This window comes from Equus caballus, chromosome 3 (genome assembly GCF_041296265.1).
Source record: "Equus caballus isolate H_3958 breed thoroughbred chromosome 3, TB-T2T, whole genome shotgun sequence".
In the NCBI taxonomy this organism is placed as follows: Eukaryota; Metazoa; Chordata; class Mammalia; order Perissodactyla; family Equidae; genus Equus; species Equus caballus.
Window position 1 is genome coordinate 72,004,217 of NC_091686.1, and position 72,089 is coordinate 72,076,305.

Consider the following 72,089-nt stretch of genomic DNA (forward strand, 5'->3'; position numbering starts at 1 on the left):
TACGATAGAACTTCATAACAATTCAGGCCTACTTCAAGAAATAAGAAAAATCTCAAATAAACAACCTAAATTTACACCTAAAAGAGGTAGAAAATGGATAACTAACAAAACCCAAAGTTGGTAAAAGGAAGGACACAATGAAAGATCAGAACATAAATAGATGAAATAAAGATGAAAAAACAATAGAAACGATCAATGAAAGAAGAGGTGTTTTTTTGATGAGAGGAACAAGATTGACAAACCTTTGTAGAGACTCATCAAGTAAAAAAGAAAGGACAAAAATAAATAAAATCAAAAATAAAAGAGTTGAAGTTACCACCACTGATGCCATAATAAATACATAAATAAATAAAAAGAATCATAAAGACTACTACAAACAATTATACCCCCCAAAATCAAAAGACCTAGAATAAGTTGATAATTACCAAGAAATTCAGAGTTTTCCAAGATTGAATCAAGAAGATATAGAAAATCTGAGTAGAATGATTGCTAGTAAGGGAATTTAATTACTAAGTCACATCTTCCAAAAAACAAAAGTCAAGGTTTTACTGTTCAATTCTTCCAAACATTTAAAGAAGCATTAATACCAATCCTTTTCAAATTATTCACAAAAAATGAAGAGGATGAAATGCTTCCAAGCTCATTATACAAGACCAAATTACCCTGACATACAAACTAGACAAATACACAAAAAAATTACAGGCCAAAATCTCTAATAAACAGACACAAAAATCTCCAGCAAAATATTAGCAAATCAAGTTCAAGAAGACATTAAAAGGATCATACACCATGATCAAATAGGATTCATGCAAAGATGGTTCACCATCTGCATATCAATCAACATGATACACCACATTATCAAAGGATAAAAATCATATGATCTTCCCAATAGGGATGAAGTCCCCTGATCTGAGGTTTCAGAGCACATCAATAGCATACACGTGCCAGTGCCAGCAAACACAAGCTGTAACATACACTCTGCCATTAGTGGCAGGTGTCTCACACATTCTGAGGCCTCAGTACACAGAGTGAAGCAAGTTACCTGGTCCCCTCCCTCTGTTCTGGAAGTGGCACCAGTCTTTCCAGCAACTGGGACTACATCCAAGGTGTAAATTTCCTCAGTATATGTGGCATGCCCCAACTTGAGGTCTCAAAAAGCACATCAGTTGGCATAAGTGACCAGAGACAACAGGGCGAGGTCCTGCAACCTGAGGCTCCAGAAACCACAGCAAAATCTGAAATTGAGACCTAAATGGAAGCATCTGACACTGGCTCTACAACAAGTGGGGACTTCATAAAGGAACCTGGGCCCCTGACAGCAACAGCAAGACCTCTGAACACAGGGCCCCTAGCAACAGTGCTTCCAGAACACCCAGGAAACCCAGGAGCAGCAGGGAAGATAGTGCATAGGGAAGTGGCACCTGAGCCTGTGGAGAGCCTGAAGAGGGTAAGAGGGGGACCACAAGACCCAAGTGACTCTGGAAGCCAGAGAAGTGCTCACAGCCTGGTGACCCAAGTGTCAACACCTGAGATTTCAGCAATATTGAAAACAGCAAGGGATCAACAACCTCAGAGACACAAGCTACACAAGGAGTGTATTGATGATGCCTTGAGCAGAGGCAGAGGAGTGTGCAAAGCGCAGACTGTCAAATGCAACCAGAAGCAACTCAGAACAAAGGTTGCCAGAGCTGTACACAAATAAGAAAGGTGGTTACTACCACAAATGCACAGGCAGAGGATCAATTAATTAAACACCATGAAGGAACTACTGTAACAGAACAGAACAGAAGGAAAATGACAGCTCTCCAGAAATCAAACTTGAAGTCACAGAAAATTACAATCTGAATGAGAGAGAATTCAAAATGGCTGTCATAAAGAAACTCAATGAGTTACAAGAAAACTCTGAAAGACAGTTCAATTAGCTTAGGAATAATGTTAATGAACAGAAGGAATAGTTCACCAAAGAGACTGAAACTCTAAAACAAAGGAAATCAGACAGAAATTCTGGAGATGAAGAATGCAATTAATGAAATAAAAAATAAGGTATAAAGCACAAAAAATCGAGCAGACCTTATGGAGCAGAGAATCAGTGAGGTGGAAGATAGAAACTTCTTAATGACCTAGGGAGAAGAGGAGAGAGAACTAAGATTTTTTACAAAATGAAGAAATTAAATAAGAAATATTTGACTCAGGAAAATTAACAAAAGGATTATAGGTATCCAAGAGGGGGAAAAGAAGGAGAAAGGAAGAGAGAGCTTATTTGAAGAAATAATAGCTGAGAACTTCCCAAACTTGGGGGGGGGGGGGGAATTGATATACAAGTATAGGAAGCTAATAGAACTCCTAACTAACATCACTGCAAAAATGCTTCTCCAAGGCATATAATAGCAAAGGTGTCAAAAGTCAATGAAAATGAAAAAATATTATGGGCAGCAAGAGAGAAGAAAAAACCCCACAACGAACCCCATTAAGCTCTTTGCACATTTCTCAGCAGAAACACTAGAGGCTAGGAGAGAATGGAATGAAATATTCAAAGTGCTGAAGGATAAAATCTATCAGCCAAGAATACTTTATCCAGCAGCTGGCCTGGTGACATAGTGATTAAGTTTGTGCACTCTGCTTCAGAGGCCCAAACTATGCCAGTTCATATCCTAGGCCAGGCATATGCACCACATATCGGGTTGCACTATGGCAGGTGACCCACATGTAAAGTAGAGGAAGATGAGCACAGATGTTAGCTCAGTGCTAAGTTTCCTCAAAAAAAAAAAAATAATAAGATAGTCTATCCAGTGAAATTATTCTTCAAATATGTTGGAGAAATAAAACCTTTAACAGACAATAAAAAGCTAAGTAAATTCATCACCAGTGAATCTGTGTTACAAAAAAAGAATGTTTAAGGGAGCTTTCCTACCTGAAACAAAAGGCAAAGAATTACAAGCTTTGAGCAAGGAGAAAAATAGACAGACAAAATCAGAAAAATTGCAGCTCTATATCAGAAGAAGTTAGAAAGAACTTCATTATAGAAAACGATAAAGGGAAAAAAGCATAAAATAATGATAAACTTTTCAATTTGGTCACAAACACAACACAAAAAGAATAATTTATGACAACAAAAACATCTAATAGGAAGAGGAAGGGGATAGACTCTGCATAAGCTAATAGAGATAAGAAGCTAACAGAAAAGGGACTATGTCATCTATAAGATCTTTTATACAAGCTGCATGGTAAACAGAAAACAAAATTCAGAGGAGAAAACAAATCATAAATAGAGATAAAATTCAGAAAATCATCAGAGAAAACCACCACACTGAAATGGCAATGAGAAATACAAGGGAAAAGAAACAACGGAAAAATAGTACAACCAGAAAACAAGATATAAAATAGCAGGATAAAACCCTCATATAACAATAATCACTCTAAATGGAAATGGATTGAATTCACCAATCAAAAGATAAAGAGTGGCTCAATTGATTAAAAAACAAGACTCAACATTATGCTGCCTCCAGGAAACTCATCTTGGCTCTCAAGACAAACATAGGCTTAGAGTTAAGGGATGGAAAATGATATTCTAGGTCAATAGCAAGCAAAAGAAAGCAGGTGTAGTCATACCTATATCAGACAAAGCAAACTTCAAGATGAAAAAAGCAAAACAAGTGACAAAGATGACTATTATATATTGATAAAAGGGGCATTTCACCAAGAAGACATAACACTTATTAAGATATACACACCTAATACAGGAGGACCAAATGATATAAAGCAACTATTAACAGATCTAAAGGGATAAACTGACAACAACACATTAGTAGTAGGGGACTGTAACACCCCACTTATTTCAATGGATAGGTCACCCAGACCAAAAGTCCACATGGAAACACTGGCCTTAACTGAAACACTAGACTAGGTGAAATTAAGAGAGATATATAGAACATTCTATCCCAAAACAGAAGAATACACATTATTCTCAAGTGCATATGGAACTTTCTCACAGATAGACCATATGATGGTAAACAAAGCAAGCCTCAATAAATTTAAGGTAATTGAAATTTTATTCACCATCTTTTCTGACCACAGTGCTATGAAACCAGAAATCAACCACAAGAAAAAAGCTGAGAAGGTCACAAATATATGAAGCATAAGCAACATGCTCCTTAACAACTGTTGGAATAATGAAAAAACAAAAGGGTAAATCAAAAAAATGCCTACAGACTATTGAAAATGAAAATACAATGGACCAAAATATATGAAATGCGTTGAAGTAATTCTAAGAGGGAAATTTATAGCAATACAAGCATACCCCAATAACAAAGTAAAATCTTAAATCAACAAGCCTACCCTATAGCTAAAAGAACTAGAAAAAGAAAAACAAAGTCCAAAGTTAGTAGAAAGAAAGAAATAATAAAAATCAGAGCAGAAATAAACAAAATAGAGATTAAGAAACAATAGAAAGGGTCAATGAAACTAAGAGCTGGTTCTTTGAGAAGATAAACAGAATTGACAAACCTTTAGCCAGACTCACTATGAAAAAAAGACAGAAGACTCAAATAAATAAAATCAGAAATGAAAGAGGAGATACTACAATGGACACCACATAAAAACACAGGATTATAAAAGAATACTATGAAAAACTACATGCTAACAAACAGGATAACTTGGGAGAAAAGGATAAATTCCAAGAATAATACAACCTACCCAAACTGAATTAAGAGGAAATATAAAATCTGAAAAGACCAAAAATAAGCAAAGTGATTGAAACAGTAAAAAACTTCCAAAAAACAAAAATCAAGGAGGAGACTCCTCTGGTGAATTCTACCAAACATTCAAAGATTTAATTCCAATCTTTGTCAAACTATTCTGAAAAATTAAAGAGGTTGAGGCACTTTGTAACTCATTTTACAAGGACAACAATACCGTGATATACAAACACAAAAGGATAACACGAAAAAGGAAATTACCTGGCAATACTGATGAGCAACATAGACGCAAAAATTCTCAACAAAATATTTACAAATCAAATACAACAACATATTACAAAAATCATGAATTACAATCAAGGGGAGTGTATTCTATGGATGCAGGGATGGTTCAACCTCTGTAAGTCAGTCAATGTGATACATCACATTAGCCAAATGAAGAATAAAAATCACATGATCATCTTAATAGATACAGAGAAAGCATTTGACAAGATCCAACACCCATATATGATAAAAACTCTGAATAAAATGGACATAGAAGTCAAGCATTAACATAATAAAGGTGAGATGTGAAAAATCCCCAGCCAACAGCATAGTAAATGCAGAAAAACTGAAGACTATTTCTCTGAGAACAGAAGCAAAATGAAGATGTCCACATTTGTCATTTTTATTCAAAATAATATTGGAAGTTCTAGCCAGAGCGATTAGGCAAGAAAAAGAAATAAAAGGGATCTAAATTAGAAATGTAGAAGTGAAACTGTCACTATTTGCTAATGAAATGATTTTATATATAGAAAACACTAAAGAATCTACCAGAAAAATTATTAGGGATAATCAACAAATACAGGAAAGTTGCAGCATACAAAATCAACATAAAATAACCAGTTGTGTTTCTATACACTAACACTAAACTATCAGAAAGAGTAGTCAAGGATACAATACCATTTACAATTGCAACAAAAGAATAAAATACCTAGAAATAAATGTAACCAAGGATGTGAAAGATCTATACTCTGAAGACTGTAAGGCACTGTTGAAAGAAATTGAAAAAGACATAAAGAAATGGAAAGATATTTTGTGCTCATGGACTAGAAGAATAAACATAGTTAAAGCATCCATATTACCTAAGGCACACTGTAGATTCAATGAAATCCCAATCAGAATCCCAATGACATTCTTCACGAAATTAAAAGAAAGAATCCTAAAATTTATACACAACAACAAAAGACCCAAATAGCCAAAACAAACCTGAGAGAAAAGAGCTAGGCTGGAAGTATTATCCTCTGGAATTCAAAGTATGCTACAAAGCTACAATAATGTAACCAGCATGGCAGTGGAAGAACAACAGACAGATAAGTGGAAAAGAATTGACAGCGCAGAAAGAAACCACACATCCATGGACAGCTAATCTTTGTCAAAGATGCAAGGACATACAACACAGAAAGGAAAGACTCCTCAACAAATGGTGCTGGGAAAATTGGACAGCTACATGTGAAAGAATGAAACTGGACCACTATCTTACAATATATACAAAATAAATTCAAAGTGGATTAAATACTTGAAGGTATGTCCTGAAACTAAACAGCTCCTAGAAGAACACATAGGCAGCACCTTCTTTGACATCAGTCTTAGTAATGATTTTTGGACCTGACTCCTTAGGCAATAGCAATAAGAGAAAAACATAAACAAAAGGAACCACATCAAACTAAAAAGCTTTTGTAAACTTAAAGAAACCATCAACAAAACAAAAAGGCAACCTACTGAATGGGAGAAGATATTTGTAAATCACGTATTTGATATGGAATTAAAGTTCAAAATATATAAGGAACTTATACAACTTAACATCAAAAAAAAAAACCCAAAAAAACCATGAGGTGACGCCAACATCAAAGTGGAGTGCACTTGCCTGGGACTGTCTCCCCTCCAACACAGAAAGAAAATGGGCATCCATATCCATACTCCAACAGAGGATATCCTAACACAACACAAAAATGTCAAAGAGACATGCAGCCACATGATGGAGGGCAGAGAGCCTGGAACCCCCCTCAGAGGATCTGGAAAGGGGTAAGAGAGAACTGCTCTCCCTCCCCTAAAGTCTGCGATCACTGACTGTGGGAGGATCTGTGAAGAAAGGAACAGAAAGAGGACGTTCATTTGCAGGAAGACCAAGGACTCCCTAGGGCCCTTGCAGCCTAGAGGGAAGTCCTCTATTGGGGGCAAATGCTTTTGTGGGGGGTGACCTTATCAAACCCACACCCCAGGAGAACAGATAGCGAGAGTGAGAAAATCTGGAGAGCACACAGGAGAAAGTGCCCCTCCCCGCAACTGCCCAGTGCCTGCTCCACTGCCTGGGATCGAGCACAAGGTGGAGGACTCAGAATACATAACTCTCGACTCCCATCCACTGGTGATATGTGGTAATTGCAACCAAATCATATCCGAATGTGAAAGACCTAACCCACCTCCTCTAACAACATCAGACACTACATCAAATCTCAAGACCAGAGAGACAATGATAAGTACACAAAATTAAGTTCAGAGGATACAAAAATATGTAATCTAAATGACAAAGAATTCAAAATTGTCATCATCGAAAAATTCAATGAGGTCAAAGAGAATGTAGAGAAACAATTCAACGAGCTCAGGAGCTACTTCCCAAAACAGATTGAAACTATAAAGAAGAATCAATCAGAAATATTAGAGATGGAAGAGATAAAATAAAATATAGATTCTCTGAATGCTCAAGTTGACATCAGAGAGGAATGTATCAGCATAATCAAAGATAGACATGTTGAAATACTCCAAACAGAGGAGGAGAGAGAAAGAAGACTAAAGAGAAATGAAGAAAGTCTCTGAGAACTATCCAACTCAATGAGGAAATGCAACATCAGAATTATAGGTATTCAAGAAAGATAAGAAGACAATGGAGCAGAAAGCATGTTCAAAGAAATAATAGCAGAGAACTTCCAAAACTTAAGGAAAGAGAGGGAAATCTGTGTGGAAGAGGGTCTCAGAGCTCCTAGATTTGTCAATGTAAAAACACCTACTGCAAGGCATATAGTAGTAAAACTGGCAAAAATGAATGACACAGAAAGAATACTAAGGGCAGAAAGGCAGAAGAAAATAACCTACAAAGGATCCCCCATCAGGCTTTCAGTGGATTTCTCTGCAGAAACTTTACAAGCTAGGAGAGAGTGGAACAACATATTCAAACCTTTAAAAAGACAAAGATCTTCAGCCAAGAATACTCTATCCAGAAAAAATATCCTTCAGATATGAGGGAGAAATAAAAACTTTCCCAGACAAACAAAAGCTAAGGGAGTTTGTAGCCATGAGACATCTACAAGACATCCTCAAGAAGGCCCTTATACCTGAAAAAAAAAAAAAAAGGAAGAAAGAGGTCACAAAACACAGAGTAGTGAGATAAATAGGTAGACAGAATCAGAATAGGATAGCAAATACTCAACTATAGTGTTAAACTAAAGGGAAGGAAAACACAAGAAACAAAGATAATCCTGTCATTTTAACCACAAACTCACAACACAAGATAGAATAAGATATGAGAAAAACAACTTAGGAGAGAAGGAGGAAAGGGACTGATTCTCTTTGGACTAAGGAAATAAAAGGCCATTGAGAAAATGGGCTATGTTATACACAAGATTCCTAATAGAAACCTCAGGGTAACCACTAAACAAAAAAAGCAGAACAGAGACACAAAGAATAAATAAGGAGAAAACAAAGAAACACGTCATAAAAGACTACATAATTCAACGGGTAGACCAAAACACATAGCACAAGAAACAAAGGCAATGCAGAACTGGAAGACAAGTGATAAAATGACAGCATTAAGCCCTCATACATCAATAATCACACTAAATGTAAATTGATTGAATTCTCCAATAAAAAGACACAGAGTGTCTAGATGGATTAAAGAACAAGACCCACAACATGCTGCCTCTAAGAAACACATTTCATCTCCAATGACAAACACAGACTCAGAGTGAAGGAGTAGAAGATGACACTCCAAGCTAATGGCAAACTAAAGAAAGCAAGCGTCACAATACTTGTATCAGACAAAGTAGACTTCAAGATAAGACACATAAAGAGAGCTAAAGAGGGACAGTATATAATGATCAAAGGGATACTCCACCAAGAAGAAATAACACATAAATATCTATGCACCCAACATAGGAACACCAAAGTTCATAAAGCAACTATTAACAAACCTAAAAGATATTAATAACAGAATAATAGCAGGGGACCTCAACACCCCCTTATAGCAATGGATAGATCATTCAGATAGAAAATTAACAAGGAAACAGTGGAATTCAGTGAAAAGCTAAACCAGTTGGACTTGATAGACAAATATAGAACACTCCATCCAAAAACGGTAAAATACGCATTCTTCTCAAGTGCGTGCGAAACATTCTCAAGTATAGACCATGTGCTGGGAAACAAGGCAAGCCTCAATAAATTTAAGAAAATTGAAATAATTAAGAGCATCTCTTCTGATCATAATGCTATAAAGCTAGAAATTAATTACAAGAAAAAAGATGAGAAAGGGACAAAGATGTGGAGACTAAACAACATGCTATTGAACAAGCAATGGATCATTGAAGAAATTAAAGGAGAAATCAAAAAATATCTGAAGACAAGTGAAAATGATAACATACCATACCAACACATATGGGATGCAGCAAAAGCTATATTAAGATAGAAATTAATCGCAATATAGGCACACCTTAACAAAAAAGAAATATCCCAAATAAGCAACCTCAAATTACACCTAGTTAAATTAGAAAAAGAAGAACAAACAAAGCCTAAAGTCTGCAGGAGAGAAATAATAAAAATCAGAGAAGAAATAAATGGTATTGAAACAAAAAAGGCAGTAGAAAGGATCAATGAAACAAAGAGCGAGTTCTTTGAGAAGATAAATAAAATATTAGTCAAATTTACAAAGAAAAGAAGAGAGAATACTCAGATAAACAAAATGAGAAATGAAAGAGGAGAAATAACAGACATAACAGAAATACAACAGATTATAAGAGAACACTACAAAAAACTACATGCCAACAAAATGGATAATCTAGAGCAAATGGATAAATTCTTAGACTCTTAGAACCTCCCAAAGCTGAATCAAGAAGAAACAGACAATCTGAATAGACCAATCACAAGGAAAGAGATTGAAACAGGAATCAAAAGCATCTCAAAGAATAAAAGCCCAGGGCCAGACAGCTTCCCTGAGGAATTCTACCAAACTTTCAGAGAGGATTTAGTACCTACCCTTCTCAAGCTATTGCAAAACTTAAGAAGGATGGAATATTTCCTAACACATTCTATGAGGCCAACATCACTCTGATACCAAAGCCTGAGAAGGACAACACAAAAAAGGAAAACTACAAGCCAATATCGCTGATGAACATAGATGCAAAAATCCTCAACAAAATTTTGGCAACCCAAATTCAGCAACACAACAAAAGGATCACACATCACGATCAAGTTGGATTTACACCAGGGACACAGGGATGGTTCAGCATCCTCAAATCAATCAATGTGATACACCACATAAACAAATTGAAGAATAAAAACCACGTGATCATCTCAATGGATACAGAGAAAGCATTTGACAAGATCCAACAGCCATTTATGATAAAAACTATTAACAAAATTGGGATGGAAGGAAATTACCTCAACATAATGAAGGCCATATAAGACAAACTCACAGCCAACATCAGACTCAGTGGGCAGGAACTGAATTCCATCCCCCTGAGAGCAGGAACAAGACAGGGATGCTCACTATCACCATTCTTATCCAACGTAGTACTGAAGGTTTTGGCCAGAGCAATTAGGCAAGAGAAAAGAATAAAAGGAATCCAAATAGGGAGTGAAGGGAGTGAAGAAGAGAAATTCTCACTGTTTGCAGACAACATGATCTTATATAGACAAAACCACAAAGAGTCCATCAGAAAACTATTAGAAATAATTAACAGCTACAGTAAAGTTGCAGGGAACAGAATCAACTTAAAAATCAGTTGTTTTTCTATACTCCAATAACAAACTTACAGGAAGAGAATTTAAGAATGCAATTCCACTTACAGTCACAACTAAAAGAATATAGTACCGGGGCTGGCCCCGTGGCCGAGTGGTTAAGTTCGTGCGCTCCGCTGCAGGCGGTCCAGTGTTTCGTTGGTTCGAATCCTGGGCGCGGACATGACACTGCTCATCAAACCACGCTGAGGCAGCGTCCCACATACCACAACTAGAAGGACCCACAACGAAGAATATACAACTATGTACTGGAGGGGCTTTGGGGAGAAAAAGGAAAAAATAAAATCTTTAAAAAAAAAAAAAAAAGAACTAATAAATTTCAGCAAAAAAAAAAAAAAAAGAATATAGTACCTAGGAATAAATTTAACCAAGGAGGTGAAGGACTTATACAATGATGACTATAAGACATTACTGAAAGAAATTGATAATGACATAAAGAGATGGAAAGAGATTCCATGCACATGGATTGGAAGAATAAACATAGTTAAAAAGTCCATACTACCCAAAGTAATCTACAGATTCAATGCAATCCCAATCAGAATCCCAATGACATTCTTCATGGAAACAGAGAAAAAAATCCTAAAATTCATTTTGGGCAACAAAAGACCCTGAATTGCTAAGGCAATCCTGAGAAAAAGGAACAAAGCTGGAAGCATCACAATCCCTGACTTCAAAATGTACTACAAAACCATAGTGATCAAAATATCATGGTACTGGTATCTAAACTGGCCTACAGGTCAATGGAACAGAACTGAAAGCCCATAAGTAAAACTGCACATCTACTGACAGCTAATCTTCGAGGAAGTGGCCAAGAACATATAAGGGAGAAAAGATAATATCTTCAAAAAATGGTGTTGTTAAAACTTGACAGCCATATGCAAAAGAATTAAGGTAGACCATTATCTCACACCATACACAAAAACAAACTCAAAATGGATCAAAGACTTGAAGATAAGTCCTGAAACTATAAAAGTCCTGGAAGATAATAGAGTTAGTACACTCTGACATGGTTCTTAAAAGGGGCTTTCTGAATACTATGTCTTCTCAGACAAGGGAAACAAAAGAAAAAATAAACAAGTGAGAGTTCATCAGACTAAAGAGCTCCTGCAAGTCAAAAGAAACTAGGATCAAAACAAAGGGACAACACAACAATTGGGAGAAAATATTTGCAAATAATTTATCTGACAAGGGGTCAATCTCCATAATATATAAGGAACTCACACAACTGAACAATAAAAAAAAAACACTCTATCCAAAAATGGGCAGAGGATATGAAGAGACATTTTTCCAAAGAAGATATACAGATGGTCAATAAACACATGAAAAGATGTTCAACATCACTAATCATCAGGGAAATGCAAATCAAAACTACATTAAGATACCACCGTCTGCCTGTAAAAATGGCTATAATTACTAGAACTAAAAATAACAAAAATTGGAGAGGGTGTGGAGAAAAGGGAACCCTCATAAACTGCTGGTGGGAATGCAAACTGGTTCAGCCACTATGGAAAACATATGGAGATTTCTCAAAAACCTAAAAATAAAACTACCATAGGACCCAGCTATCCCACTACTTGGTATCTACCCCCAAAATTTGACATCAACAATCCAAAGTAACATATGCACCCCTATGTTCATTTCAGCATTATTCACAATGACCAAGACATGGAAACAATCCTAGTGACCATTGTCTGATGATTGGATAAAGAATTTGTGGTATATAAATATACAATGGAATACTACTCAGCCATAAACAAGACAAATTCACCTCATTTGCAACAACATGGAAGGACCTGGAGGGAGTTATGCTAAGCGAAATAAGCCAGACTGAGAAAGAAAAACACCAGATGATTTCATTCATATGTGAAACATAAACAAACACATGGACAAAGAAAATAGTTAAGTGGTTACCAGGGAAAAGCAGGTCGGGGGAGGTCACAGCGGGTGATGGGGAGCACTTATGTGGTGACAGTCAAGAAATAATATATAGGGGCCGGCTCCGTGGCCGAGTGGTTAAGTTTGCGCGCTCCGCTGTATCCCAGGGTTCGGATCCTGGGCGCGGACATGGCACCAGTCATCAGGCCACGTTGAGGCAGCGTCCCACATGCCACAACTAGAAGGACCTGCAACTAAAATATACAACTATGTACAGGGGGTTTGGGGAGATAAAGCAGAAAAAAAAAAAAAAAGATTGGCAACAGTTGTTAGCTAAGGTGCCAATCTTTAAAAAAAAAAAAAAAGAAATAATATATATAACTGAAATCTCACATTGACGTAAACTATTATGAACTCAATTCAAATAAAAAATATTGAAAGTAAAAAATAATCTAAATATTGATCATCAAGTAGGGTTAACTAAATTGAGATACTTTTACCTAATTGAAATATTGGGCAGATGTGAAATAGTGTGCTTACTACATTTAGTAATAATGCAGAAAATATTTGCTATGCTGCTAAGGGAAAACAAATAGAATCTATGCTACAAAAAATAAAAACAAGTAAAAAATTGGCAGAGGACCTAAATAGACATTTTTCCAAAGAAAACATACAGACAGCTAATAGGCACTGGAAAAGATGCTCAACATCACTAATCATCATGCAAATAAGATCAAAACCATAATGAAATATCACATCACACTGATAAGAATGGCTACTATCAAAAAGACAGAAAGTAGCAAGTGTTAGTGAGCATGGGGAAAATAGGGAATGCTTGTGCACTGTTGGTGGGAAGGTAAATTAGCGCAGGCACTATGGAAAAAAGTATGAAGGTTCCTCAAAAAATTAAAAATAGAACTACCATACAATTCAGTAATTCCACTTTTGAGTATTTTTAGAAAACAAATGAAAACATTAACTTGAAAAGATATATGCACACCTATCTTCATTGCAGCATTATTTGCAATAGCCAAAATAGGGAAGCAACCAAAGTGTTAATCAATAGATGAATGGATAAAGATGTGAGAGATATATATGCATACATTGAATATTATTCATTCTTTGAAAAGAATTCATTCTTTAAAAAGAATAAAATCTTGCCATTTTCAATAACATGGACAGAAAAGTGTATTATTACAAAAGAAATGAGTCAGACAGAAAAAGACAATGACTATATGATTTACTAATATTGTGGAATCTAAAACACAAAACAAATGAACAAACAAAACAAAACAGAAACATACTGATAGATACAAAAAACAAACTGGTGGTTGCTAGAAAGAAGGGCATTGGTGGGGATGTAAGATAGGTGAAATGGATCAAGAGTTACAAACTGCTAGTTATAAAATAAGTCATGGGGATGTAATAAGCAGGGAATATAGTCAAAAATATTGTATTAACTTTGTATGATGACAAATGAGAAAGAGACTCATCGTGGTGATTACTTCATAATATATGCAAATATCAAATCACTATGATGTATACCTGAGACTAATATGATATTGTATATCAATTGCACTTCAATTAAAAGAAAAGAAGCTCCAGTACTAGTGGGTGCAGACAAGATCAACTATTAAATAAACTCAAACAGAAAGAGAAAATCTGAATAGAACAATAACAAACAAAAAAGATTGAATTTGTAATCAAAAAATACCTGCAAAGAAATCTCAGGCCAACATGGTTTCACCAATGCCTTTAACCAAGAATTAATATCAATTTCTCAAAAAGATCCTCCAAAAAATAGAACATTTGCCAACATATTCAGTTAGGCCCTGATATTGAAAACACACAAAGACATCACAAGAAAAGAACACTACAGACCAATATCTCTTACAAATGTTGGCACAAATGTCTTTGACAATATATGAGAAAACTAAAATCAGGAATATACAAAAGGGCTTCTATGCTAAGAAAAACTGGAATGTATTCCAGGATGCAAAGTTCTTGTAACAACTGAAAAATCATTAATATAATACACCACTATCAATAAAATGAAGGACACAAACTGTGTGATCATATTAATAAATGTATAAAAATCATTCAACAAATTCAAATACTTTTCATGATGAAAATACAAAGTAAACTAGGGATAGAGAGAAACTTCCTCAAATAGGTAAAAAGTTTTTCCAAAGGCCAAAGCTGATGTCATACTTGATGGTGAAACACTAAATGTTTTTTTTGCTAATATGAGGGAACAAGATGAGGAGGTCCACTCTCATCATTTCTATTCGACATTTTATTGGAGGTTGAAGCCAAGACACTTGGCAAGAACATAAAATAAAGAAATCCACATTAGAAAGGAGGCATTAAACTACCTCTGTTGGCAGATGAAATTATTTTATATGGAGAAAATGTTTTGCAATTCACTAGAAAATATACAATAGACAATTGCAATAAACAATCTAAAATGAAATTAAGAAAACAATTCTACCACAGTCATAGTCCCTTAATAACAGGGATACCTTCTGAGAAATGCATCATTAGGCAATATTGACATTGTAAGAACATCATAGAGTGTACTGACAGAAACTTAAACCGTATAGCCTACCACACACATAGGCTATATGGTAAAATCTTATGGGATCTGATCTTATGAGATCACCGTCATACACACAGTCCGTCATTGACTGAAATGTCAATATGCAGCTCATGACAGTACAATAGCACCAAAAGAATAAAATACTTAGGAATAAATTTGACAAAAAAATTGCCAAATTTGTACTGTGGAAATCATGAAACATTGTTGAAATATATTTTAAAAGATCTATATAAAAAGAAAGACATCTCATATTCAGGCTCAAAACACTTACTATTGCTGTAAAGGCAATTCTTTACAAATTGACATAGATTCAACACAATCTCTATCAAAATCCCAGATGACTTCTCTGCATAAACTAACAAACTAACCCTAAAATTCACATAGATATTCAAGGGAGCTAAAACTCATCAAACAATCTTGAAAAAGAGAACGTAGTTGGAGGAATTCTACTAATTGATTTCAAAGCCAACTACACATTAAACTACTCGAGAGAGTGTGAAACAGGCATACAGAAAATCAAATAAAGCAAAGAACTAGATACTAGAAGCCAGAAATATACCCACACATTGATGGTTAATTTATTTTTGACAAAGGAATGAGCACCGTTCTAAATAAATTCTTCAATAGAAACTCATTAGCCACATGTAAGACAATGAAGTTGGACGGTCTACCTCAAACCATATAGAAAACTTACTCAAAATGGGTCAAAAGCCTAAACATAAAAATAAAACTATAATACTCTCATGGACAAACATAGGTAAAACTTTGTGATAGTGGATTTGGCAATGATTTCTTATATGACACCAAAGCACAGCAACCAAATTATAAATGGAGAAACTAGACTTCATCACAATTTAAAACCTTTGTTCTATAAAGGACAACATCAAGAAAGGGAAAAGACAACCTGCATAATTGAAGATATATTTATAAATCATATATCTCATAAGGGTTTTATATTCAAAATATATTTTGAAGAGCTCTTATGATTGAATAATAAGAAGACAAATAATCCAATTAGAAACTTAACAAAGGTTCTGAATAGATTTCTCCAAGAATAATATACAAGTGTTGAAAAAGCACATGTGAAGGGTTTAACATTATTAACATCAGGGAAAACTAACACAAACCACAATGAGATATGACTTCACTGGTGCTAGTATACCTATATTAGACAAAATAACAAGGGTTGTCAAGGATATGCAGAAACTGGAACAATCATATGTTGCTAGTGTAAATGAAAAATGCTGCAGTCACTTTGGAAAATAGTATGCCACATCCTCAAAGGTGAAACATTGAGTTACCATATGACCTAGCAATTCTACTTCTAGTATAGTTGTATATGCAAGAGAAAGGAAAACGTGGTCATTCAAAACTTTCATGTCAATGTTAATGACATTATTCATAACAGCCAGAAAATGCAAAAAAAGTTGATCAAGTTATGAATGAACAAAATATGGGATATCCAAGTTATGGAATATTATTTGCCAATAAAAAGGAATGAAGCCCTGACATGTTACAAGGTAGATGAACTTTTAAAACGTTATGCTAAATGAAAGGAGTCACAAAAGTCCCCATATTGTAGGATTCCACTTATGGAAAATGTTAAGAATATTCAAATTTAAAGACAGAAACTAGATAGATTTTTGAATGAGGCTTTGGGGACGCTGAGATTAGGGAGTTACATCTAAAGGGTAAAAGTTTATTCATATATGATGAAAATGTTCTTCAATTGATTGTTGTGGTGGTTGCACAATTCTGTGAATATACTATGAACTATTGAATTGTGTACTTTAAAGTTCAAGACTGCAGACACAATTGCCTCTCATTTGCCACTGTTCTTGACAATCTTCCAAATATAGCTGACTTACACATACAACAGCATCACCTCTTAGCAGATAACAGCACTTTTACTCTTAAAACATATATTAAACACATGTATACAAAGTCATCTATCTTTTGCTTTTTCTACTTGCTATCCAAATGCTCTGATTGTCCATATCATATATTTACTCTTAAAACATATATTAAACACATGTATACAAAGTCATCTATCTTTTGCTTTTTCTACTTGCTATCCAAATGCTCTGATTGTCCATATCATATATTTACTTTGAGCTGTAGGAGTTATATTTTAACTTCCTCATTGATTTCTCCTTGAAGATAAGCCTGAGCAACAGTACAAGGGATCAGCAATTTGAAAAGAAGCATTGTGTTCCATCAGGATGTCTATGAAATGGATTTCAGTTCTTATGCTGCTACTGCTGAGTTGTTACTTTAGTCCTGGGAGTGCCGGAAAGGTGCTGGTGTGGCCCACAGAATACAGCCATTGGATCAATATGAAGACAATTCTGGATGAACTTGTCCAGAGAGGTCATGAAGTGAGTGTTCTGACATCTTCCGCTTCCATTCTTGTTGATCCCAACAAACCATCTGCTATTAAATTTGCAATTTATCCTGCATCTTTAACAGAACTTGAATTTGAGGGTATTTTCAGAAAACTAGTTGATGAATGGACATATCTGCTAAAGGTTCATTTAGGACACATTTTTCACTAATGCAAGAAGACTTTTGGGAACTTTCTGATTGTATCAAAAAGCTCTGTAGAGGTGCAGTTTTGAATGAGAAACTTATAAGAAAACTACAAGAATCAAAGTTTGATCTTGTTTTCGCAGATGCCATTGGACTGTGTAATGTGCTGCTGGCTGAGCTACTGAAAATACTGTTAGTATACAGTCTCTGCTTCATTCCAGGCTATACAATTGAAAGGTATAGCGGAGGACTTCCATTCCCACCATCTTATGTACCTATTGTTATGTCAGAATTAAGTGATCAAACGACATTCATGGAGAAGGTAAAAAATATGATATATGTGCTTTATTTTGACTTTTGGTTCCAAACATTTAATGAGAAGAACTTGGATCAGTTTTACAGTGAAGTACTAGGTAAGTCGTGCTTTTAGTTGGTAGCTTGAAGTGCTAATTTTCTTAGTGCCTTGGGAGGTGAGTTTCTATAAAGGCAGAGGAATTTGTCTTTTATAATTGAAATGTTGAAATAAAAATACGCAATTATCTCCCAAACTAACAAATTTTATGGAAATGCTTAAATTATAGGGTCAGTTAGAATGCCGTGGTCCATTACTAGTACAGTGATTACTAGTCCATTACTAGTACCCTCCAGGAAATCATTAACCAACAGTTAAAGCACTGAGTTGTTTGGCAATCACATATGCATACCTCTGTATTTGTTTGCTTGTAATAGACTTTATTTTGTAGAGGAGATTTGAGTCCATAGAAATATTGACTAGAGATTTTCCATATATGCCTTGCTCCCTCACATGCATTGCCTCTCTTATTATCAACATCCCCCACTAGAGAAGTACATTTGTTACAGCTGATGAAACTATATTGACACATGATTATCATCTAATAGACCATATTTTATATGAGTTCTTTCTTAGTGATGTACATTCTTTGAGTTTGAATGAAATTGTAATGTGATATGTTCACCATTATAAAATCATAAGTGTAGTTTCACTGCCCTAAAAACCCTCTGGGCTCTGCATAACCCTTCTACAAATGAATTTTACTATAATTTTTTTCATCTTCAGTAAAAGTCATTAGAAATTTCACTAAATATTTTGATCAAAGCAGACATATATAGATTAAAGAATAACATATTTCTAGCACAACAGTTATGGACCTATGAGGAAATTGTTTCCTCTTATTTAGTTTAGATTCCTTTAAAAAATAAACTATTTTGCCATATTATCTGAAGGATCCCCTCACAATTGAAAGATATAATGACTCTATCTCAGACACATGAACCTATGATTTGAGTTTCTAATGATTACACATTCCTTCACTAAGTACTTACAAATCATCTATTTTAAAGGCCTAAAATTTTGTTGAAAGGTAGACATAGAAGTTACTAGTCTATATTTTTTAAAAACAATGTCTCTCCATTAAAGATAATATGAGCCACAGTTAGGAGTGAGCACATTTATTTCCATAACTTTCCAGTTATTTTTTGCAAAGCCATTTATTTAGTATACATATGTTACCAAGCTCCTGACATGAGCCAAATGCAGGAGTAGCCGTACTTTCAAAAACCTCCCAGTTTACTTGGAAAATCCAGGATCGAGGGAACAGCTTGCTAAACTGTAGAAACTAGACTGAGTGCTCTAGGGAAACACCTTCCACGGGTATGGTAGGGTGAGTTGATGGAGCAGTTGAAATCATTGTTTACATTTGCATCAATTGCTTCTGCAGCTTTACAGAGTAAGCAAATGCATGTTTAATTCTTTAGTGGCTTAAGTTTAATAATTGTTCATGATTATGAATGCACTGATGTGATATTATAGATGACAGTCTCTTACACTTTGTCATATATATATATATATAAACAACATATATAAAACATATATATTATATATATACTCACATATCTTTATTATAAAACCACAGACACTTTTTAACATCTTTGGCTATGTCATTCCAAGGTCTTTTCAGAAAATTATCTGGTATATTCACATTACAAAAGTCTCCTTTCCTTTACTTTTGCTTGCTTTTTCCCTTCAGGAAGACCCACTAAATTATATGAGTTAGGGAGGAAAGGTGAAATATGGCTCATTTGAAACTACTGGGATTTTGAATTTCCTCGCCCATTCTTACTGCGTCTTCAATTTATTGGAGGATATCACTGAAAATCTGCTAATCCCTGCCTAAGGTGACCCACTCCTGTTTATTTGGTTGGTTTATTTTGAATTTTCAGTAGAAATGATTCTCTGTTCTTAATTTAGAATGTTTGATTACAGTGAGAGTGACATGGGAAGCTGGATAAAGTGACCTCCCAATTAGAAATTCATATATTTCAGTACCATCACAAGACTCTGAATTTCATTATGATTGTACAATAAAGTACTAGATGTGTAAAACTTTGGGAATAGGGTTACTTAAGTTAAGGCCTCATTATTCAACACATAAGAAAGTATCTGTCACTCATTCAAAGATACTATTTGTTTTGTTTTTTTGCTGAGGAAGATTCTCCCTGAGATAATGTCTGTTGCCAATCTTCCTTTTTTTGCATGTGGTCTGCTGCCACAGCGTGGCCATTGACAGGCAAGTGGTTTGGGTCCATGCCCAGGAACGAGGCCCAGGCCATAGATGCATAGTTCACCACAATTAACCACTAGGCTGCTGGAGCCTGCCCTCAAAGAATATTTTTAAAGTGACTAGTATAGTCCAGAGATATGTGCTGGATATGCAGAGAGCAGTGTAGACACAATTTTACCTCATACACACTAACTTTCTAGTTGGAACGATAGAATATAAGCATGTAATAAAACCTGTGTGAGAAGTATTATAATAAGGAAAGATCACAATGCTAAAGAACATCCAGTGGGGATCACAGAACAACAATGATTAGGATCAGAAAGTATACTATTTATATTGGAAGGGTTATGTCATTAATTTCCAGAGAGAAAAGAAGTAATTACGAATTTAAAACACAGGGACTGAGAAAAAAAATTATGAATTGTTTGACAAGATACTGGAAACTTTGGGCTCTTCTACATTTGTTTTTTGGTACAACAGTACACTGAGCAATAAGGAACTATTCTAGAACAGAAGGTAATAAATTGATTTTAAATTGGCAAGAATGTAGGAATACCAGTCAGAATAATTCTAAAACAATTCCAGGCAGGAGGGTGACCGGCTCTTGCTGCAGAAAGCCTGCTGTACCTCTCCCACTGTGGGCCAGCTGTTCCTTGGAAGATCCAGGGAAGTGAGGATGAGGGCCCCCCACTGTCAGTTACACATAGAATATTCTACAAAGACATCCATTTTACAATATGATTTCAAGACAAATGTCATACATAAACAAACCAGAAATATGGTCAATCAAATAAGTAAATATACATGTATATTTCTGGATTATAAATAGGAATCTTATGGCTATTTCATGGAAACTCCAAACAGTAATATCAGACTGATTTGTCTGATGAGTCTAATATGACTCATCACCAATTTCCAGCCTTTAAAGAGTGATTTAGGAGGAGCTTGGGAAATAGTGACAAAGGTTAAGCTGAGGTATAAATTATGGAGCTGAGAGGAAAAAGATGTAAATTCATCGCACTCATACAAAATTTTCATGGTGCTCATAGTCAGAGAAAGAAAATACTAATGACTAAACTAAAATAATTCTCCAGAAAACCTACCTGGAATAAACACAGTGATTTAGAAGAACTATAACAATAAAGAATCAAAGATGAGTTGAGATTTTGTTCTGTGACCTCCTTTTAAGAATCTGTTTTAGTAATTAATAAAAGTGTAAATGAACAGAGTAGGTATAATTCTGTCTAAGAGCATTTCCTGCAAGCTACTGTATACTGGCTCTATTTCATTTCTTGCTTAAACACACACACATATCTGTAGAAATATACAAATAAAAGCAATCAATCTCATATCAATTGTATCATTCCAAAGGAACTGAGGGATTAGATCTGTTATAAGCAGTCACTGAGGAAAACAGAATGGAGGTTTCTCAAAAAGTCAAAAATAAAATTTCCATAAGGTCCAGCAATTCCACTCTGGGTATTTATCAAACGCAACTGACTTCAGGATCCCACTGAGATATATGCACAACCATGATCAGAGCAGCACTATTCACAAGAGCCAAAACGTGGAAACAACCCAAGTGTCTACCAACAGACGAATGAATAAACAAAATGTGGTATTTGCACACAATGGAATATGACTCTGCCTTAAAATTGAAGGAAACTCTAACACATGCTACAACATGGCTGAACCTTAAGGACGTTATTCTAGGTGAAATGGGGCATTAAAAAATGACAAAAGCATATGATTCACTTATATAAATTATCTAGACTAGTCAAATTCATAGAGAAAGTAGGATGACAGTTTCCATGGAATTCTTGCCTAATGGGTATAGTTTCAATTTGCAAGATGAAAAGTTCTGAATATTGCTTGTACAACGAGAATGTACATACTACAAAACTATACACTTAGGAATGGTTAAGATGGTAAATTTTATGTTATGTACATTTTACCACAATTAAAAATAAACAGGCACTACTCTAGTAATTCCTGATAATAGATGATTTCTTCTTATTAGTTGTTTGCAGCAATCCTTTCAATAGTGTTTACTATGCTATTGTTCTTTTGTGATGGTGCAAATTATTTCTTCACAGGAAATGGAAGAGTTTGCCCAGAGGTCTGGAGAAAATGGTATTGTGGTACTTAGCTTAGGGTCAGTAGTCAGCAACACGACTAAAGAAAGAGCCAATAAAGTTGCATCAGCCCTTGCCCAGAGTCCACAAAATGTTAGATAAAGTACCTTATAGTGGAAAGTTATTTAATGCATCTGTTAAACTTTGAAAAGGATCTGATTGCAAAAATTTCCTGCATAAAAGGTAAACTACATTGTATTATGGTAGATCAGATTTACCTAAAAAATGAGTTTAAAAGCCAAAGTATACATGGCAGTTGCCAACAGTGCAGGAAGTGTTTTCTACTGACAATAATTTTGACATTAACATTGGGATGAGATATAAATATATTTAACAGATACAGCGTAAAGTATTAGTATTATAAAGATATTGCAGGCAGGTACAGATATCATCAAATTCTGCCCTGTCATTTGCTCCTTTTCCTTCCAGGATTCCTGCAGGCACTACATGTCCTACAGATGTTCTCAGAAAGGAGTTATATTCTAACTCTTTCAGCAGCCGGGATCCTCAGTTTTGGATCCTGGGCATGGACACACAACACTCATCAGCTATGGTGTGGTGGTGACCCACACACAAAGTAAAGGAAGACTGGCAAAGATGTTAGCTCAGGGATAATCCTCCTCAGGAAAAAAAAAAAAAAAAGAAAGAAAGAAAGCAGATAAATTTTACCAGTAACATTAAGCAAGAAATGATAACAATCTGAAAGGCATTCTGAAGTTTAGGCTTGCCAGGTAATCCAGGCCTCTTTTATTTCTGCTTAATTTCTGAACAGGCCTATTCAATGTGCTGTTCAGGGAGCTATACAAAGAAAGGATGGCCAGGGCTCATCAACCTGCATTAGGTACCTATCGAGCCATGAGATTTAAAGAGAAAGAAAAAACAACTGGAAAAAAAAGAAAGAAAAAACTGCCCTTGTGGTCTGGGCCCTGCTAAAGTTTGAAACAGGAAAACATAGAAGAAAGGGTAGAGGTGGGTTACCCCTTAAGATGACCCTGTGTTTCATAAAATGTGGATCTAAAAGGACTCTGCTTCTAATCCATCTGAACAATAACTTCTCTCAATTGAAGAAGGACAAGGGAATATAAAAAGGAGTCAATTAGAAGCCAGGCCAGCATGGAAAAGTATTAGGTGTTCTCTTCTCTATAAACTATGGCAGTAAATTATTTCTAATGTATACAACATACCTGAAGTCTCTGTGTATTTGTGAACTACTTTTTAGTTTCCTAAATGATACAGCTTTCTGCCTATCATCTATGCTAATTTGCTGAGAACTGAAGTTGCTTTAAGACTCTCATAGCAAATAGGCATTGACTGCTGGCAATTTAGAATCTAGCTTATGAGCACTGATTGGGAATTCCAAAATCTGTACTTAATCTTGGTACTGGAATTGGAAATGCTTTGGCTGTAAGAAATCATATTAATCAATGCTATCAATGTTGAGAGTTCATCCTCAAAATGTTAACAGTCACTTGAATAAAATTTACCGCCATCACGATATTCAATTTTTTTCAACAGCTACACTTTTATTTATGAAATACTAAGAGCCTCTTCTTCTCAACATTTAAAGAATTGTCAAGCCTAGCAATAGCGTTAATTCTCTGGATTCATGTAAAAAAATTACCACTTGAAATTTCTCTTGGAACTACTGGGATTAATAATTAGTAATTTAAAAGAAGTTAAATGTACTTACCAAGCAGAAATTATGTATGATTAATAAGAAATTGTCAATAAATAGAATTATTTTATTCGAACCAATAGCTGTCTTCATACATTTCTGTTTTTGTAAGTCAAAAGATGTAAAACTCTAAAGAAATAATTTATGGAAAAAGCAGATATAAATAAGTCACTTCTCCCAACACTTAAAAAGAAATAATCAGGGGAATATTAAATTTGGAAGCTGACAGCTAGTATAATACATAGCTAAAATGAATTAGCAGATCATTCATAATTTGCCATTTTTTTCACTAGAATTATGACGGTCTCAAAATTTTTTATGTGCTTGAATTGGTCATTGAAAAATCTCATTCATCTAATCCAAGTGTGAAACATCATGATTGCATTCATACTTGAATGAATATAAAATAAGTACATAAAAGATGAGTATTCCTATTAGATCAGTGTTTTATTGGTTCTCATTACTCAGTATCTCTTCTCCTCATTTCCTCATCTGTCATAATGAACGGGTTTAACTAGATGCTTCTTAATCTATTTAGATTCTAACATGCTATACCTTAGAAGTTTGACTCATGGAATAAAGCATTTTCTTTACTCTAATAGGTTATATGAAGATTTGATGGCAAGAAACCACATACCTTAGGCCCAAATACTCGACTCTATAAGTGGATCCCCCAGAATGACCTTCTTGGTAAGACTCTGGAAAACAAACACTGAAATGAAAGGAACTCCAACCTGATGATAACAGTTCAACAGGAAACAAATTTATTTAAAATTTATTAATGGAAATCTCAAAAGTAAAAATTAACTTTCTTATATTTATTTCCCAGACCTAGGGGGAAAGCAGAAGTGAAAGCTTTCCTTGCGCTGATTCCTGCATAACCACCATCCACTTCCTCCTGCCCTGACACACTACTTATCAACTCAGTGACTTCACTATTTCATCAAGAGAATATATTCTAACATATCCTCTCCCCCTTTTTTCATATGCATTCTTTTTGTGCAACATGTTGTCTTTCCATTTTCTCCACCTGGCAATCTTGTATTCGTTTTTCAAGTCTCAAAGTCATACACTAATCTTCCATGTAGACTTCACTTACCTCCACAGTGGACCTAGATGCTTCTTCCTCTGAGCTCTGAAAGACATTTTAATGTACATTCATAGGTATAGTAATCTCTTATCTAGAACACAAGGCCTCTTTCAGTGTCTTATATTGCCCTATTCTCAATTTAATCGAAGGCTTATTCTTAATAATTTACTGACAGTCACCCAATGCTAGGTCAAGTGAAACCAAAGCGTTTATAACTCATGGTGGAGCCAATGGCATCTATGAGGTGATCTACAAAGGGGATCCCTATGATGGGCATTCCTATGTTTGTGGATCAACCTGATAATGTCGTTCACATGAAGACCAAAGGAGCAGCTGTTAGATTGGACTTCAGTAAAATGTCAAGTACAGATTTGCTCAATGCATTGAAGACAGTCATTAATGACCCATCGTAAGTATCACTATTTTTTAATAGGCAGTATTTACAGATAAATTATTTTGCCAATGATGAGTATGAGTTTCATCCCACTTTTAAGAGGCTAATCATGAAATTATTAACATGATTTAACCATTCTTAAATCTACTTTTATTTTCACCCAGACATTTATTTAAAGTTGTATCATAATACCATAGATTTAATAGGCAACCAACTGGGGCAACAATTTTTTCCTCAAATAATGTAAAGTTACATAAGCAATTGTAAGAAGGACACATTTTTTAAAATACCATAGAATCCCAGAAGGGAAGAATGAACTAGAAGAAATATCATTAATTCTTTTAATTCAGTAGCTAACATCTCTGAAACTATAGATCTCTTTATATCAAAAATTGCTTTTATTATTATTATTTTAGAAGATTTTATAATGAGATATAATTTGCATACTATAAAATTCACCATTAAAATTATAACACTCAAATATATGTAGTATGTTTACAGAGCTACAAAACCATCACAGTAATATAAATTTAGGACCTTTTCATCACCACAAAAAGAAACCTGACATGCCTTAGAAGTCACATCCTATTCCCCCCTGCCCAAGCAACCATTAATCGACTTTCTGTCCCTACAGATTAGCACTTCTGGACATTTCATATACACGCAATATACGGTCTTCTGCAACTGGCTTCTTTCACATAGGATAAGGTTTTTGACCTTCTTCCCTGTTGTAGCTTTGTATTGCTGAGTAGTATTCTATGATAAGGACATAGCACATTTTATTTACCCACTCATCAGTTTATGGCCATTTTGCTTGTTCCACGTTTGGCTATTACAAATATTGCTATATATACTTTTGTGTGACTATATGTAAAGGTATCAGTACTTACAGCAAATCTAAGCAGACTCAATCATTTAAAGACAAAGACTGTCAGAATGGATTTTAAAAACTAACTATAGATACTATTTACAAGACATGCTTAAATAGAAGACTACAAGAAAATTCTAAGCACAAAAGTAAGAAAAGATCTATTTCAAAAATAACCATATAAAGATGTATAGCTACACTAGTATCAGAAACATTAGACGAGAAATACAACTAAAATAAAAAAGAAATGCTTCATAATGATAAATAGGTTAATCGTTAAAAACAATACAAATTATTAATTCGTAACTCCTACTAATAAATTCTCCAAATGACAAAATAAAAGTAGACAAAAAGATGAAACAAAACACACCAATCTATAGTCATAATAAGACATTTTTAAAGACCTTTTCTATAATATAGTAAAATGTGACAAAATAAATAAGTACATAAAAGATTTTAAGAATTCAATTTTAAAATGTAACCTATTTGATACATATGATCAAATATTAAGTTTATATATTGATATATATATTATATATAATATATATATATATATCGATGGTGAAAACACATTTTTCAACAGCATATAGAATGATTAATGAAATTGACCATGCATTTTGGGCCACACTAAGACTTAGTATTTGAAAATTTTCAAATTATAAACAGTATATTGTCTGCAGCAAATCACTTGAAAACAAATTGTGATCTGAGATACTAAATTATGAACGGTTGTTTTGTTGTAAGAGGTAGGGATCTTTATTATCACAACTTCTTGCTGGAATTAAGTGAGGGAGTCCCATCTGTCAGGCATACTAGCTTCAGGCCTCAGATACAACTATTCCCTTTTTTCTTCTTTCCTGTTTTAGCAAACTTCCAGAAATAAAACTGACATTTTGAGATGACAAATACAGCAGTCCCCAGACAGACCAGCAGGAACCCAATCACATCCAAAGAGTGGTACTAGACCCAGTTGAGGTCGTGGGAGGCTGGTCGCAGGTCTTTGGCTCCTTTGTGGCGCATAACAAACTCGATCCAGAAGACTGCTCGATCTAGAGGCTTCATTGGTTGATCATGTTGAATTCTTGATAATCTCATAGCATTCTTTTTATATCTAAAGGAGAAACACAAAGATAGTAACATTGAAAGGAAGTTAATTTGCTGAAGCATATCATTCCCATGAAAAGCTTTTGAAGTGCCATACCTAGGGTTCAAAATAAATGTCATAGAGTTGTGGAAGAAGTATATTTTTACTTGAAACTTCATCCACAGTTTGATTTTTAAATTGCAATTTTCTGATGACGAATATTTTACAAAGTGAAGATCAAGATAAGGTGGTAAATTTAAATCCTTTCTAGCAGGGGAAACATTAGGAACCTTTCTAAGGACTATAAGTCAGATGATGAATGCAATTTTAGGATGATGCTCTTGAAGTTTCTAAAAAGGAATTGTGTCATTGAGCTGTGTTTCCATCTCAGCACCTTTGCACTTTGTGTCCCCTCTGTCCCTCTCCTTGAGCACTCTTCCCTGCAACACCCCAAGGTTTGCTTCTAACTCCTGATGGAGGCATTAGATTCAGTGTCACTTCTCAGAGAGGCTTTTCCTGCCCACACTAATAGTACCCCAAGGTACGTAATCTACACTTTTCATTTTTTTCTTTTTGATTTCTATATATCTAAATACAATACAGTTTATAAAGTATACTTTTAATTTAAGTAAAAAATACAGATGAAAAATGCACATATACTAAGTGAAGAACTCATAAACTGCTAGACTGCTAAACTGTGAGAAAAGCATCCTGAAGTGAATATAAAATGTACCTACTAGCTACATATTGGTATCGGGTACCACAAGCTATGAAAAGCTCCTCATTCTCTTGGACTTTTTACTTACTAATCCCTTCTGCTAATTAACTGCTGTCATTATTTTTAACCTCATAGATTAGTTTTTCTAGTTCCTATATTGGAATTCGATAGTAATACTCATTTGTTTTTGTCCTTTCTGTTGCAGTTGCTGGTGAATTCCATTTCTGTATAGTATCCAATGTCTGACAATACCACAGATTATCTCTTCATAATGATCGTTGGACATGTGGTTTGTTAATAAAATGTTGGCCATTTCTACTAATGCTGATGTAAATATTCTTGTAAGTGTCTTTTGGTTTACATATTTATACATTTCTGTTGTATAATTGTTAGAAGGGAATTGCAGAGAAGATGATGCATGTATGATTATGATTTGTTTGTTGATTCTGAATTATTTAAAAATGTATTGCTTAATTTTCCAAATTTAGTGGTTTTTTTAGTTGGGTTTGTTTTGATGATTTCTAGCTTAATTAGAAATATGTCATACCAAAGAGAAGAAGAGGAGAAAATTAAATAAAAATGAAACTGTATGGATATATTGAAGTAGATTATTCTAATACAAAAGTTATAGAAAAAGAAAATTATTGAGTTTAATTGTGTTTCAAACATTACATATGGACACAAGAACATTAAGCAGTGCATTCACAATATCAGTATTATTGTGCAAGTGCTCAGAATATTTTAACTTCATGTTGTTGCAAATTTCTTAGTTCTACCTTTTGCTAAAGTAACTATTCCATAGTTAGAATTGGGTAAAATGATTCACTCTTTCATTTCCTTTTAAGAGACCCCTAATGCTACTTGGCTTTTATTGCACATCCAGCCTCAGCATCACTCCTTGCCAAAGACATGGCAAGAAGCTTGCCTTCATCCAGTTTAACTCTTTTCCCAGTGGAATGTATGTGGGTTTAGAAAGATAACAACTGCTACCTGCTTCCTATTATATAACTGTCTATTTAAGAAAGACTGGTTTCACTAGTTTGTTCTCTTTACCTCACAGCCCTTTAAAACGATTCACCTGGTTCCTTTCACTCTTATTTTACCATTTCATAATGGATATACGATGTCAATTGTAGCTTCGATAATATAGAGCCTGTATCCTAAAGGGATTCTGGAATTTTCATTCTCTCAAATGTATGTGTACATATATGCCCACTTCTTCAAAGCAAGGCACACCACCACTTAGCTACTTTCACATATTGTAAGCAATTCAATGTGTTTATTGAACACAATTTTAAATAATAATTCTTATTCTATATAACCATACTAGAGCAACATGTCTCATTCTTTCTCTCTTTCCTCAGAAGCATGTTTTTCTCATCTCTCTCATTACCTTAATATGGAAACATTAAATCCTTTGGAATGACAGAAACAGAGTACATGATCATTTTCCTAAACCTAGGCACATTATGACTGATCATAATCAATAACAATGCAAAGAATATAGAAGTTATGTAAAGTTTATGGAAATAGCAAAATCAAAGCACTAGGATGCTCATGGCCCTCCTGAGACACACAAATCCAGGATTCCCTTTAGGATCGAAGTAGCCCAGGTGAGAAAAACATACCTATCTTAATTGGTTAAGAAGGCCGACATCAAAGTTGCATAACAAACATTCTCCAGGATTAGGCATGAATTTATTTTCAAAAAATCTTAAAACTTTGATGCTAGAGGATCTACAGGAAAAGTTCATCACATCTTTTTCCATATCATTCCTCTAGATAATTGACACATTTGTAGAAATAACATAGTGTCATGGTAGATAATATTGTTAAATCACGCATATAGGTCCAATTAATTTTCCTCAAACATCCTGTATCACATCTAACAGATAAAGGTTGGTAATCATTGTACAGTGAGAAATATTACAAATCACAAACAGAAAGACAGTCTAATATCAAAATAGATGGCACATGTGAACAGACACTTAGAGAAGTAGAAAGGACCACTAACATACAAAAGATGGCAAAAGGCACTGATTTTAGGAGAAGATAAATTCAGTCAATAAATCATTTCTCACGGAACACATATCAAACATAAGAATCTGAGAGGACAGAGTCCACCACGGCTGCCAGGGAGGACGTCCTGGCACTGCAGGCTGAAGGTGCCCAGCATGAAGAGGAGCTGAGGTCCCTGAAGCAGAGGCTGGCAGCGGCTCTTCTCGTGGAGCAGGAGCCAAGGAGCTGGTTGTGGTGTCATCCTGCCCCGGAAGGCGGCCCTGTCCGGAGAAGAGGTTCTGCGCAGAGCCAGCAGCTAGTGCTGCTTGCGCTCGCCGTGTCTGGACAGCTGTGCCTGGAAACCGTGTCCGTGCTGGGCATGGGCTGCAGTGGGCTAGGGTCCCCACGACTCAGTACCTGGCAGTAGCTGGTGTAGCCTCCCTGACCTTGAGGACCACAAGCTAGTAGAAAAGAGCTACCTGGCTCGCCAAGTGCTGCACGGGAGGCACTGGCTGGCAAGGCAAGATTTTTGGCCGACGCCTGGCTGCGCTGCCTTGATTCGGCCCTGTTCTGCACGTGCTACTGTTAGGCGCTCATAACACTCGCGGTGCTGGACCTAGTCCACCGTTGTCACTTGATGGCTGATTGCTGGGACAGCGTGCTCACTCGCTATCTGCCTAACGACGCCTGTGTGCTGGCCAGTGTACATCAGGCCTCGAGTGGACCTGGACATCTGTCCTGTGCCTCATACCCTACACATCCCTTTGAAATATTTGGAACAAAGGGGTGCAGAGAGCCTGAAACTCTTAGGAGAGACAATACAGGAAGGGAAGCAGGGTACATAGAAGGGGCAGTTCTCCCCATTTATGCGATTTGCAATCCAGGCAGTGACTCCCAGAAAACCTTGAAGATCCTGCAGTCCTTGACAGCAGCCCAAGAGTTAGTCTCTTTAACAGTCCAGGGTGTTGTGGGGGCCCTCATGCTAAAATGGATGGCACATCTCTGAAGTACTGAGGTGGCTGGTATAATCTGGCCTGAAAAAGGTGTGGATTGCCATATAATGCACAATTTAGAGAGCTTTTTGATTAAGGTGGGGAAAAAAGCAGGAAAGGCAAATAACCTGCAGTTTAAAACACAAAATCCTGTCACTCTCATGATATGTCAGGTGTTTGACACCCCTTCAAGTGTTAAAAATACCAGGTAGTTCTCAGAAACAGTATTAAAGAAGCATTTACTTGCATTTTTTTTTTCAGTAATGTGTAGAATAGCCTGGGATTCTACAATATGTGTGATTACATGGACTCCTTTTTACAAGGTGTTTTTTATTGTAATTTGTTGGCTGATGTAGTTATGAATGGATTATAATACTGTTTCTCAGAACTGTTTTCTGTTTTTAGCACTTGAAAGGTGTCTTGAACATGTGAAATATAATGCAAGTGACAGGATTTTGTGTTTTACTAGGAGTGGAATTGCTGGGTTACATGATAAAACGAGGTTTAATGTTTGAAGGTTGTCAGGCTGTATTCCACAGTGGCCGTACCATTTTATGTTCTTAGCAGCAACATATGTGAAGAAATTTCCAGTTTCTTCACATCTTTGCTAAACTTGTGTTTTCCCATCTTTTTTTTTTTTTAAAGATTGGCACCTGAGCTAACAACTGTTGCCAATCTTCTTTTTTTTTCCTTCATCTCCCCAAAGCTCCCAGTACATAATTGTATATTTAAGTTGTGAGTGCCTCTGGTTGTGCTATGTAGGACGCCGCCTCAACATGGCCTGATGAGTAGTGCCATGTCCGCGTCCAAGATCCCAAACCAGCAAAACCCTGGGCTGCCCAGGCAGAACACGCGAACTCCACCACTCTGCCATGGGGTCGGCCCCTTTTTCCACTTTTTAATTTTAGCCATCCTAGTAGTTGCAAGGTGATATCTCATTGTGGTTTTGACTTACATTTCAATGATGCCTAATGATATTGAGCACATTTTCATTTGGTTATTGACAACTTGTATATCTTCCTTGGAGAAATGTGTATTCAGAATCTTTGCCCACCTTTTAATTGGGTTGTTTTATCTTTCTGTTTTTCAGTTTAAGAGTTTCTTATATATTCATGACACATTCCCTTATCGGATACATGATTTGCAAATATATTCTCTAGTTCTGTGGGTTGTCTTTTTTCAGTTTCTTGATAATATCCTTTGATGCATGCAAGTTTTTAATTTTCATGAATTCTAGTTATAACTATTTCTACTTTGGTTGCTTGTGCTTTTGTGTCATAGCCAAGAAACTATTGTCAAAGGCGGGATCAAGCTTTACTCCTGCTTTCTGCTAACAGTTTTATAATTCTGCCTCCTACTTTGAGGTTTTGATTCACATTGAGTTAATTTTTGTAAATGATGTAAGAATCCAGCTTCATTTTTTGCATTAGATAAGGATATCCTTTATTCTCAGCACCATATTAGAAAAGGCAGCTGTTTCCTCATTGATTACTTTTGGCATCCCTGTCAAAAATCAATTGACCATAAGGTGAAAGCTTCTTTCTGGATTCTCACATCTGTTTGATTGATATCAACACCTATGCAAAGCAGTGTTGATTACTGTGGGCTTGTAGTAGGTTTTGAAGTCAGGAAGTTTGAGTCCACCATCTTTGCTCTTCTTTTTCAAGATTGTTTTGGCTGTTCAGGACCCCTTGGAAATCCATATGCATTTCAGGATCAATTTTTCCACTTTAGCAAAAAAGCCATTGGACTTTTGATAAGGATTGCATTAAATCTGTGGATTGTGTGGAGGTTATTTTCATTTTTACAATATTAAATCTTCCAGTCTGTGGATATGGGATGTCTTTACATTTATTTGTCTTCTTTAATTGCTTTCAGCAATATTTTTCAGTTTTATGATACAAGAACTGCACCTCCATAGTTTAATCCTAATGTTTTGTTGTTTTTGAAGGTATTGTAAATAGAGTTATTTTCTTTTTGCATTTTTCATGGCTAGTGTAGAGAAATACATGGACTTTTGTGTGTTCATACTATATCTGCAAATTTTCTGAATATCTATATCAGCTCTGGTACTTTTGTTTGTGGGTTCTTTAGGATTTTGTATATATAAGATCATGTCATCTGTGAACAGAGATAGTTTTCCTTCTTGTTTCCAATCTGGATGACTTTTATTTCTTTCACTTGTCTAACTGCTCTCGCTAAAACTTCCTGTACAGTGTAGAGTAGAAACGATGAAAGCAGACATCATTGTTTCATTCCTCATTTTATGGGGAAAGCTTTGAGTCTTTTTTAATTAAGTATGATGTTAGCTATGGGCTCTCGTATATACCCTTATCATGTTGAAGAAATTGCCTCAAATATATTGTTGACTATTTTCACAATGACAGGATGTTGGATTTTGTTAAATGTTTTTCTGTGTCTATTGAGATGACCATGTACTCTTTTTCTCTTCATTCTCTTTATGTGGTGTATTACATGGATTTTTTCTGTTGAACCACCCTCACATTTCTGGGATAAATCCCATTTTAAAATGTCATATAATTTTTTATATGTTGCTGGATTCAATGGGCTAATATTTTGTTCAGGAGTTTTCACTGTATTCATTCATCTATCTTACTTGGAAAAATATCTGCTTCAATCCTTTGCCAATTTATTAATTGGGTTGTCTTCTCATTATTTGATTGTAAAATATTTTTATGGATACAAATACATTATCAGACATTTGATTTGCAAATATATTTTCCCATTCTGGGGATTGATTTCCCACTCTCTAATGGGTGATCTTTCAAGCAGAAAACTTCTTAATTTTGATAAAATAAATCTTTAATAATTAAATGTTTTCATATTCCCAAGGAAAATATTGTGGAATTTGTAGTGTCTAGTATGGAGACCATGAATTCAGCATTTATTACCACTATCAGCATTATTATTTTATTAGAAGGTTATCCCCTATGAATACTCTTAGTATGTATTATGAAGAAGAAAACAGTAGTGCAATTGAATTTAAAAATACTTTTAAAGGAAGAGAAAAAGAAGGAAAAAGAAACATAAAGCAGGTTGGACAAGTAGAAAAGAAAATACAAGGTAAAGTAGTAGCTGCAAATGTAAAGATGTCAGTACTTACAGTAAATCTAAACAGACTAAATCATTTAAACGCAAAGATTATTAGAAAATATTTCAAAATTCACTATATATACTGTTTACAAAATCATGCTTACACAAAATGTATAAGATTGTAAGTACAAAGGAAGTAAAAGATCTATTTCAACAGTAACCATAGAAAGATGCTGTACCTATAACTATCAGATACAGTAGACCAGAAGCACTATTAAAAATAAAGATAAATACTTCATAATGACAAATAGGTTAATCTTTCAAAATAATTCAAATTATTAATTGGTAACATTTAGAAATAAATTCTCCAAATAAACAAAAGTAGACAAAAGGAAGAACAAAAATATAGAAATCTATAATCATAATATTTTTAAATACCTTTCTCAATAATATAGAAAAAGTTGACAAAATAATGAGTAGATGTAAATAACATATAAAAAAGGTTATTTATATGACAATGAAGAAAACACATTTTTAAAGAGCATATAGAATTATTAATGGAATTGATCATATATGCTGTGGTGTAAACCAAAATGCAGTACTTGAAAATCTTCATATCATATGGAGTGTATTGTCTGGACAGACTAGAATTGTTAGAAATCATCAAAAGAAAGATAACTAAAACAACCTCTAAGTTTTGGAAATTAAGCAATACTTTTCTAAATAATTCAGAGTCAACAAATAAATCATAATCACACATACATTTTCTTCTCATCAAATCCACTTCTAGATATTAAGCAACAGAAATGCATGAATACGTAAACTAAAAGAACTTATGTAAAAAAAAGGCATTGTATCACTTAGCTACTTACAGATATGGTGAGCAATTCAGTGTGTTTGTTGAAGGCAGTTTGAAATAATGATTTTATTCTGTGAAACCATACTAGGTCAGCATGTCTCATTCCTTATTTCTTTTCTCAGAAGCCTATTGTCTCATCCCTCCCATTAAACTAATATGGAAACATTAAAGCCTTTGGCACTGACAAGAAATGAATACAATCACCATTTTCTTTTAAACCTAGGCACACTGCAACACATCATAATCCAAGAAAAATGTAAATAATACAAAAATTATGTACATTTTTGAAAATATGTAAATCAAACCACACGGATTCTCAAGGCCTTCCTGAATTCTACACGTCAGGGATTCACTTTATGATCAAAGTGGTCCTGGTTGAGAAATATATATCGTACTCACTGGTCAAGAGACGATCATCCAAGTCTCAAAACAAATATTTCTCAGGCTATGGCATGAATTTATTTTTGAGACAAGTTAAAACTTTGATGCTGATGGAATTATAGGATAAATTTATCAGAGATCTTTCCATATGACTCCTCTACATCATCGACACATTTAAAAAGCATGAAGTGCCAAAATAAGTAAATTAATAAAAAATAAAGTGCCATAGTAAATAATAGTGTTGAATCATGCATATGGGCCAAATGATTTTTCCTCAAATCTGTCTTACAATCTATATAAGAGGAAAAAATTGGTAGCCATTCTATGATGAGAAATCTTACATCACAATCAAAAGGACAGCCCAATATGAAAATATGGAATATTGAACAGGCGATTCACAAAAGTGCAAATGACTTATAATGTATAACAAATAGCAAAAGCACTAACACTTCACGAAATACAAATTAAATCAATAAATTATTTTACCAGAGAAGACTTATCAAACATAAGAATCTGAGAAAGTTATTTTTTGGGGAGTACAATGTGGAATAACACTTTCAAATAAAATTTAAACATTTAACCCTGTGACTCTATATCTAGAAAACTGTCTGCAGAAATGCTTGCACATCCACATATGTGCAGGAATTTCTCTCAGGTACTTAAATAGCATCCATCAAGGAACATTTTCACCTCCTATGAAAGTTATACCATACACAGCAATTATAGAGAACAAGTGGATAACAAGTATTATTGTTGGGTGCTCTCCACCTCACATGGCTAAATAAAAAACTAGTTCCAGGTTAAAGAAAACTAAGCCTTATTATCTTCTTTGAAAATAAAATTAAGTCTATGAAAATCTGCATATACACAAAGGGAATCATTTGGAAAAATACAAAATTTCCAATGATGAGAATTTAAATGTTTACTCTATATGTGTCTTCATTGCTGACTTTTCACAATACTGTTTTCAAGTTTTAATTATGTGGTTTAAAAAATTAGTTAATTAAATAAATGTATTGATGCAATATAAGTTCTCTGATTCTGATATTATGGTATCAATTTGTTAGTGCTGTACAGAATACTTGAATTGACTAGAAATCTGGTGTATTCTCTATTTTCCTGAATTGGAGTCCTATTTAGCATATCTGTTTTGTGTTTCAAATTTTAGAAATAAATATAATGCAATGTTTATTAAAAATATAGATAGTTGTAAAAAATCTAACAAAATTCTTAATGATTTTACTGTTTTTATTGTTGACACTTAATGAATCTTGTAGTAATTTACTGACCCCTGCTGGCTTACTTCAAAAGATTATATTTACAGTGATTTAAGATATGACTATAAGAGTGGTCCAAGATGACAGCATAGGAAGACCCTGAACTCACCTCCTCCCACAGACACATGAATCTACACCTATATGTAGAGAAATTCCTGCTGAAGAAGAACTGAGGTCTGACTGATAGCTGCTGCACAGCAAACAGGAAAGACATAGAAAAAGATAGGAAAGATGGAGACATAGCGTGGAGGGGATCCCCACCTCTGATGTGGTAACTGACAGCAGGGAGGGATATCACAAGAGCGTTTCACCAGTTTGCATGCTCTGGGGAATGGCAATAAAACCCGAAAAAACAATGATGTAGAGAGCACCTAGACTACATGGAAAGGAAATCCAATTTTCTAGCCCCAGAGCATCTGCAAAACAGGCAGAGAGCTTCTGGAACTGTCACTGGAGTGGGAGATGAAGCAAGTGCCATTTTTTGCATTTCTCTCCACCAGATAACATAGGAGGCAATGGGATCCAGAAGAACAAACCAGCTTGTTAAGACTGCCCAAGCAAGCCATGAGATCTTGGTCCACATGAGTTTCAGCCGACTCTAAAGGCAGTCCTAGCAAGGAGAGTCCTAAACTCACTAAGTCAGTGCCCATTCTAGTTCCAGTCATCCCCAGGTGTAGTCTTAGTGCAGGGTGCCTCTAACAATTCCAGGCATCCCCCAAAGGTGGCCAAGTATAGCTCACCCCAAGAAACACCCAGCCACACACAATCACACAGCATCCATTCTGCGAAGTTGGCCCAGGTGCAGTGCTCCAAGACTCTTCCAGCCTGTGCCTACTCCAGCTCCAGCTGGCATGCCATGGCAGCCCACATTCTGTGTGCTTCAGGAATTCCTCAGCCTGTAACCCTGCCAGCTCCAGCCTGCCTACCAAAGCCATCTGGCACATGCAGTCTACACAGGGAATACTCCAATACAGGGTCACTCCTTAAAAACTAGGAGAGGGAGCTATTTCACCTAACATACAGAAACAATTTTAGAAAGGCAAAAATATGAAGAGAAAATGTATTATATTCCAAAAAAACGAACAAGATAAACCTCCTGAAAAAAAATACTAATGAAACGGAAAAAAAATAATTTACTGAGACTTAAAGTTAATAGTTTGCTGAAATTCACCTAATCCTAGGTCAACCAAAACCAAAGACTTTATAACTCATGATGGAACCAGCAGCATCCATGAGGTGATCTACCATGGGATCCTTATAGTGGTCCTTCCTTCATTTTCAGATCAACCTGATAATATTGCTCATGTGAAAACCAAGAGAGCAGCTGTTAAATTGGACTTCAACAAAACGTCAGGTACAGATTTGCCCAATTCTTTGAAGGTAGTCGTTAATGGCCCTTTGTGAGGATAACAATTTTTATTCAATAGATATTATTTACACATAGCTTTTTTTGTCAATGGTGAGAGTAAGTTTCATCCCATTCTAAGAAGCTAACTTAGAAATTATTAACATGACTTAACCCAACTTAAATCTATTTTTATTTTCATCCAGACATTTATTTCAAAGTTGCATTGTAGCCCCATAGGCATAGTGGGTAACTAACTGGTGCAACAACTTTCTACACAAAAAATGGAAAGTTATTCTAGACAAAAAATTGTAGGAAAAACACGTTTTTAAAACTATGATAGAACACATATGAGTAAAGAATGATAAGCCAGGAGAAATATAATAAAATATATCAATTCAGTACCTAAAAGTTCTGAAACTATAAATTTCATTGTGCTCAAAAACTGATTTCATTATTATCATTTTTAAACAGGTTTTATAATGAGGTACAATTTATATAACATAAATTCACCTGCTCAAGTACTATATTGAAATATATGTAGTATGTTTACAGAGCTATGAAACGATTACCATAATATAAATTCAAGACATTTTCATCACCACAAAAAGAAGTTTGACATGCCTTAGAAAACATTTCCCATTCCATACTGTCCAAGTAACCATTCATCAACTTTCTGTCTCTATAGATTAGCCCTTCTGGATATTTCTTATACACAGAATCAAACAGTAAATGGGCATTTGTAACTGGCTCCTTTCACATGGGATAATGCTTTTGACTTTTTTCCCTGTTGTAGCTTTCTAAGGCTGAATAATATTCTATGGAAAGGACATAGGACAACTTATTCACCCATTCATCACTTCATGTCTATTTTAGTTGTTCCACATTTGACTACTACGAATATTGCTATATATGCTTTCATGTGAATATATATAAAGATATCAGTACTTACAGTAAATCTAAACACTAAATCATTTAAAGACAAAGATTGTCAGAATGGACTTCAAAAACTAAATATGTATGCTATTTATAACACATGCTTAAATAGAAGAGTACAGGAAAATTGTAAGTGCAGAGGTAGAAAAAGGTCTATTTCAACAGTAGCCATAGAAAGAGGTATGTGGCTCTACTAATATCTGACACAAAAGATGAGAAACACTACTAAAAATAAAGATAAATACTTCACAGTGATAAATAGGTTATCTTTCACAGCAATACAAATTATTAATTTGTAGCACCTACTGATAAATCTTACACATGAAATTAGACAAATGGAAAAACCAAAATACATAAATCTATTGTCATAAGAGGATATTTTAAAAGGCCTTTTTCTATATTATAAAAAAGATAAAATAAATAAGTACATGAAAGATTTGAAGATCACATTTTAAAATGTAACCTCATATATATACAATATTTTTATTTTATATTTATGCATTTAAAAAACAATGGGGAAAACACATTTTTCCAGTTCATATAGAATAGTTAATGGAATTGACCTGAGATGCTGGGGAATAAACCAAGACCTAGTAATTGAAAATATTTGAATCATAAAGAGTATATTATCTGACATGACTAGAATAATGCTGGAAACCATCAAAAACTATGTATAACTAAAAACACTCTAAATTTTGAAAATTAAGCAGTACATTTTTACACAATTCAGAGTCAACAAAGAAATCATAATCATACACGCACATTCTTCTCAACAATTCCAATTTCAGATATGCAACAGCAATGGATAAAATGTAAACCAAAAGACATGTACAAGAATATTTATAACAGAACTAGCAGAAATGGCCAAAGAATTGGGAACAATCCAAATGCCCATCAATCACTAAGAAAAAGACAAGCTGTGGTACTGTCATACAATGGATACTATACAACAATGGAATTAACCAAAAACTGCTAAAGAAAAGAAAAAAAACAAATAACTACTTACTATATGATTTCAATATAGAAACAAGAAAAACTAATCTTAGGTGATAAGAAGTAAGGATAGTAGTTCATTCAGAAGGGAAAGCTGCCTAAAAGGTTAGCAAAATGAGGTTCTTCCTTGTAACCTGTGGAAATCTATGTCAATATCTAGGTAGTAGGAACTTTGGTATATTCACTTTGTGACAACTTTCCAGCTAATTATGAAATTTCGATCTGTTCTTTTAGGATATGTGCATTTTTCTTACATATTTCAAACAAATTAAAACTATGTTTTAAAAAATATATTTATAAATTTTAGGACTCAAATAAGAAGCAAAACGTAAGCAAGGCTTAGAGTTGCTATCACAGTGTGGCCAGAAACAGCCTCACTGAGATGTGACACTGAAGCCAAAGCCTACATCAAGAGTTAGAAGCAAGCCTTAGGATGCCATGGGGAATGTGCTCTAGGAGAGGAACAGAGGGGACACAAAGAGCAAAGGTGCTAAGGTGGAAACACCTTTAGCAGCATCAACCTAGAAGGCCTATGTGCTTACAACAGAGTGTGCATGGGACAAAAGTGATAGGAGAAGTGGCTGCCAGGAGAATGAACTTGCAAGATCCTGTAAGGCAAACAATAGACTAGAATTTCTTCTAAATGGCATGAGAAGCAAGATGAAAATTTTGAACAGGGAGGTGTCATCATCTGCTGTGTTCCAAAAAAAATCACTCTGGCTACTGAGTGGAAAATAGCAGAGTTATGAAGAGAAGAATAGAAGCACAGGGACTGGTGAAGAGGCATTTCATCCATGATGACACAATTCCTCTTTAAAACCTTCAACAGCAGCACCCTAAATATGCATTTCTACCGTCCGAGTTACAGCATTTGAAATGGCTCCTATCATTTCCTCTGCTAAAGAAAAATTAACTTACCCACCCTAACTTCCATCTGCATCTTTTAAAATATTTGTCACAGAGAAAACTGAAATTTAAAAGCCAAACATCTATGATACTCAAAGAAAAAATATACTACTTCTTCAATTCTGTCATTTATTTTAAATCATATGTACGACACTTTTGAAACTCTTCATGAGAATAATATGCTTGGGCAAATTATCAGCCTTTCTATGTGGATATCATTGTCTTTCTTTTTTAGATACAAAGTGATTATTAAAAAGTTATCAAGAATTCATGATGATGAATCAAGGAAACCTCTACATCAGTCTTCTGGATCAGTTTTTTCATGCACCACAAAGAAACCAAACACCTGCAACCAGCCTCTCCTGACCTCACCTGGTTCTGGTACTGCTCTGTGGATGTGGTTGGGCTCCTGCTGACCTGTATGACAAGTGCTATATTTCTCATCAAAAAAATGTTATCTGTTTTATTTGTGGAAGTTTTCTAAAAGTAGAAAGAAGGAGCACTAAATTAGGTGGATTCAAGACCACAGTGTAGGAAGAGTCTCAATTTATGTCCTTCCATAGACACAGCAAATATACAGCTACATCTGGATCAATTCCTCCTGAAGAGAAACTAGAGTGAAAGGAACACCTTCTCCACAACGAAGGATGAAAAGGACCACAAGATGGGTAGGAGAGGCAGAGAATGGCTTTCACCAAATACTCCTACCCTGGCAATACAACACACAATACCGTCATGTACCACATATCGATGGATTGTCAGCAACACACTGCATGTACCATGGTGTTCCCATAAGATTATTACCACATAGGCAGTTTTGCAGTAGGCTCTACCATCCCAATTTTTAAGTACACTCTTTGGTATTTTCACAATGACAAAATTGCCAAATGACTCATTTTTCAAAATGTATCCTCATCTGAAGTGACACACAATTATAGGGAAGGATTTTACCAGGATGGGCACTTCTTATAGAGTAGCAAGCAGTTGGCATCCCACTGCAGGAAACTCAGACCCTGGGATCTGCATCAGAGAGGTTAGCACCCAAAACTTCTGGCTTAGAAAGCCATTGGTGCTGACAGCCAGGTGACCCCAAGTGCTATGAGAAACAGAGATTCCTCTCTTAAAGGGTTTGTGTGGGGTCTCAATCTCACAGACTCCAAGCAAAACAACAGTAGTTTGAAAAATGCCAATACTATATGTGAAGGAGACTCATTTGTGAATGTAAAACCATTGGCTGGATGGGCTGGATAGTTGAAACACTCCCCAGGGACTGAGAGGCTGGTAGACACCATTGTTGTTCTCCCGCCTCACGTTACAGAACACGTGGTGGTGCTCAGACACAATGGCAAGGAGTTGTGGCACTAATTCACCACCTTGCTGAATCCAGGGAGATATGGCAGTTGCAGCACTCCCCTACTCTCTGGCTGGCATGGGAAGGTGTGAACTCAAGGCATTCTCCTGCTCCCTAGCTAAAGTCTGAGATGCAGGCAGCTATGACATTCCCCCTCTGCCTGGTTGGGGCTGAGGGTGTGATCAGTCAACACTCACCCACTCCCGGCATAAAACCATTCTCTCACTCCTAACCTAAAAGGAGGGCAAGAGCTCAGACAAGGCACTCTTTTGTTGTACTGCTGAAACCTGTGGGCGCACACATTCAAGTCATTTTTGCTCACTGCCTTTTCTGAAGCCAGAGAGCAAGCCCTCGATGCTAAACTCTCAAGCTGCCTAGTTAATGCCAGTAGGCTTGCTCAGTCCACAATCAGGACTCTGCTTGATTTTCTGGCCCTTGTTTTGAGGGAAGCTGGAGTTCTAGAACTCCATGGCACTGTAATAATTGGAAAGACAGTTCTTGGCAGGCCACCACACACTGGGCACTGTACAGACAATAGACTGAAACAATCCCAATTTTCCTGTGAAAAAGGCCTATTAGCAAAGCCTGGAGCTTCACCTTCAGGGACAGGCCTCAGGTTTCCAACACATCTAGAGGCTAAGGTGGCACTTCCAGGGAACTCGAACAGAGAGACATGAACCTTCTGCACATCCTTGACCTCGTTACACCTCAATGAGACTCCCTTAAAAGGAGAAAATACATTCAACATGAGCCCCAATATTTGCAACTACTTCTCAGGGGACATCTCTAGATCTCCTAGTCTGGAGGCCAGCAGGCATTATGTCTGTGGCACCACAGTCCTATATATAGATTTGCCTACTTTCAAAGCTGCTGCCTGAAGGTATGGCTTCTAATCAGACTGAAATTGCATGCTAAATGAGATTCTACCACCTGGAACACTGAAGGTCTGGGCACATACTCAACAACAGGGGTTTGTTAATCAGGAGGTTTACATAACCACAGATATTTGAGAGACAACCAAGAACTAGGATAAGGTTGAATAAGAAGGATGATCACAGATACAAGGCCACTCCATCAAGACTGAGTGAGGTAGCAGTTTCTAATAACATAGAAACTACATGGAGAGCCAAGAAAAATGAAAAAAAACAAAGAATATGCTTCAAAAAAAGAAATAAGACAAACCCTCAGAAAAAAAGACCTCAATGATACAAATATAAATAATCTACCTGACAAAGAATGAAAAGTAGTGGTCATTAGGACACTCATTGAACTCAATAGACCAATGGATGGACACAGCAAAAACATCAACAAAGAGGTAGAAAATATTTGAAAGAACCAATCAGATCTGAACAATACAATAACTGAAATGAAAAATACACTAGAGGGATCCAATAGCAGGTAAGATGATACAGAAGTAGAAATTAGTGGGCTGGAAAACAGGATAGAAAAAATCATCCCATGAAAACAGCAAAAAGAATGAATTTTTTAAAAATGAGAAAAGTTTAAGGGACTTCTGGGACAATTTCAAGCATACTGACATTTGCATTATAGTTGTCCTAAAGGGAGAAAAAAGAAAGAAAGGTACAGAAAATTTATTTGAAGAAATAATGGCTGAAAACTTCCCTAACCTGGAGAAGGAAACAGACACGACTATTCAGGAAGCACAGAGAGTCTCAAACAAGGCAAAGCCAAAGCGATCCGCACACCAAGATACACATAATTAGAATGCCAAAACTTAAAGAGAGAAGTTTAATAGCAGCAAGAAAAACACAACTAGTTACCTACAAGGGAACACCCATAAGGCTCTCAGCTGATGTTTCAGCAGAAACTTCACAGCCCAGAAGGGAGTAGCATGATATAGCCAAAGTGCTGAAAGGAAAAATCTTACAACCAAGAATCCTCTAATTGGTGAGGTTATCATTCAGAATTGAAGGAGAGATAAAGAGTTTCTCAGACAAGCCAAAACTAAGAGTTCACCACCACTAAAGCAGCCCTACAAGAAATATTAAAGAGACTTCTTTAACAGAAAAGAAAAGGACATAACTAGAAATAAAAACAATATATATGAAAAGAAAAAACCTTACTGGTAAAAGCAATTGCATATTAAAGGTAGTGGATCAACTACTTATAAAACTACTGTGAAGGCTAAAAGACAAAAGTAGTAGACTCAACCCTAACTACATTAAGGGACACACAAAATAAAAAGATATAAAATATGACATCAAAAGCATAAACCTTGAGTGGTATGAGTAAGAATGTGGAGCTTTTTGACTATGCTCTAACTTGAATGACATTAAAGCTGAAATGGACTGCTATATATGTGGATTGCTGTATATAAAACTCATGATAGGGGCTGGCCCGGTGGCACAACAGTTAAGTTCGCACATTCTGCTTCTCAGCAGCCCAGGATTCACCAGTTCAGAGCCTGGGTGTGAACATGACACTGCTTGGCAAGCCATGCTGCAGTAGGCGTCCCACATATAAAGTGGAGGAAGATGGGCATGGATGTTAGCTCAGGGCCAGTCTTCCTCAGCAAAAAGAGGAGGACTGGCAGTAGTTAGCTCAGGGCTAATCTTCCTCAAAAAAAAAAGAAAAAAAACACAAGAAAAAGCCTCATGATAACCACAAACCAAAAACATATAATAGATGCCCAAAAACTAAAGAGAGAGGAATCCAAACATAAGACTAAAAAGTGCATCAAGACACAAGGTAAGAGATCAAGAAAAAAATAAAAGAATACAGAAGAACTTCAAAAACAACCAGAAAAAAACACTAAGAAAATGGCAATCAGTACATATCTATTAATAATGACTTTAAATGTCAGTTGATTAAATGATCCAATCAAAAGACATATCTCCAAAAACAAAAGTCATGTCTTCAATGGTGAATTCTTCTGAACATTTAAAGAAGAGTTGAGACTAATCTCTTTCAGATTATTCCCAAAAGTTGAAGAGGAAGAAATGCTTCCAAGCTCATTTTACAAGGCCAAAATTACCCTATCAAAACTAGACAAAAATGACATGAAATAAATTACAGGCCAATATCTCTAATAAACATAGATTCAAAAATCTTCAACAAAATATTAGCAAATCCAATTCACAATACATTAAAAGAATCATACACCATGATCAGATAGGATGCATCCCAGGGAAGCAAGGATGATTCAGCATCCACGAATCAGTCAACATGATACACCACATTATCAAAGGATAAAAATCTTACAATCTCCTCTAAGATGCAGAGAAAGTATTTGACAAAATTTAACATCCATTTACAATAAAAACCTTCAAATAGTCAGCATAGAGGGGACAAATCTCAACATGATAAAGGCCATATGTGACAAACACACAGCTAACATCATACTCAATGATGAAAGCTGAAAGTTTTTCCTCAGATCACGAACAAGACAAGGATGCCCAATATACTCACTTTGTCTCCGTAATGTATTAGCAGTCCTTGCCATAGCAATAAGGCAAGAAAAAGGAATAAAAGGCATTCAGATTGGACAGGAAGAAGTAAAACTGTCACTATTTGCACATGACATGATACTATATTCTATATGCAGTCATATGCCACATAACCTTGCTTTGGTCAAAAATAGATCACGTAGATGACAGTGATTTCATAAGATTATGATTGGGAATAATAAGATTAAGATAAGATTGGTAAGGAAGAAGTAAAACGGTCACTGTGTGCAGGTGACATGATAATATATACAGCAATGTGCTGCATAACACAAACTTAGCTTTGCGTAAGTACACTCCATGATGTTTGTACAATAATGAAATAACCTAATAGCACAAATCTTAGACCATACCATTGCTGTTAAGCAATTCAGGACAGGTATAAAAAAGGTACAGTATAGAAGCCACCAAAGACTCTGCCAAAAAAACTATTAGAACTAATAAATGCATTTGGTAAAATTGCAAGACACAAAATTAATACACAAAAATTAGTTGTATTTCTATATACTAACAATAAATTATCTGAAAGAGAAATTAAGAAAGTAATCACATTTAAAATTGCATCAAAACGAATAGCATAAGCAGTGATATCAGCATGATGATGTAGTGAGTTATTCCCTGTCACTTCCCTCTAAGTTACAATCAATTGGATATCCATTGACCAACAGAGGATGTCTGACACAACACAACAGGACACCTAAGAGATCCATGCATCTATACCTCTGAAGGGAGGTGGACTGGACACCTGGAAGGGACTGCAACTAAGAAAGCAGACCCTCCTCCCCCAGCAGTAGCCATACAGAACAATTCCACTAGCACATATGCCTGTGAGCAGACACTGTGGGAGTAAAAACAAGAGATATGGCTTAGTATCCGCCCTTCTCCCAGTGGTTCGAGCATGCATGCCTGTGAATTCAGACTGCAGGAACCTAAACAGAATGTGTGACCAAGTCCATAACCTTGCCCTGTGGATGCAGTGTGTGTGCCCTCTCTCCCTACTCTTACAATGGACAGGTCTTTCCAACAGTGTGAGCAATATACAAAACACTGATATTCCTGGGGCAGGGCCCACTGACCTGAAACTTCAAAAGACAACAGCTGGCAACAGAGACCAGAGTCTGCATGAGTGAGCAGCAACAACAACCTCTCCCACTTTAGCCTCTGCTCTTGCCCAGAAGTAGCAAGTAGAACCTACAACCAGAGGCTTCAGGACCCACTGCAGAACTGGTGACACATCCTCCAGTGGCAGCACCCTGACACTGAGTCCACCAGAAAGGGGAGCAGTATACAAGTCCCCAGAACCCCAGACCCCAAGCAGTGACAGCCACACGCATGAACCACACACTCCTAAATGGTATAGCCCAAACCCCAAAATCTGGGAGCAGCAGCACAGATGGTGCATGGAGGAGCATTATCCGAGCCTGTGGAGAGGCCCTGGAGAGCCTGTGGAGTAATATGAGACCCAAGAGACCCCAGAAGCAGCAGAAGTGCTTACAGCCTTTTGATCTCACTGGGGACCACTGAGGCTGCAGTAACATCATAAGTAGCAATGCACCAGCAACCTCAGAGGAACAAGAAGCACAAAAAGGACAATGATCATGTCTCTAGCAGAGGCAGAGGAGAGTGGAAAGTGCAGGCTCTCAAATACAATCAGAAGCAGCGCAGAACCAAAGTAACCAAAGCATTACCCAAATAAGAAAGGTGGTTACTGAGGAAGTGACATCAGCATCATGGTGGAGTAAGACATTCCCTTGGTCTCTCCCCTCTAAGTTACACCAGTCAGACATCAAGTGACCAACAAAGGACTCCCCACACAGCACATCAGAAAGCCTGAGTCATTCATGCATCTATACACCTGAAATTGGGTGGACTGGACCTCCAGGAGGCAGTGGCACTAGGGGGGCATCCCCCTTTCCCCCAGCAGCCGTGATCTGTAACGTGGATGCGCACGCTGTTGTGCACCTTAGTGACGACAGGCTGCAAGGGCCAATACGGCACTTGTGGCTTGGCCCCTGCACTGTACCCAGTGGGGATTGGTTGCTAGTGCATGCATCCTGAGGCTCTAGGACACAGAGTAGGACCAGTTATCAGCTCCCTTTTCCCAGAAGTGTCACCAGTTTTTCCAACAATAGGGCCTATATCCAAGGAGTGAATTCCTACAAGCAGGGGCAGAGTCTCCTGATCTGAAGTTTCAGAGCAGATCATGAGCTTGCAATGTGCAAGCGATGGTACCCAGAGGCTGTGGCTCCTGCCTCTCCCAGTAGTAGTAGGTGGAAAAAACATCCTGAGGCTTCAGAACACACAGTGGAGCTGGTGACAAAGCCCCATCCTCCAATGGTGGGGCCAGCCTGTCTAGTAGTTGGGACTCCATTCAAGGATTAAATTTCCCCAGCAGGGGTGAGATCTTCTGATCTGAGTTTTCAGAGCAGATCATTAGTGATCGTGTGCCAGTGCAAACAACCAAAAGCTGTGCCCCTCCCAACAGTGACAGGTGGCTCGCACATCCTGAGGATTCAGGACACAGAGAGAAGTAGGCTACGTGGTCCCCTCCCTCTCCCATTGCAGTAACACCAGTCTTTTAGCAATGGGGACTACATCCAAGGTGTAAATTTCCTCGGCAGGCATGGGGTGCCCCAACTTGATGTGTCAAAAAGCACACCAGTGGGCTGCATTGACAGGAGACTACATGACCAGCAGCTTCAACCTGAGCAGAACCTGAAATCCAGCCCCCAGTGGCAGCACTCGACACTGGATCTAACACCAACATGCACTTCATTAAAATAGTTGGGCCCCTGACAACAATAATGAAACCTGTGAACACAGAGCCCCTGAAAGTGCTTCTGCCAGCAACCCCAGATAATCAAGGAGCAGGAAGGCCAGTGGTGCATGGGACTGCAGCACCTGAGCCTGTGGGAAACCCCTGGAGGATGACCAGGGCAACATGAGACCCAGGTGGCCCCAGAAGCAACAGTAGTGCCCACAGCCTGGTGAGCCCAGTGGCAACAACTGAGATTATAGCAATATTGAAACCAGCAAGACATTGGCAACCTCAGAGGCACACGTAACACAAGGACAATACCTCTAGCAGAAGCAGTGGAATGTAGAAAGTGAAGGCTGTCAAATACAACCAGAAGCAGCTCACAACAAAAGTTACCAGAGCTATACACAAATGAGAAAGATGGTTACTACCACAAAAGTGCAGGCAGAGGATAAATTTATCAAATATCATGCAGAACTACAGTAACATGACAGAACAGATGAGGAATGACAGCTCTTCAAAAATCAGATTTGAAGTCACAGAAGATTGCAATCTGAATGGGAAAGAATTCAAAATGGCTGTCATAAAGAAACTCAAGGAGGTACAAGAAAATCCTGAAAGACAATTCAATGAGTTTAGACATAATGTTAATGAACAGAAGGAATAGTGCACCAAAGAGATTGAAGCTCTAAAACAAACAAATAAACAAAACAAACAAAAGTTCTGGAGATGAAGAACACAATTAGTGAAATATAAAATAGTGTAGCAAGCATAAAAAATAGAGGACACATTATGGAGGAGAGGTCCATTCAGCTAGACAATAGAAACCTAGAAATGATCCAGGTAGAAGAGGAGAGAAAACAAAGATGTTTTTCAAATGAAGAAATTAAACAAGAAATATCTGACTCAGTTAGGAAAAGAAAGATAAAGATTAAAGGTATCCCAGAGGAAGAGAGGGAGAATGGAACAGAGAGCTTATTCAAATAAATAATAGCAGAGAACTACCCAAACTTGGGGAAAAAAATGAATATACAAGTAAGCAAGCTAATAGAACTCCTACGTCTGTCAATGCAACAAGACCTTCTCCAAGGCATATAATAGTGGAACTGTCAAAAGTTAACGACAATGAAGAAATATTAAGGGAAATTAGAGAGAAGAAAATAACCTTCAAGGAACCCCCATTAGACTACTGACATACCTAAAAGGAGAAATTGATGACAACACAATGGTAGTAGGGGACCGTAACACCCCACCTATATCAATGTATAGGTCATCCAGACAAGAAAACAAGGAAATAGTGACCTTAAATGAAACACTACATGAGATGGACTGAATAGATATATATAGAACATTGCATCAAAAATAGCAGAATTCAGGTTATCCTGAAGTGCATATGGAACATTCTCAAAGATAGACCATATGATGGGAAACTATTAAATCCAATAAATTTAAGAGGATTGAAAGCATATCCATGATCTTTTCTAATCACACTGATGTGAAAGTAGGAATCAACCACAAGAAAAACTCTGGGAAAGTCACAAATATATGAACACTAAGCAACATGCTACTGAACAACTGTTGGACAATGAAGAAACAAAAGGAGAAATCAAAAAATACCTAGAGACAAATGAAAATGAAAACAACACATGCCAATATTTATGATAAGCAACAAAAGCAGTACTGAGAGGGAAATTTATAGCAATCCAAGCCTACCTCAACAAACAAGATAAATCTGAAATAAACAAGCCTACCCTACACCTAAAAGAACTGGGAAAAGAAAAAAGTGCAGAGTTAGTAGAAGGAAGGAAATAATAGAAAGAGCAGAAATAAACAAAATAAAAAATAGAAAAATAATAGAAAGGATCAATGAAACTAAGAGCTGGTTCTTTTTAAGAAGATAAACAAAATTGACAAACCCTTAGCCAGACTCCCTAAGAAAAGTAGAGAGAAGACTCAAATAAGCAAAATTATAAATGAATGAGGTGTTCACTATAATGGACACCACAGAATTACAAAGGATTATAAGAGAATAGTACAAAAAGCCATATGCCAACAAACTGGATAACCTGAAGGAAATGAGTAACTTCTCAGAACTGTTCAACCTCCCAAAACTGAATTGAGAAGAAATAGAGAATCTGAATAGACCAAAAACAAGCAAAGATATTGAAACAATAATCAAAAACCTGCCAAAAAAATGTCCAGGACCAGAGAACTTCTCTGGTGAATTCTACCAAACATTCAAAGATGATTTAATTCCTACCTTTCTCAACTATTCTGAAAAATTGAAGAGGATGAGAGAATTCCAAACTCATTTTAAAGGCCAACATTACTCTGACACGAAAAACAGACAAGGACAACACAAGACAAGGGCAAAAAATAGAAATTACAGGCCAATATCACTGACGGACATAGACGCGAACATTCTGAACAAAACATCAGCAAATTGGATACAACAGTACATTACAAGGATCATACATCATGATCAAGGGGAATTTATTCCAGGGATGCAGGGATGGTTCGGCATCCACAGTTAATGTGATACACCACATTAACAAAATGAAGCATAAAAATCACATGATCATCTTAATAGATGCAGAGAAACATTTGACAAGATCCAACACTAATTTATGATAAAAACTCTAAAGAAAATTGATATAGAAGGAAGAAATAACATAATAAAGGACATAAATTGAAAAGCCATAGCCAACATCAAAGTCAACAGAGAAAAACTGAATATGGCTTCTCTGAGAACAGGAACAATATAAGGATGCCAACTCTTGTCATTTTGTATTTAAAGTAGTATTGGAAGTTCTAGCAAGAGTCATTACACAAGAAAAAGAAATAAAACGTATCCAAATTAGAAAGGTAGATGTGAAACTGTCACAATTTGCTGATGAAATGATTCTATAAAGAGAAAACCCTAAAGAATCCTCCAAAAAACTATTAGGAATAATCGACAAAAACAGTAAAGTTGCAGGATACAAAATCAACATAAAAAAATCAGTTACATTTCTATACACTTACACTGAACTGGCAGAAAGAGAAGTCAAGAATACAATACCATTTACAATTGAAAAAAGAGAACAAAATACCTTGGAATAAATATAACCAACGATATGAAAGACCTATACAGTGAAGAGCATAAGACATTGTTGAGAGAAATCTTAGAAGACATAAAGAAATGGAAAGATATTCTGTGCTCATGGATTGGAAGAATAAACATAGTTAAAGCACCTAAAGCAAATTACAGATTCAATGCAATATCATTCAGAATCCCCATGACATTCTCCATGGAAATAGAACAAAGAATACTAAAATTTATATCGAACAACTAAAGGCCCTGAATAGCCAAAGCAATCCTGAGAAAAAATATCGAAGCTGAAGGTAATACCCTCTTGAGTTCAAAGTATGCTACAAAGGTGTAGTAATCAAACAGTATTCCAGCAGTAGAAAAACAGACACACAGATCAGTGCAGAAGAACTGAGAGCCCAGAAATAAAACCACATATATATGGACAGCTAATCTTTGTCAAAGAAGCCAAGAACATACAACGGAGAAAGGAAAGTCTCTGCAATAAATGGTGTTGGGGAAGTGGACAACCACATGCAAAAGAATGAAGGTAGGCCATAATCTTACACCATAAACAAAAATTAACTCAAAATGATTAAAGACTTGAATGTAAGACCTGAAACCATAAAACTTCTAGAAGAAAACATAAGCAGTATGTTCTTTGACATTGGTCTTAGGGGTAGTTTTCATATATCATGTGTTCTGAGGGAAGGGAAACAAAAGAAAAACTAAACAAACGGGACTACATCAGACTGAAAAACTTCTACATGCCAACAGAAACTATCAACAGAACAAGAAGACAACGCACCCCCAAGGAGGAAATATTTGCAAATCATATATCTGATGAGGGGCTAATTTCCAAAATGTGTAAAGAACTCATACAACTCAACAAGAACAAACTGAAGAACCTCATCCAAAAAAAGGCACAGGATATGGACAAACATTTTTCCAAAGAAGATATACCGATGATCAACAGGCACATGAAGAAATGTTCAACATCACCAACAATTAGGAAAATGCAAATCAAAACTACACTGAGATATGCCTTAGACATGTCAGAATGGCTAAAATTAACAAGACAAGAAATAATCATTGGAGAAGATGTGGAGAAAAGGGAAGACTCAAATTAAAACTACCATATAATCCAGCTATTCCTCTCCTGGGTGTTTATGCAAAGAACGCAAAATAATTCAAAAAGATGTATGCACCTCTATGTTCATTGCAGCATTATTCTCAATAGTTCTCAATAACCAAGATATGGAAGCATCTCAAGTGCCCATCACAAATGAATGGACACAGAAGGTGTGAGATATATATATATATATATATATATATATATATATATATATATATATATATATATTCATTGTGTGTATGTGTGTGTGTGTGTGTGTGTGTGTGTATGTATGTGTATTCTCAATAGCCCAGATGTGGAAGCAACTCAAGTGCCCATCACAAATGGTTGGACAAAGAAGGTGTGATTGATATATATATATATATATATATGTATGTATGTGTGTATATATATATATATATATATATATATATATGTTCATTGTGTGTGTGTGTATATATATATATGTATATATGTGTGTGTGTGTATACAATGTGTGTATATATACATACAATGAAATAAGCTTCAGCCATAAAATCGACAAAATCATGGCATTTGCAACAAAGTGGATGGACATTGAGGGTATTATGCTAAGCAAATTTTCAGACAGAGAAAGACAAATATCCCATGATTTCACTCATATGTGGAAGATAAGCAAACAAGCACATAGATAAGGAGAATAGACTGGTGGTTACCAGAGGGGAAGGAGATGAGGGAGGGAAAAATGGTAAAGAGCACATATGTATGGGGACAGAAAAAACTAGATTATTGGTGGTGAACATGATGCATTCTATACAGAAACTCAAATATAATAACGTACATCTGAAATTTGTAAGTTTTAAGCCAATATGAGCTCTAAAAATTAATTTTTTAAAAATAGAATAAAACACCTAGGAATGAATTTGAACAAGACGTAAAAGACATGTACTCTGAAAAATATAAGACGTTTATAAAAGAAATAGAAGATAACACAAACGGAACGACATGCTGTACTCATGGATGGGAAAAATTTTCATTAAAATGCCCATACTACCCAAAGAAATTTACAGATTTAATGTAACCCCTATCAAAATACCAATGGTATTTTTCACAGAAATACATCAGAGAATCCTAAAATTTGTGTGGAATCGCAAATGACCCGAAATAGCCAAGCAATCTTGAGAAAGAACAATAAAGCTGGAGGAATCATGTTGCCTGATCAAGACTATATTAAGAAGCTATAGCAATCAAAAAAGTATGGTAGCATCACAAAAGCAGACACAAAGACCAATGAAACAAAATAGAGAGCGAAGAAATAAAGTCTTGCATATGTGGTCATTTAATCTATGACAAAGAAGCTCAGGATATACAGTGAAGAACAGACAGTTGTTTCAATAGATGGTGCTGGGAAAACGGAGCAGCTACAAGGAAAAGAATGAAACTGGACCACTATCTTATACCATATACAAAAATAAATTCAAAACAGTTTAAAGATTTGAGTGTAAGGCCTGAAACCATAAAACTCCTGGCAGAAAGCTTAAGCAGTACATTCTTTGACATCAGTCTGAGTAATAATTTTTAGACCAGTCTCCTTAGGCAATAGAAATGAGAGAAAAAAATAAATTAATGGAACTACATCAAACTAAAAACATTTTGTACAGTGAAGGAAACCATTCACAAAACAAAAAGGCAACCTACTGAGTGGGAAAAGATTTTTGCAAATCATATACTTGATATGGGATTAATATTCAAAATATACAAAGAACTTACACAACTTAACATCAAATAAACAGCAGATCAAAGTAAAAAATTGACAGAGGGCCTAAATAGACATTTGTCCAAAGAAGACATACAGACAGCCAACAGGCACTCAAAAGGATGCTCAATATCACTAATCATCAGGCAAATCAGATCAAAACCACAAGGAAATTCACCTCACACCAGTAAGAATGGCTATTATAAAAAAGAAAAGAAAAAACAAGTACTAGTGAGGCTGTGGAAAACAGGGAACTCTCGTACACTGTTGCTGGGAATGTAAAATTAGTGAAGGAACTATGGAAAACAGTATGAAGATTCCTCAAAAAATTAAAAATAGAAATAACATACAATCCAGCAATTCCTCTTCTGGGTATTCATCTGAAACGAATGAAAACATTATCTTGAAAAGATATAGGCACTGCTATGTTCAATGGAGCGTTATTTACAATAGCCCAAATATGGAAGCAACCAAAGTGTCCATCAACAGATGAATGGATAAAGATGTGAGATATGTATTTATAAATACAATGAATATTATTCAGCCATAAAAAAGAATAAAATCTTGCCATTTGCAACATCATGGATGGAAAAATGTGTTATTCTAAATGAAATAAGACAGAGAAAGACAATTACAATATGACTTCACTAATAGTGGAATCTAAAACACAAAACAAATGAATGAACAAAACAAATGAATGAACAAAACAGAAACAGACTCATAGATAAAGAAAAAAAACTGGTAGTTTCCAGAGGGGACACAGGTTGGTGGGCACGCAAAATAGGTGAAGTGGATTAATACGTACAAACTGCTAGTTATAAAATAAGTCACGGGGATGTAATGAGCAGTAGAGGGAATATAGTCAATAATATTGTGTTAACTTGGTATGATAGATGAGAAATAGACTCATCGTGGTGATCATTTCATAATACACATAAATACCAAATCACTATGATATGCACCTGAAACTAATATGATATTGTATATCAATTATACTTCAATTAAAAGAAAAGAAATTCCAGTACTAGTGGGTGCAGATAAGATCAACTATTAAATTAACTCAAAAAGAAAGAGAAAAACTGAATAGGACAATTAAAAAAAGATTGAATTAGTAATCAAAATTACCTACAAAGAAAAGCTCATGCCAAGTTGGTTTCACTGATGAATTTCACTTAGAATTAATATCAATTCTTTGAAAAAATTCTCCAGAAAATGGAAAAGGAGGAAACACTTGCTAGGATATTCAGTGAGGCCCTGATATTAAAAACACACATAGATATGACAAGAAAAGAACACTACAGACCAAAATCTCCTATGAATGTAGATACAAACGTCATCAACAATATGCGAGCAAACCAAAATCAGAAATATACAAAAATGATACTACTCCAAGAAAAACTGGAATTTATCCTAGGATGCAAGGCTGCTGTAGCAACTGAAAAATCATTAATATGATATACCATTATCAATAAAATGAAAGAGAAGAACTGCATGATCATCTCAATAAATGCAGAAAAATCATTGGAAAAAATCCAATACCTTTCATGATGAAAATACTCAGTGAACTAGGAACAGAGAGAAACTTTCTCAAATAAGTAAAAGGTATGTACATAAAACCCACAGTAGACATCATACTAGATGGTGAAACACTAAATGTTTTTTCTCTAAGATAAGGAATAGGATGAGGACATCCACTGTCATCATTTCTACTCGACTACTTATTGGAGATTCAAGCCAAGACATATGGGAATAACATAAAATAAAGAAACACACATTGTAAAGGAAGATGTAAAACTACTTCTATTGGCAGATGAAACGATTTTACATGGAGAAAATGTTTGAGAATTCACTGGAAAATATACAATATACCATTGCAATAAACAATCCAAAATGAATTTAAGGAAACAATGCCACCACAGTCATAATCCCTTAATAACAGGGATATATTCTGACAAATGCGTCATTAGGCGATTTTGACATTGTAAGAACATCATAGAGTGCACTTACACAACTTAGATGGTATTGCCTATGACACACTTAGGGTATATGGTAAAATCTTATGGGATCACCAGTGAATATGCAGTCCCTCGACTGAAATGTCGATATGAGATCATGACTGTATAATAGCAACAAAAAAATAAAATACTTGGGAATAAATTTAACAAGAAAATTTCAACCTTATACTGTGTAAACTACAAAACATTGTAAAATGTATTAAAGAGATCTAAATAAAAGACATCTCATATTCTAAGATCAAAACACTTAATATTGTTTTAATGGCAATTCTCCACAAATTGATACACAAATTCAACAAAACCTCTATCAAAATCCCAGCTGATTTCTTTACATGAATTGCCAAACTAATCCTAAAATTCACATAGATATTCAAAGGACCTAAAACTTATCAAATAATCTTGAAAAGACAGAACGAAGTTGGAGGAATTATACTAATTGATTTCAAAGCCAACAACAAACAACACTATTCAAGAGAGTTTGATACAGACATACAGAAAAGCAAATAAATCAACAAAATAGACATTGGAATTCAGAAATATACTCACACATTGATGATCAAGTGATTTTTGACAAAGGAATGAGCATTCTTTTAAACAAATTCTTCAAATGAAGCTAAAAGCTACATGTAAAACAATGAGGTCAGACCACCTACCTCAAACCATATATAAAAATTCAAAATGGATCAAAAGCCTAAATGTAAAAATAAAACTATAAGCCTCTTATGGAAAAACATAGGTAAAACATTTTGATATTGGGATTGGCAATGATTTCTTATATGACACCAAAAGCACAACAACCAAATTACAAATAGAGAAACTGGACTTCATCAAAACTTAAAACTTTTGTTCTATAAAGCACACCATAAAGAAAGTGAAAAGACAACCTGCATAATTAAAGATATATTTACAAATCATAAATTTCACAAGGGATGTATATACAAAATATAACTGAAAGGATCTTATAATTGAGTAATAAGAAGATAAATAATTCAATTAAAAATTACACAGAGGTTCTGAATAGATATTTCTCCATGAAAGGTATACAAGTGTTGAACAAACATATGCAAAGGTGTTTGACACTATTAAGATGAGGGAAAAATAACAAATGACATGAAATATGACTTCACTCCCACTGATATAATTAGACAAAATAACAAGTGTTGGCGAGGATATGGAGAAATTCAAACCATTATATGTTGCTAGTGGAAATGGAAAATGGTGCATTCACTTTTGAAAATGGTATGCCATATCCTCAAAGGTGAAACACAGAGTTACCATATGCCCCAGAAATTCTACTTCTAGGTATATAAGCAAGAGAAAGGAAAATATGTTCATTTAAAACTTTTATGTGAATGTTAATGACGTTATTCATAATATTCAGAAAATGCAGAACAAATTGTTGGTCGACTTATGAATGACTAAACAAAATAGGGGATGTACATACTACGGAATATTATTTTCCAATAAAAAGGAATGAAGGTTGACATGTTACAACATGGATGAACCTTAAAAATGTTATGCTAAAATACAGGAGTAAGTCACAAAAGACCACATATTGCATGATTCCATTCATAAGAAATGTTCAGAATAGACAAATCTAAAGACAGAAACTAGATTAATGGTTGAATGAGGCTTGAGGGTGGCAGAGAGATGAGGCAGTTCCACCTAAAGGGTAAAGGTTTATTGATGATGAAAATGCTCTTCAATTGATTGTTGTGGTGGTTGCACAATTCTGTGAATATACTATGAACTATTGAACTGTATACTTTAAGGTTCAACAAGACTGCAGACACAATTGCATCTCACTTGCCACTTGTTCTTGACAATCTTCCAAATATAGCTGACTTACAAATACAAGAGTATCACCTCTTCGCAGACAATAGTACTTTTAAGTTAAAACAGATATTAAACACATGTATACAAACAAAGTCATCTACTTTTTGCTTTTCCACTTGCTATCCAAATGCTCTGACTGTCCATATCATCTATTTACTTTGAGCTGTAGGAGTTATATTTTAACTTCCTGATTGATTTCTCCTTAAATTTAAGCCTGAGCAATGGTACAAGGGATCAGCAATTTGAAAGGAACCATTGCATTCCACCAACATGTCTCTGAAATGGATTTCACTTCTGCTGCTGCTACAGCTGAGTTGTAACTTTAGCCCTGGGAGTGCTGGAAAGGTGCTGGTGTGGCCCACAGACTACAGCCATTGGATCAATATGAAGAAAATCCTGGATGAACTTGTCCAGAGAGGTCACGAAGTGACTGTTCTGACAGCTTCAGCTTCCATTCTTGTTGATCCCAACAAACCATCTGATATTAAATTTGAGATTTATCCTGCATCTTCAACAAGACAAGAATTTGAGGATATTGTCAGGAAAATAATCAATGATTGGACATATCTGACAAAAGAACCATTTTGGACACAGTTTTCACTACTGCAAGAAGTCCTTCAGGAATTTTCTGATTATTTTGAAAAGCTCTGTAAAGATGCAGTTTTGAACAAGAAACTTATAAGAAAATTACAAGAATCAAAGTTTGATCTCATTCTGGCAGATGCCGTGGGACCGTGTGGTGAGCTGTTTGCTGAGCTGCTGAAAATACCTTTCATGTACAGTCTCCGCTTCGTTCCAGGCCATAAAGTTGAAAAGTATAGTGGAGGACTTCCATTCCCACCGTCTTATGTACCTGCTGTTATGTCAGAATTAAGTGATCAGATGACATTCATGGAGAGGGTAAAAAATATGTTATATGTGCTTTATTTTGACTTTTGGCTCCAAACATTTAATGAGAAGCAGTGGAATCAGTTTTACAGTGAAGTACTAGGTCATGTGTTTGGGTGGTGGTTTGAAGTCCTAATTTTCCTAGTGCCTTGGAATGCGGGTTTGTATAAAGTCATAGGAATTTGTCTTTTATAAGTGAAATGTTCAAATAAAAATATAAAATATATCTCAAACTCATAAATATTATGGAAACACTTAAATTATAGGGTTAGTTAGAATGCTGTGGTCCACTACTACTACAGGACCCTCCAGGAAATCATAAATTAAAAGTTAGAGCACTTAGGAGCTGTTAAGCAATCACATATCATTTCTTATCTGTTTGTTTGTAATAGGTTTTATTTCATAGAAGACTTTTAGGTCCTCAGCAATATTGAGTAGAGATTTTCCTTACGCCTTGCACCGTCACATGAATGCCTCCCTTATTATCAACATTCCCCACAAGAGAAGTAGATGTGTTACAGTTGACAAAACGATACTGACATACAATTATCATCTAAAGTCCATATTTTATATTAGGGTTCTATCTTGGTGTTGCACGTTCTTTGAGTTTAGACAAAATTATAGTGTCACGTGTCCACCATTAAAATATCATAAGTGTAGTTTCACTGCCCTAAAAATACTCTGTGCTCTGCCTAATCATCCTGCACATCAATTTTACTGTAATTTATTTCATATTCAATACAAATGATTAGAAATTTCACTAAATATCTTGATCAAAAAAGACATAATATTGGGGCTGGCCCCGTGGCCGAGTGGTTAAGTTCGCGCGCTGCACTGCAGGCGGCCCAGTGTTTCGTTGGCTCGAATCCTGGGCGCGGACATGGCACTGCTCATGGAACCACGCTGAGGCAGCGTCCCACATGCCACAGCTAGAAGAACCCACAACGAAGAATACACAACTATGTACCGGGGGGCTTTGGGGAGAAAAAGGAGAAAAATAAAATCTTTAAAAAAATGAATAAATAAATAAATAAAAATAAATAAATAAATAAATAAAAAGACATAATATTGAGCAGTAATATATTTCTAGCACAACAGTCTATGGAGCCATGAGGTAATTATTTCCCCTTATTTAGTTTAGTTTCATTTAAAAAATAAACTATTTTGCTGTGTTACCTGAAGGAGTATTACCCGAAGGAGTCCTTCACAATTGCTCTATCTCAAACACGTGAACATATAATTACAATTTTTAATGATTACATATTCCTTCACTAAGTACTTACAAAACATCTGTTTTAAAGGCCTAGAATTTTGTCAAAAGGTGGACATACAAGTTACAAGCCATACTTTCTACAAACAATGTCTCTACAGATAAAATGAGCCACTATTAAGGGTGAGCCCACCTATTTCCATACTTTATGAAAACTTTCCAGCTATTTTTTGCAAATACATTTATTTAATATGCAAAAATTTTTAAGCTCCTTACGTGAACCGAGTACCAGTGTGGCCATACTTTCAAAGCCTTAGTTTACTGGGAAAATCTATGATCAAGGGAATAGCTTTCTAAATTGTAAAACTGGAGGGAGTGCTTCAGGGAAACAAGTGTCCGTGGGTATGGTAGGGAGAACTGATGGAGCAGTTGAAATCATTGTTTACATTTGCATCAATTACTTTTGCAGCTTTACAGAAAAGCAAATTTAAATTTATTTCTTTAGCGGCTTAAGTTTAATAACTGTTTATGATTGTGAATTCACTGGTGTGATCTTACAGATGAAAGTCTCTTACGCTTTGTCATATATATAAACAACATATATGTATATTATATATATTCTCACACGTAATTGTATTGTGAAACCACACACAAGTTTCAACATCTTTGGCTATGTCATTGTTAGCTCTTTTCAGAAAATTACCTGGTATATTCACTTTAGAAAACTCTCATTTCCTTATTTTTATTTGCTTTTTTTCCTTCAGGAAGACCTACTACATTATTTGAGTTAATGAGAAAAGCCGAAATGTGGCTCGTTCGAAACTATTGAGATTTTGAATTTCCTCGCCCATTCTTACCACATTTTCAGTTTATTGGAGGATATCACTGCAAACCTGCCAAACCCCTGCCTAAGGTGACCTATTCCTGTTTGTGTGGTTGGTTTGCTTTGAATTTTCATTAGAACTGATTCTGTGTTGTTTATTTAGAATGTTTGATTACAGTGAGAGATATGGGAAGCTGTGTAAAGTGACCTACCACTTAGAAACTCATATATTTCAAAACCATTACAAGACTCCGAATTTCATTATCATGACAGAATAAAGTAATATACCTGAAAGACATTGGGAATAGGGTCAGTTAAATTAAGGCCTCATTATTCATCACATAAAAACGTATCAGTCACTCTTTCAAAAATATTCTTTTTTTTTTTTTTTTCTGGCTGACAACGATTTGCCCTAACTAACATCTGTTGCCCAACATCCTCTGTTGGCATGTCATTTGCTGCCACAACATGGCCACTCATGACAGATGAGTGGTGTAGGTCCGCACCCGGCAACCAAGACAGGGCCACCAAAGTGGAGTGTGCCGAACTTAACCACTAGGCCACCAGGGCTGGCCCTCAAAGAATATTCTTAAAGTGACTAGCATATTCCAGAGCTATGTGCTGGTATGCAAAGAAGCAGCAGAGACACAATCTTCCCCCATACATACCATACATTCTACTTGGAAACCTAGAATATAAACATGTAATAAAAACTGTGCAAAAAGTATTATAATAGGGAACGGCCACAATGCTAAAGAATATCCAGTGGGCATCATAGAACAACAATGATGAGAAGCAGAAAGTACACTCTTTGTATTGGAAAGGTTACATCATTAATTTCTAGAGCGAAATGAACTAATAATGAATTTCAAACAGAAGGACTGAATCAAAAAAGAGGATGAGTATGCAGTTTTGACAACATATACTGGAAACTTTCGGCTCATCTACATTTCCTTTTTCTTGGTATGAGTGTGTACTGAGCCATAAGGAATTATTCCGGGACTGAGAGTAGTAAATTGATTCTAAATAGGCAAGAATGTGGGAATACAAGTCAGAATAATTCTGAAACAATTCCAGGCAAGAGGGTGACCAGCTTTCTGCTGCAGAAAGCCTGCTGTATCTCTCCCACTGTGGGCCAGCTGCTCCCTGGAGAACTCTGGGAGGTGATGATGATGGCCCCTCCCAGCCAGTTACACAAAGCACGTTCTACTAGGACATCCAGTTTACAATATGATTTCATGGCCAAAGGTGTCATACATAAACAAACCAGAAATATGGTCACTCAAATAAGTAATATGCATGTATATTTCTGGATTATAAATAGGAATCTTAGGGCTATTTCATGGAAAATCCAAACAGTAATATCAGATTCATTTTTCTGATGAGTCTGAGATTACTCATCAGCATTCTCCAGCCTTTAAAGAGAGAATTTAGGGGGAGCTCGGGAAATACGAAGTTTAGATGAGGTATAAATTATTATAGAGCTGTGAGGAAAAAGATGTAAAGTCACCGCACTCATACAAAATTTTCATAGTGCTCATAGTCAGAGACAGTAAATACTAATGACTAAACTAAAATAATTCCTCAGAAAACCTGTGTGGCATAAACGCAAATGATTTAGTAGAACTATAACAGTAAAGAATCAAAGGTGAGTCAAGATCTTGCTGTGTGGCCTCCTTCCAAGAGTCTATGTTAGTAATTAATGACAGTGTAAATGAAGAGACTAGGCATAATATTGTCTGCACTACTGTATATTGGCTCTATTTCACTTCTTTCTTACACACAGACACACACACACACATTTGTACAAATATACATAATAAAGGAAATTAATCTCATATCAATTGTATCATGGCAAAGGAACTGAAGGATTAGATCTGTTATACAAAGTCACTGAGGAAAACAGAATGGAGGTTCCTCAAAACATTAAAAGTAGAATTACCATAAGGCCCATCAGTTCACTTCTGACTATGTATCAAATGCAATTGACATTAGGATCCCACTGAGATATATACACAGCCATCTGCATAGCAGCATTATTCACAAGAGTCAAAATGCAGAAGCAACCCAAGTGTCCATCAACAGATGAATTAATAAACAAAATGTGGAATTTACACACAATGGAATATTACTCAGCCTTAAAATTGAAGGAAATTCTAACACACGCTGCAACAGTAGTGAACCTTAATGACACTATTCTAAGTGATATGGGACATTCACAAAATGACAAATACCATATGATTCACTTATATAAATTATCTAGACTAGCCAAATTCATAGAAGCAGAAAGTAGAATGACAGTTGCCAGGGAATTATTGTATAATGGGTATAGTTTCAATTTGCAAGGTGAAAAGTTCTGAATATTGGTTGTACAACAATGAGAAGGTACATACTACTGAACTATTCACATAGGAATGGTAAAGATGGTAACTTTTACATTATGTATGCTTTACCACAATTAAAAATAATCAGGGGCTGGCCAAGTAGCACAGCAGTTAAGTTCGCATGTTCTGCTTCTTGGTGGCCCGGGGTTCGCTGGTTCAGATCCTGGGTGCGGACATGGCACCACTTGGCATGCCATGCTGTGATAGGGGTCCCACGTATAAAGTAGAGGAAGATGGACACGGATGTTAGCTCAGGGCCAGGCTTCCTCAGCAAAAAAGAGGAGGACTGGCAGTAGTTAACTGAGGGCTAATCTTCATCAAGGAAAAAAAAATCAGGCACTATACTAGTAATTCCTGATAGTAGATGATTTTCTCTCCTTATTTGTTTGCAGCAATCCTTTCAATAATGTTTACGTTGCTGTTGTTCTTTGGTGATGGAGTAAATTATTTCTTCACAGGAATTGGAAGAATTTGCTCACAGCTCTGGAGAAAACGGTATTGTGGTATTTAGTCTGGGGTCAATGATCAGCAACATGACAGAAGAAAGAGCCAATGTGATTGCATCAGCCCTTGCCCAGATTCCACAAAAGGTTAGATAAAGTACCTTATACTGGACAGCTATTTAATTTATCTGTCATATTTTGAAAAGGGTGTGATTACAGAAATTTCCTACAGGAAAGGTAAACTACACTGTACTATGATAGATCCAATTTATGTCAAAAATGAGTGTAAAAGCGAAAGTATACATGGCAGGTGTCAACAGTGCAGAGGGTGATTTTGATTGACAATAATTTTGCCATTAACATTGGTATCAGATTAAACGTATTTAACAGATGCAGCATGAAGTTTGGGTATTATAATGATATTGCGGGCAGGTACACCTATCATCAAATTCTGCTCTGTCATTTGCTCCTTTTCCTTGTAAGATTCCTCAGGGCACTGTATATGCTACAGATGTTCTCAGACAGGAGTCAGGGGCTGTCCCCTGGTGTGACAGTTAAGTTCAGAGTGATCAGCCTCAGTAGCCCAGGGCTGCAGATTTAGATCCCGGGCATGGACATACACCACTAGTCAGCCATGCTGTGGTGGTGACCCACATACAAAATAGAGGAAGACTGGCACAGATGTAGCTCAGAGTTAATCTTCTTCAGCAAAAAAAAAAAAAAAAAAAAAAATAGAAAGAAAGAAAGGAGGTAAATTTTAACACTAACATTAAACAAGAAATGATAACAGTCTGAAAGGCATCCTGAAGTTTAGGTTTGCCAGGCAATCCAGGCCTCATTTACTTCCCTTCAATTTCAGAAAAGCCCTATTCAATGTGCTGTTCAGGGTGTTATGAAAAGAAAGGATAGCCAAGGCTCACCAACCTGCATCCAGGTTCCTATCCAGCCACGATGATTTAACGAGAGACAATAAACAACTGGAAAACAAGAAAGAGAAAAAAATGTCCTTGTGCATCAGGTCCCTGCTAAAGTTTGAAACAGGGAAACAAAAGAAATCATGGAGATGGGTCAGCCCTTAAGGTGACCTTGTGTTTTACAAAATATGGATCTGCAAGGACCTTGCTTCTAATCCATCTGAATAATAAATCCTCTCAATTGAAGAAGGAGGAGGGAATCTAAAAAGGAGCCAATTAGAAGCCAGGCTAGCATAAGAAAGTTTCTGATGTTTTCTTCTTGGTAAAATACGGCAGTAAATTATTTCTAATATATAGAACATACCTGAGTCTCTCAGTGTATTTGTGAACTACTTTTTAGTTTCCTGTTACAGCTTTCTGCTTATCATTTATGCAAATTTTCTGAGAACTGAAGTTGCTTTAAGACTCACATAGCAAATAGATGTTAACCACTGGTAATTTAAAATCTGGCTTATGAGGGTTGCTGAGGAATTGCAAAATCTACAACTAATTTTGGTACTGGGCTTGGAAATGGCTTGGCTATAAGAAACCATATTGATCAATACTGTCAAGGTTGGAATGCATCCTGAAAGTGTTAACAGTCAGTTGAGTAAAATTTAGCACCATCATGATATTCAATTTTTTTCAACAGCAATACTCTTATATATGAAGTACTAAGAGGCTCTTCTTTTCAACATGTAAAGAATTTTCAAACCTAGCAATAGTGATAATACTATGGATTCATGTAAAAGATTACTACTTGAAATTTTTCTTGGAAGTATTGGGATTAATAATTAGTAAACTTAAACATACTTAGCAAGTAGAAATTATTTGTTATTAAAAATAAATAGTTAAAAATCAGAATTATTATTCTCACAAATAGCTGAATGACACATTTCACGTTTGGCAAATCGAAAGATGTAAAACTCTAATGATATAACTTATAGGACAAGTGCATATAAATAAATCACTTCTGCTAACCATCAAAAAGAAATAAGCAAGCTAATATTAAATTTGGCAGCTGAGAGCTAATATAATAGTTAAATTAGTAGATTATTCATGATTTGCCTTTTTTTTGCACTAAAATTAAAATGACTGCCTAAAAAAATTTTATGTGCTTGAATTGGTGATTGAAAATCTCATTTGTCTAGTCCAAGTGTGAAACATCATGATTGCAATCAAACTTGACTGAATATAAAATAAGTACGTGAAACATGAGAATTCCTATTATATCCGTGTTTTATTGGTTCTCATTACTTAGCATCTCTTCCCTCATTTCTTCATCTGTCATGATGAATAGACTTAACTAGAGGCCTCCCAATCTATTTAGATTCTAATGTGCTACACTTTGAAGTTTGACTCGTGGAATAAGGCATTTTCTTTATTCTAACAGGTTATATGGAGATTTGATGGCAAGAAACCAGATACCTTAGGGCCAAATACTCGGCTCTATAAGTGGATCCCCCAGAATGACCTTCTCGGTAAGATTCTGGAAAGCAAACACTATAATGAGAGTAACTCAAATCAGATGATAACAGTTCAGCATGAGATGAGTTTATTGAATATTTATTATTGGAAAGCTCAAAATTAAAAACTAACTTTCTCATATTTATTTCGCAGTCGTAGGGGGAAAGGATAACTGTAACCTTTCCTTCCTCTGATTCCTGCACCACCACAATCAACTTCCTGCTGCCTTGATATGATACTTATCAGATTCAGTGACTTCATTATTTCATTAAGAGAATATATTCTAACATATCCCGTCCCCCTTTTTTTTCCAACTCATTGTTTTTTTTATCCAGCATGTTCTCTTTCAATTTTGTCCACCTGGCCATCACGTATTCCCTTTTCATTTCTGAAGGCATACACTAATCTTCTCTGTAGACTTCAATTATCTCTACAGCAGCTTTAGATTTGGCTTCCTATGACCTCTGAAAGGCATTTTAATATATTTCATGTATATAATAATGTGTTATCTAGAATAAAGTGCCTCTTTCAGTGTCTTATATTGCCCTACTCTCATTTTATTCTAAGACTTATACTTAATGGTTTGCTGAAATTCACCCTATCATAGGACACCCAAAAACCAAAGCCTTTATAACTCATGGTGGAGCCAATGGCATCTATGAGGCGATCTACCATGGGATCCCTATGGTGGGCATTCCTTTGTTTGCGGATCAACCTGATAATGTTGTTCACGTGAAGACCAAGGGAGCAGCTGTTAGACTGGACTTCACTACAATGTCAAGTACAGATTTGCTCCATGCATTGAAGAGAGTCATTAATGACCCATCGTAAGTATCACTATTTTTTTAATATGTAGTATTTACAGATAGATCCTTTTGCCAATGATGAGTATGAGTTTCATCTCTTTTTAAGAGGCTAATTATAAAATTATTAATGACTTAACCAATCTTAAAGCTACCTTTATTTTCACCCTGACATTTATTTCAAAGTTGTATCTTAACCCCATAGATTTAATAGGTAACCAATTGGGACAACAGTTTTCTCCTCAAATAGTGTAACATTACATAGTTAATTGTAAGAAGGACACATTTCTTATGATATGACATCCAAGAAGTAAGAATGATGAACAAGAAATATCATAAATTCTTTCATTTCAGTAGTTAACATCTCTGAAACTATAAATTTCTTTATGTCAAAAATTGATTTTATCACGTTAGCAGATTTTATAATGTGATATAATTTACATACTTATAAAATAAACCCTTAAAACTATAAAATTCAAATATATGTAGTACATTTACAGAGCTATGAAGTCATCATAATGATATAAATTTAGGAAATTTTCATCACCACAAAAGGAAATGTGACATGCATTAGAAGTCACGTCCTATTGCCCCCTGCCTAAGCAACCATTAATCAATTCTCTGTCTCTATAGATTAGACCTTCTGGACATTTCATATACATGGAATCATATCATATACGGTCTTTTGCAACTGGCTTCTTTCACATAGGATAATGTTTTTGACTTTATTCCCTGTCATAGCTTTGTATTGCTGAGTAATATTCTATGATAAGGACATAGCACATTTTATTTACCAACTCATCAGTTCGTGGCTATTTTCGTTGTTCCTTGTTTGGCTATTAGGAATATTGCTATATGTGCTTTTGTGTAAACATATATAAGGATATCACTACTTACAGTAAATCTAAACAGACTAAATCATTTAAAGACAAAGATAGTGAGAATGGATTTTAAAAACTGACTTCACATCATATTTACAAGACATCCATAAATAGAAGAGTACAAGAAAATTGTAAGTACAAAGGTAATAAAATATCTTTTTCAACAATAGCTATAGAAAGATGTAAAGCTATACTAATATCAGACACAGTAGAACAGAAACACTTCTAAAATAAAAATAAATAATTCATAATGATAAATAGGTTAATCCTTCAAAATAATGCAAATGATTAATTAGAAATACTTACTAGTAAATCCTCAAAATACACAAAGTAAAAGTAGACAAGAAGATAAAACAGATGGGGAGTGTATCAAGATGGTGACATAGGCAAACTCTGAACTGAACTCCTTCCCACAAACACAAACAAGATACAACGATTTTTGGAACAACTACCCATGAGAGATAACTGAAAAATGGGTAAAAATAACTGCCACAACAAAAGAAAGTACTGATTGAGGCAGAAATTCCTGTCTGGAGAGAAAAAAAACACCTTTGCAAGCCATGGAGTTTCACAGCAAGCTGGCCTGGAACAATCATACGTTATGCACCCTTCGCTGGAGGAGTAGGGGACCTGAGTAGGGGAGTATTGCAACTATAAGCATCCTTCAGACTCAGCACAACTGAGACAAGTCTCATAATATCTGGCTTTGCTGGCTTTTAACTTGAAGGAAGAATACCCCTAGGAAAGCTATCCTACATAAGTGGAAAAAAGCCAGCTCTTAAAGGGCCCATGCACAAATTTACCCATTGTGGAAAGCAACATAAATCACAAGAAAGAAAGGTGAACAATCGTTTGGTGAAAAGACACTCAGCTGATAGGCTCTGGGTTCATCCCAGTGAGATGTGAGTACTCTCAAGGAACTGAGAAATTGGAGGTAGCCATTATTGTGATGTAGTAGATGTGTGCTGACACAGATGCTGGCAGATGCCATTGGAGTTCTTCCTCTGGCCTGTTAGCCCAGGGTCTGCACCACCACTTAGTGGGCAAGTTTAATCCATCTCAGCGCTCCCTAGGGACTGGCCCCACCCAAAGCAAGCCTTTGAGCAACTTTTCCACTTGCATTGACTGGGTGCTTGGATCCTCTGCTGACAGGTGAGTGGGTCTCCCTCTGTGGCACAGGGCATGTGGGAAGAGCCAGTGTAGGGTGATGGTGAAGTGTGTGGAGGCCTCTGCACTGGTGCTACTCAGTCAGTTCCAGGGAGTCAAGAAGTTTGCAAGGGCCAGGGCTGTGATGACAATGGGTGCAGACCTGTCAGCCCTGGGCCTTATTGGCAGCTGAAGAGCTGTGCTTCTCAAAAAGCCAGATAGATGATCTGCCTCAGCTTCCAATGCCTGAAACAACTGGACACACTCATGGCTGTGGCCAGCCCCACTAAGCTGCAATCCCAAGAGAACTGACAACAGCCTTACAGGTGTGAGGCCTAGAGCAATTGTAAGACCCTGAGCCTCACAACCAGCCATGATGATGGCCTACTCACTTAAGAGAAAAACTCCAACAGGAATATGCCATTAGACTTTGCAGCAAAATGTGCTGAGTCTCTCCAAATATAATAAACTGATTGAAGGGTCCATAGCAGCCACATGCAGCATAGCACAACAATCAGCTGATCAGGGGAACAATCTAGACTCCCTGGGCATGTGCAGCAACAGCAACACTGACACAACAGAAACACACATGTAGCCCACACAGGGGTCACTCCTGGAACATTTGGAACTGGTGATGAGAGGCAAGCACACTGTTGGACCTTCAAAGTTATCTCTGACACAAGGTCATCTCCAAGATCAGGGGACATAGGTGACCCACCTAAGACATAGATATAAACACAGAGAATGAGGCAAAAGAAGAGGCAAAGGAATACATTCCAAGCAAGAGGAACAGGATAAAACTCCAGGAAAAGAAAAAAGTGAAACAGAAATAAACAATCTATTTGACAAAGAGTTCAAACAAAATGTCATAAAGGTGCTCACTGATCTTGGGAGAATGGATGAACACAGTGAGATCATCAGCAAAGGACTGGGAAACATAAAATAGAACTAATCAGAAATGAAGAATACAATACTGGAAATGAAAAATTCACTAAATGGTCTCAATAGCACAGTGGACGATACAGAAGAATGGATCAGTGAACTGGATGGAAGACTAGAGAAAATCACCCAAGCTGAAGAGATAAAAAACAAAAGAACTAAAAACAATGAGAACACTCTAAAGGAAGTCTGGGACAACATCAAGTGCACTAACATTCATATTTTAGGTGTCCCAGAAGGGGAAGAGAGAGACAAAGGGACAGAGAATCTATTTGAAGAAATAATAGCTTAAAACTTAACTAACCTAAGGAAGAAAACAGACATCCAAGTAAAGGAAGCACAAGGAGCACCAAATTAGATAAACCCAAAGAGGTCCACACCAAGACACATTATAATTAAAATGTCAAGAATTATAGATAAAGAGGGAATCCTAAAAATCACAAGAGAAAGGCATCAAGTGACATACAAAGGAAATCCCTTAAGGCTATCAGCTGATTTCTCAGCAGAAACCTTAGAGGCTAGAAGGGAGTGGCACAATATATTTAATGTGTTGAAAGGAGAAAATCAACAGTCAAGAATATTCTACCTGGCCAGGTTATCATTCAGAATGGAAAGAGACAGAAAGATTTTCACAGAGAAGCAAATATTAAAGGAGTTTATCACCAAGAAATCAGTCTTAAAAGAAATATCAAAAGGACTTATTTAAATGGTAAAGAGAAACTCAACAATAGGAATGAGAAAATTAAAAGAAAAAAGCAATAAAATCACTGGTAAAGGCAAAACTACATTAAAGGTAGTAGATCAATGCCGTATGAAGATAATATGAAGGTCAAAAGACAAAAGGTATGATTTCAACTATTTCAATGATAAAAGGGTAATAGATACACATACAGAAAAGATGAGGTTAGATATTATATCAAAAACATAAAACGTGGGAGGAGAGAATTAAGGGAGTAGAGCTTATAGAAGGAGATCAAACTAAAGAGATCATCAATTCAATATAGATTGCTATATATGTAGATTATTATGTATGAGCTTCATGGTAATCACAAACCAGAAATCCATAGTGAATACTCAAATAATTCAAAGAAATTAACCCAAACACAATACTAAAGAAAGCCATGAACCCACAAGGGAAGAGTCAAGAGAAGAAGAGAGGAACAGAGAAGATCTACTAAAACACACAGAAGAAAAGTAACAAAATGGCAATAAGTACATACCTATCCATAGATACTTTAAATGTCAATGGAATAAATACTCCAATCAAAAGGCATAGGATGGCCAAATGGATAAAAAACAAGAGTCATATATGCTGCATACAGGAGACATACTTCAAACCTAACGATAGTCACAAACTGCAAGTGAAGGGATGGAAAAGATACTCCAAGCAAATTGCAATGAAAAGAAAGCTGGGTAGCAATACTTATATGAGACAAAATAGACTTTAAAACAAAAAATGTAACAAGAGACAAAGAAGGGAAGTGCATAATGATAAAGTGAACAATCCAAGAAGAAGACATAACACTTGTGAATATCTATGCACCCAACCTAGGAGCACCTAAATATATAACACAATTATTAACAGACATTAAAGGAGAAATAGACAGCAATACAAGAATCTTAGGGTACTTTATCACTCCGCTGACACCAATGGATAGATAACCCAAACAGAAAATCAGTAAAGAAATATTGGCCTTAAAGGACGTATTAAACCAGATGGACTTAGTAGATATACATAGAACATTAAATCCAAAAACCATAGAACACACATTCTTTC

General features: G+C 35.8%; 1 protein-coding gene and 2 pseudogenes across 1 annotated transcript in view; all 3 read left to right on the top strand.

Moving 5' to 3' along the window:
- Positions 1 to 17,438: 17,438 nt before the first annotated feature.
- Positions 17,439 to 47,443, top strand: LOC102148523 (UDP-glucuronosyltransferase 2B31-like; annotated as a pseudogene).
- LOC138923548 (adenylyltransferase and sulfurtransferase MOCS3-like) lies at positions 28,047 to 31,295 on the top strand (annotated as a pseudogene).
- Positions 47,444 to 58,605: 11,162 nt separating the features above from the next.
- Positions 58,606 to 72,089, top strand: part of LOC100066415 (UDP-glucuronosyltransferase 2B4-like) — a 19,665-nt gene continuing 6,181 nt past the window's right edge. Inside the window, exons 1-4 of the mRNA XM_070262388.1 lie at positions 58,606 to 59,275; positions 64,139 to 64,270; positions 66,470 to 66,557; positions 67,151 to 67,370. Of these exons, the coding sequence (XP_070118489.1) occupies positions 58,646 to 59,275; positions 64,139 to 64,270; positions 66,470 to 66,557; positions 67,151 to 67,370 (1,070 nt within the window). The 5' untranslated portion in view covers positions 58,606 to 58,645. The remainder of the gene's footprint in view (positions 59,276 to 64,138; positions 64,271 to 66,469; positions 66,558 to 67,150; positions 67,371 to 72,089) is intronic.